General features: G+C 39.8%; 1 protein-coding gene across 1 annotated transcript; it reads left to right on the top strand.

Annotated features, from left to right (window-relative positions):
* The first annotated feature begins 17,601 nt into the window (after positions 1 to 17,601).
* On the top strand, positions 17,602 to 45,197 carry LOC146382353 (receptor-type tyrosine-protein phosphatase beta-like). The gene is made up of 20 exons (XM_084936738.1): positions 17,602 to 17,737; positions 20,272 to 20,532; positions 21,030 to 21,290; positions 22,438 to 22,698; positions 23,534 to 23,788; positions 25,467 to 25,839; positions 26,960 to 27,015; positions 27,156 to 27,410; positions 28,067 to 28,327; positions 28,740 to 28,883; positions 38,065 to 38,322; positions 40,570 to 40,827; positions 41,164 to 41,436; positions 41,727 to 41,996; positions 42,495 to 42,782; positions 42,912 to 43,163; positions 43,560 to 43,826; positions 44,054 to 44,314; positions 44,403 to 44,654; positions 44,860 to 45,197. Exons 1-20 carry the CDS (start codon positions 17,602 to 17,604, stop codon positions 45,195 to 45,197), a joined length of 4,980 nt encoding a protein of 1,659 aa, XP_084792864.1.
* The last annotated feature ends 26,892 nt before the right edge of the window (positions 45,198 to 72,089 follow it).

The following is a 72,089-nucleotide window of genomic DNA, read 5'->3' on the forward strand; positions in this document are numbered from 1 at the left end:
CTGGCGAAAGCGCATCAAATCTGACTTTTTTGACCCTATGCGACCCATATCCGATCATGGTACGACAGTGTGAACAGCACAAATCTGATATTTTCAAATCCGATTTGGGTCACTTTTGTATGTGGTACTGAATCCGATACATATCTGATGTTTTAGAAAGCGACTGCTGTTTGAATGGTCATGTCGCATTAAATCCATCTTTTACGTCACTGAAACAAGACAGACGCCTGATAAGACATCGTGAACACTTCCTGGCCATCCCGTGTAGATAGTGAAACTGTTGGGAAGACAACGTTGGAGAAATGTGAACATTTTATTTGTACTGTACAATCTGCAGATTCTGACAGAAATCTGCAACTATCCTTTGAAGCACCGCTCCTCTCTAAAACAGCAATAAGGATAATTATTAGGCCATATGTAAATAACAAAATAACCTTATAACTTAAATATAAGCACAATTCCCAATATAAGCAAAATTGGGAAACGTAAAGTCTGAAACAAGTCTTTATATTAAGGCCATCGGTCAAACAATACTGTTTGGTCTGGGTCTAAACAGAGCGCGTTGTGTGTGACGTCTTCTTTTGCGCATGCGGGCCGCTTTGAGGGTTCACACTAGAGCGCGTTTTGCTGTCACATTTTCTTTGTAGTGTGAACAAGCAGACAAAAAAATCGGATTTGATCAAAGAATCGGAATTGAGCATTAAGACCTGCAGTGTGAACGTAGCCAAAAAGACATGAGGGCGAATTGGACGGGATAGGGTTGAGGATGTTCAGATTTACATTAGGAGTGATCAGGTTATCAGAGGGTCAGTTCAGGCTGAATTATTTGGAGACAAAATTCATTTTTGATACCCACAGTTTTACAGCTGAAATAAAGATGTTTCACAAAAGTTATTTTCATTGCGCACAAAGTAGTCCTTCTGTGACATCTGCGATGGGTTTTTGTAAAAAAAATAACTTCTTTGTTTAAACTGTTATAAAGGAATGGAGGGACTGAAAGTGCCTTGGTTATGTTTTTTCCTAATATTATGTGTTATATAGGTTTGGCTGCCTTAGGTGACAGGTGAGTGTGTACTTGCAATCTAGCTGTCTGCTAAGTGTCAACTCAAAAGATAAGAGACAGGAGACACTGTGAGAAACAATAGTGTTACACACAGTGGCAAAATACTGACTGCACCTGTTCTGCACTGCAGTTTTTTTCTCTTTTTTTTTCTTCAATTCTTTAAACTAGCTGTTCTTTTGACTTAAGTCTTTAGGCATAAAATATCCTTCTCATTGTAGTCCCCTTTGTCTTTAGCCTAATATTGTGTTGTGTTGCAAAGTGAGGACTGAACCGCTTTAGAGAGGAGAAACCAGGCCAGTGATGTTAGTGATGTTTCCCCAGTAACATTGGCTTTGGAAATTGAGCTTTCCGTCGTGTTAGAAATGGGAACCTGCTTTCCTTCGACCTGCGTGGCCAAGTTATGGGAAGAATGTACAATTTCAGCGAGGAAAGAGGTAAGGCAGGCTGGTAGTTGATGAGGAAGCAGTTAAAGCTGAAAAGAGGAAAAACTGCAGCGAGATTGACTACTTTCTTTGACACACCTCTCTGCACTGCTCCTCCCCGTGAGGAAAAGTTTCCTCCTCTCACTTTTAACTCTCCTGATGTAGCAATGGTTAGACTCAGTTGCTAGAAGATAGTCCACTGGTTGTCTGTTTCTTGTTTGTTGTTTTTTTTTTGCAAGCGAAAGGGAAGTTTGTACATGAAAGTGCTCCGCGAGTAGAAAAAGCATTAGAATCCGTTCTCCCAGCAATCCTTATGGCGTTATTTTTGTGCCACTATTCTGAGGGCACGTAAAAGAAATTTGCAGGTGCAAGTGTTGCATTTTGAGGAGAAATTTGTTTCGAGCGAAGAAAAGCTAAATTTGAGTGAACAATATTCATTGCTGCATGCAAAAAATGTATTTCAGTGTTTGCTATTATCCACACACACACACACACACAATAGTAGCCCCTCTCGCTCAGTTTTTGCATTTGCGCTTGTTCACAATGTGTTGCTTGCGCTCTCAACATTTCTAGCCGTGCGTGCTCAACTCTTTCTGTACGCCATTATATTTGTGCCACAAAACCAGCCAATCACAGACTTGGATGCAAAAAAAATCTGATTGGCTGTTTTGGTGTCCAATCAGCTCGAAATGACGAAATGCAATATCCCAGAATCCATTTCGTCCAAAACTCAAATGAGGCAGTGGCGGATGAACACAGAGTGGCGGAGTTTGAAATATTACTCTTTCTGGGTCACAAAATAAACTTTTAAGATATTTTCATGCGAGAATGGTGCTGTGTAACTGACCATCATGGTGATTTTTCATTTTTATGTTTGTTTGTTTTTGTGTATAAACAATGAAAGGTGGTGGATTAGCCAATTGGTCATGATCAATTACAATACATCTGTATTGAGGGGAGAAGGAACGTGGTTCGTCCCGGACTTCAGCTAGAATGAAAAAGACACAATGCTGGAGTTATTTTGTGTCTTTGGTGCACAGCTGCCTCTTCTTCTCTCATTCTCTCCCCTTGCTCTCCTGTTGCTACTTCAATCGTGAAACTGATCAATGATCAGCTGATCGTCTCTCTTGTTTGTTTATCGCTCACTTTGTGCCAGAAAGAGGAAACCAGCGAATGTCGTGCTAAACAACAGCAGCAGCATGTTCAAACTTGATAAGCTGTTGTTAGAATTTATTTAATATTACTTTCTAGTATCAGCTGATGTTTGCTGGAGCCACAGCTGTAAAAGCTGCTGGTCATGATATCGGTTTGGATATGATGTGAGAGCGAAACATGAAGGTGATACAAATCATTCATATATACCAACAAGACAGTGTACATCACTGTCACAACAGCGTTTGTTTTAGTTCAAAGGCTTTATGGTTTTTCCTATAATACCTGGTGGTACAGTCGGTGATTTTTTGACAGTCCAGCCTTATATATTATGTTTTTATATTATTATGACAGGGGAGCAGTAAAACTGAACACACTGACATAAGACACAATCCTTCAAAATAAAACAGGAAACAATACACACTAAACTAAGACACGGACTGGACAGAGAGAGACAGTCTAGACACTGAACTAAACCTGCAATGAACATGAGAACACAAAACCTAAGAACTAATCCCTAAACAAGAATAACTAAAACATAGATTAATGATAATAATCATCATCATCATCATCATCATCATCATCATCATCACCACCAACAAAAGCACCACGAGAGAATAAGAAAACAATCCATAATGCAAAAACACACCAAAACATAACAACTCAAAATACTGGGTCAAACTTACCCAGAACCGTGACAAATATGTCATGTCTTGATAAATCGAACAGATATTTGAAGTTTACACAGCACCATTCTCGCATGAAAATATCATAAAAGTTTATTTTGTGACCCAGAAAACTCCGCCACTCTGTGTTCCTCTGCCACTGCCTCATTTGAGTTTTGGACGAAATGGATTCTGGGATATTGCATTTCGTCATTTCAAGCTGATTGGACACCAAAACAGCCAATCAGATTTTTTTGCATCCAAGTCTATGATTGGCTGGTTTTGTGGCACAAATATAATGGCGTACAGAAAGAGTTGAGCGCGCACGGGCAGAAATGTTGAGAGCGCAAGCAACACATTGTGAGCGAGCGCAAATGCAAAAACTGAGCGAGAGGGGCTGCTATTGTGTGTGTGTATGGATAATAGCAAACACTGAAATACATTTTTTTCACGTAGCAATGAATTTTGTTCACTCAAATTTAGCTTTTCTTCGCTCAAAATAAATTTCTCCTCAAAATGCAACACTTGCACCTGCAAATTCTTTTTACGTGCGCTCAGAACAGTAGCACAAAAATAACGCCATACAAAACACGTAAAAACTCCAAAAAGAACATACAAACTCCAAAACAAGTACAAACTCAAAAGCACGTACAAATTCCAAAGCATATACAAACTCCAAAGCACGTACAAACTCCGAAGCACGTACAAACTCCAAAACACATTGCTAGCATTAACTGAACTTCCAAAACAGAGCTACCTAGATCACTTAAATTACTCAATTGAAAGCATATGTGTATTGTTTGGGTATTTATACACAAACACTCATGTATATATTCAAATAATTTAAAAAAATCTTCATTTACCTGTTACTACCACACACCAAATCCGGTCATTGGTACTTCCTGGCTTGTGTTGCCACTAGGTAACAAAAGCTCAACACTGCCCCTAGCATCCTGGAGCACTTCCGTTGTGTTTTGGAGGTTTCACATGCTTCAAAATTTGTACGTTTTGGAATTTGCATTTGTTTTGGAGTTTGTACGTGCTATGGATTTTGTACATGCTTCAGAGTTTGCACGTCCTTTGGAGTTTGCACGTGTTTTGTCTCTGGGAGCTACCGTAAATATACTTTTATTTATTCATTCCACATAAAATGTAATAAATAAACTATAAAATACAAAAAACAACTATTTACATTTCAACTCTTTAAATTTTCAGCTTTTTCCTTTTAAACAAATTTAAAGTAAAACAACACAAAACACTGTGTGTGTAAAAAAGATTTGTATGTGTAAAAAGAATTTGTGTGTGCGTAAAAAAGATTTGTGTGTGGACTTACCCAAAAAAAACGTGTGAAACTCTGCAAGTTACAAGTACGAATTTTGACCCTATTTTTCTTCCTTTCATCTGACTGGTCAATGTCATGTCAATCACAAATGTAACGATCCAGTCAGAGAACAGATGGGTTTGGCTGTCGGAGGGGCGCTTTTTTGAACTGCAGGTCCTTGAAGGGTAATACAGTTTGAAGCTGGAGGATCTCTATATAAATATCCGATAGCTGCTAGGTCCCCTAACTTTCAGCAGCTGTTGAAAGGATAAAGTTGTGGTATGTCAGTGGTTAGAAATATCATTATTACTTTAGGATTAGTTTAACACAAAGTCAGGGCTGACCCGGGACCATTGCTGTGAGTCACAGTGCGCAGCATAAAAGTCCTTTCACATCAGAAACAGGATGTGCTGCTAATGCTAACTAAAAACAAAGGATCCAGAATTTGTTGCGGTGGCTGCTGAGCTCTGTGGGTTTTTGCAGCAGCTCTACCTGTACTAGATGCACCTGCTCCTCGTCGTTTCTATCTCGGACTTTATGTCCTCTACAAGAGTTTCTGGTTTTTTTGCTAGTTCTTCAAATGTTCAATAAAAACATGTATGCTAATTCATAACGAAGAAAGCTTTGTAGTGAAGACTGTCATTTCCAAAACACATTGTTACATTTGTGATTGACATGACATTGACCAATCAGATGACAGGAAGAAAAATAGGGTCAAAATGAGTTTCACACGTTTTGTTTGTTTTTTTTTGGCTAAGTCCACACACAAATCCTTTTTATGTACACACAAATTCTTTTTACACATACAAATCTTTTTTACGCACACACAAATTCTTTTTACACATACAAATCCTGATTTACAAGTACAAAACTGTTTTACAAGTACAAAATATTTATGACCACAATTTGAGCCCATACAACACCTCACTGTCTTGCCACATGTATTGCAAATCGCATCTTGGCTATTTGTGGAGGTAAAATATGTCCACACATAACTCAGTTTACGCTCAGCCATTGTTGTGAGTGCACAAGCAAGGGGCTGTGACACATTTTTACAGCCGTATTTCAGATATGACTATGAAAGCCGTAAGAGGAAGTAGTTCCCTCCAATTTAGACAATCCGAATGATACGGTTTCTTTCTGCTGTGTTCCTGTTAAAGACAAACTACAAATTTACCCCAAAGTACTAAAATATCGCTATTTTAATATGAGAATGATTCTAGAACATAAATTACTGGTATCGGAAGAATCGATATTTCAGTATCGATCCGCACACCACTATCGTTCACTTCAAAGATCCGGCTCCAAGATTTGTTTCGTTCACGACCGACACTTCACTACTAAGCACCAGCCTTGGTGTGTAGTGATGGGATTTCCGGCTCTTTTTAGAGAATTTCCAGCTCTTTCAGCTCGGATCACTAAAAAGAGCCTCTTTCGGCTCCCAACCGGCTCTTCAATTTGTTTTGTTGCTTTAATTTATTATTAACAATAATATAAAATTATGCACGAAAGGAATTACTAATGTAAAAAAAAGTGGTTTGATTTATATATGTTTATATATAAATATATATGGTGGCCCCTAGAGACAAAGCACGTACAAACTCCAAAACACATTTCTAGCGTTAACTGAACTTCCAAAACAGAGCTACCTAGATCACTTAATTTACACAATTGAAAGCATACGTGTATTGTTTTGGTATTTCTACATAAGCACTCATATATATTCAAAAAATTAAAAAAATGTTCATTTACCTGTTACTACCACACACCAAATCCGGTCGTTGGTACTTCCTAGCTTATGTAGCCACTAGGTAAAAAAAGCTCTACACTGCGTTGTGACGTTGTTCTCCCTGGCTCTCTTTCTCTCTCTTTCCCTCCTGCTCTGTTCCTGTGCTACTGAGAGTGTAACTACCGCCCCTCCGCCCTCTTCCCAGCGCAAAGCACAAGGCTCACATGTGAAGTAAAGCGGGAAAAAAAGTGGGAGAGAGAGGGTGAGAGAAAGAAAAAAAAAAACCCACGGCTCCCAAAAAGGAGCTGGCTCATGTTGTTCACTTCAAAGAGTCAGCTCTAAGAGCAGTTTCATTCGCGACCGACACATCACTATTGGTGTGGCCAAGAGCAAAAGATTGTTCAAAAATAAAACTATGAAGACATTCAAAATAAATTTCCTGTGATGGGAAACTATTTAGTGCAACTTGTTCGTTTTTACAGTTTTGAGGGATAAGCCTCTTAAATTTCTCTAACTAGAAATATGTGTTAAAAAAACCAAAACGATTTTCAATTTTTTTGTAGTTTATTGCACTTTATGTAATTACTATGCACTTAATGCATACATATTATTAAAATTTGGGCTATAGTGGTTGAAATGCTCCCAAAAATGGCTCTACAGCATGTAAAATATAATATAAGCTCTGGCGGACTTGGTTCTATGGTAGGTCTTAAAGGGTTAAGTATCCACTGACAGCAATATGATGTCATTACAAAAATCAAAACAATTTTTCTTGCTTTTGAAATGGATTGAATCCTTACAATCCCTTTAAACACAGGACTTACCATCTAATATGGTCAGCATCCTAGGTAGGTGAATTTCCTCCAAAGCCCATTGTTATCTAGAGAAGCTCACCTTATATTTGTTCTGAAATGAAATGCTTTACAGCGCTTGTAATTTGAATCTTGCAGACCTGCTTAAAAGTGAGCTGATTATTAAACCATAAACACACAAAATATCACCCCTGGAGGGACAAAACCTGACAGGTTTTCCCTAAGTGCACTGTTACTGAAATTATTAGACCCTGTGCCGGACATGTCTAAGTATAAAAAAAAGAAAACAACCCAAACCTAACTGGCAGAATCAGCCTTGCACTAAAACAAAAACCCCAAATTTGCCAGAAAAATCACAGGAAAAGTTTTGCTTTCTGGTGAAACAACATGCTGTAGGGATTAGAACCTGCCATACAGTGCTGCAGTCACTGCTTCTGGCTGATGACTGATGCTTACATGGTCTGAAATCAGACTTAAGAGTATTAAATTCTGTTCTTTTGAATTCTTTTAGCGAGAGAGAAAGACTTCTGACTCAGAGTGGTCAAATTTCAAAAAAATCATCTTTATTGTACTTTTCCGGAAACGGAGAACTGCAGACACGAGCACGTACCCCCAGTTCTAAAAGCATTGCCAGCCAAAATACGTATATATAGTTCTGCCATACATCACACACAGACACACATAGTTTCGATCAAAACAACTCCTTATGGTCTGACTAATGTGGGTGTGTGTGTGTGTGTGTGTGTGTTACTTAGTTCTGCTTTTTCTGTCTGGTTTCCTGTATTTTATTAATATGCCTCTCCAGCTCTGCACTAAACTTCCTGTTCTCTGCACAAGACGTGCAGTCTCCTATCAGTACTCTGTGACTTTTGGTACACATTCTACCTCACAAGGGCGTTTTCCTACACTGGCCTCTATAAAACAATATAAACAGAAAATAAGCATTAAGAATATATATTTATATATTTATATATTTATCGATCAGCTTAGACCAAAACCTTTGGTCTCAGATTTGCTTAAAAACCTTTCAATGGATCAGAAATCCCAGTTTGCAATTAATACAATACAAAATATTACATAGAGTGCACTATACTGGTCATAGGATGTTCAAGATGGGCTATACGCCTTCCAACAACTGCTCACACTGTCTAGCAAATACACCGGACAGTTACATCCACGCTCTTTGGTTCTGTCCACCAGTTCAGAAGTTTTGGCGTGAGATATGTGAAGACTTATCAAAGTGTCTGAAATGCAACATTCCAGCCTCCCCTTTAGTGTGCTTGCTGGGCAACTTGGATGAGGTCACTGCAGAAATAAACACAGCCCACATTGTTTTTACGGCCCTATGCATTGCCAAGAAAATGGTCCTCATTAACTGGAAAAATAAAAAATAATCTTAATTCTAACCAATATACAAACCATCTAATAGATCACATTAGTCTTGATACAGCCTCTGCCAGCACATTTGATCAATCCCTTTGGGCTCCTTTGATCGGCTTCATCACCTAGTGGGGGTGGGGGGTCATGGTTTGGTCCTGCCTTCGCTATTGTGGTTGATATGGGGGTAGGGACGGCCTTAGGGCGTCTGGGGAGTCCCTAGGGACATTTTCCCTGGAGGGCCTAACCCGGGGGATGTGGCCATGACCTGGTTAGGGGCTCTGGTGGCTCTTAGATGGTGCTTTCCTTGTAGCTGCGTGCAGCGGAGATGGGGGAGGGTCTGTGCTGGCGGACGTTGGTTACTGGCCTGGTAGCCTGGCTGCCCCTGGGTGGGTCTGGGACGGGCGTGGAGGCTTGGAGGTCTGGGGGTGCGCCGCCCCCGGTCTGGGGTGCTGGCTGGGCCTTGGGGGCTTGGGTTCTGGTTGTTGTGTCGCCGGGGCAGTGGGCGGGTGGGTGCAGGGGGGCTCAGCCCCAGTGCAGGGGACCTCTGGTGCATCGGCCCAACTAGGGGGCTCTCTAACTGGTGGGGAGGCTGTTATATCTTTGCAGGTGGTCTCCTCTCTACAGGAGCTCACTCTGCAGGTGGGGGAGAGATATAGGAGAGGTAGCGAATGAACTCAACCTGGGTGTCTGTTGTCTTGTGCAGTTTGGGAGATGATTGGATGATGGGGTGGGTGCAGTTTTCTCTCCGGTGGAGTCGGGTGGGCTGCCCCGGACTCTGTGGGGCTGGGCGGTGCTGCTGCTGTGGGCCCCGGTCCGGATGGGCCTGGGCCCCCTTGCCCTGGTGGGTTCCAGAGTGTTGGGGTGTCTACTGGGGTCAGTGGGGGAGCTGGCCCCAGGGGGGGGCCGCTTGCCGCTCCCTTTCGTCCCTCCCCATCCTCAGCTGCCTCCCTCTACCCGCTCTACCACACCCACCCACACACGCAGGGCTTGGGGTACAGGTATGTCACCAGGGTGCAGGGGAGGCACTCCCCCCCGCTGTCCCATTCTGGCCGCCTGTGCCTCAATTTTATTCTGCAACCTAGACATCCACATTACTCACACTCTCACATAACACATACATATAGGGCCTTAGGGGTGGGCACGTTTTACAGCATCCAGAGGATGGTCGGTGTATTCCAACCCACCTCTGGCGCTGGTGCCCTACCCTCAATTTTAAATGCATATAGACACTGAGGGTTTTCGGGAGGAGCCGTGCTACTCTCTGGCAGGAAGGAGGAACCATGCTCTCCTGTGATTTAAATGCACTTTAGAACAGCACACAGCAACACTACATATGAGCGGACGGAGGGAGGTTTGGGGTCTTCACTCACCCCGATTCTGTTAACCGTCAGGGCTGGGGGGCTGGGAGGAGGTGCTGGCCGTCAGATTGGGGTCTGGGATGCGGGGCCTCTCTGCTACTGCAGATAAGGAGGCGGTCCACTTGCCTCCACCCCAGAGAGAAGGGTTACATCTCCTGGGTCTAGGTGCGGCTTGCCCCTCTGGGGGCGGGGGTACCTGGGATATAGAGTATGTTTGGGGAGTGTGGTTGTCTGTGCAGTGTCTATTTGTGTCTGTCTACACGTTGGATGAGTGCCGAGTATTTGGTTGTGTATATGGGGGTGGGAATGCACGTTTGTGTCTGCGTGCGCCTGTTCGTCTGTGTCTATATGTCAGGTTGGGTCTTAGACTCAACCTCTCTGGGAACATCTCAGGCCCTCCAAAGTACGGAGGCCTATCTCTCCTCACCACACTCCCTGCCGGTGGCTGATGCCCTCAGACGTTGGTGTGTTGGTGGTTCTTGTCGACTGGGGCTGGGCGCTCATGCATGTACTGGCTCACTCCTGGTGGCCGATTGCCGGGGCCTGGCGCCTGTGGCCCGGCTAGGCCCCTTCTGGGGGTTGGGGTGCCCTCAGGCCTCTGGGCCTGAAGCTTGGTCCTCTCTGGCACAGCTGGCTGCCGGCAGAGCCCGCGGGCACGCCACTGCAACCCCCTCTGGCCTCTGCTCCGTGGCTGCTGGGTGACCTCTCGTTTGAGGCTCTACTCAGCTCTTCCCAGGAGGGTGGCACGGTTCCCCCCCTTTGGTGGTCCTCCTCGGGTCCTTGTACTCTGGGGCCTCTGGATGTCTGGGACCTGGATCTCCTCCATACCTGCTTCATGCCCTGGGGGACAGGGCTATGGCTCCCCACACTCCCTAGCAGATCGTTACATGGAGAAACCTTTGGAATACAAGCATGCTGATCCACACAGGTGTGCACACAGGTGTACACACGGGTGTTCACAGACGCGGACTACACCTTTCTTGGCTGCTACCTCAAAGCACATTGTGCGCTGTCTATCTTGTGTGCTGCACAATATCGTTTAATATTTAGTATCTACTGTTATCTACTGCTAGCTAGTTTATTGTGATGGTGCTGTATTTATTATGTTGCTCTTTTTTTTGTTTTCTCTTCTGTTTTTTTTTCTCCATACAGGTGATCCAGGTGTTTTATTTGTTTTTCTTTCTTTCTTCCCCCCTTTCTCACCGTCTCTTCTCCCCTCTGTTTTTCTTTCTCTCCCTCTCTTTCTTTCATTCTTTCTCCCTGTCCTATCCCCCAGTCATGTCTGTCCCATCTGTAGCAACCGAAAATAAAATAAAATAAATACATAATTATAATAAAGGTCAATCAAATGGACCAATATGGCAAGGCCATGATGATCCACTTGGTAAAGTAAATCCGCTTGGCATCTTTCTTGGCCTTGAGACAACAATTCTGATGGCTAAAGATCCAAACGGGACACACAAAAAAAAAAAAAAGAATATATATTTATTTTGTAACCAGGGTCACTACCTCTTTTCATTTTCCTCACATCATATTTACTGGTTGCCCACAAGTGCTCCAGAATATCACACAATTCTGGAAAGTCTGGGGTCAAATGACCTAGTTCCACCTGCTAAATACACTGAGAAATTTCCCCCCTTAGCAGCTGCACAGTTCACACAACACTAATGTTCACCATTAAACGCTTCCTAAACACTTCATGGCAGTGTTTCATCACTGGAATGTGAATTTCTTCCCCAGGTCTGTGCTGTGTGTAAAGTGCCTAGAAAAGTGCTATATAAATGCAGTCCATTATTATTATTATTTTTCACTCATTTTTCATTTTCACAGACCCAATCATTTTATTTAACTTTTCTTTTTTTCCCCCCAAACACAAAACATGTGACATGTTCTCATGCATTTCACAAAAGAAGTTTGTTCTTATGTATTCAGAGGTGTGTATCTGGGTGCAAGCTTCACCCATACATCAGAAACAAGAATCTCATTTCAACCCTCTGCTACATCTTATTCACTTGTTTTATAATCCAGTCATCTTTCCCTGATCTAGTAGCAATCGACTAATTTGCATATCAGCTCATAACCCACTAAGATGACAGGACATCAGAAATGCATGTTCAAAATATTATCACAAAAGAAAATTTGGTTCATACAGTAAATTGGTTGTGCTGCACCAATCAAGCACAAAGCAATTTTACTATATTAACAATCAAATATATTGTCTGATCACTGGTTGGTCCTACCAGAATCTCTCTTTTTTTCCCCTTTCACAAAAGTTAAACTGTTGTCCTTCAACCTGGAGAGTTAATTGTCAGCAGTGGATACACTCAGCATTTGAAAACAAGTGTCTGTTAAATTTACACTATTTTAACACTGGTGAGAGATAACAAGCTGATCTTCATTGCGTGTGTGTGTGTGTTAGTAGGCAGGTTTAATGGATGTGTGTGCAGTGGAGCTGCAGATTCAGCAGGGCATGTCGTTAAAGCTGCCTTTCCTTCACATTTCTCTGTTTATGTGTGTTTGCGTTTTACTTTTACCCTTGTTGCAATCCTACGGACTCTTTCTCAACCTCCACAAGACAGCCGGCCACAGTTTTCCAACCCAATTTTCTTGTGTTCTCACATTAACAACAACAGACCCTTTTTCCTCCATGCTCTCTTCCCACTTCTTACAGCTTCTGTCTCTCTCCTGCATCTGCAGCAGTTCACAGTTGTGGCGTGTCAGGGGCCCAGTGGACCATTCTTCTTCAGCTTTGCCTTATGTCTTTCACTCTTTTCAGTCTCCTCCTTTGCCATTTCAACTCCCAGTATGTGAAACTCAGACAGCCTTCTCAAGTCCATTCACACACAGTGATGTCGCTGGTGAACCTCTCAGCTTGTGATTGGGAGCGACTGCTTCCATCCACGATGGTATTTGTACATGCTGCAGAACCCTTTAAGGTTTAGGGCAGTGCTGCTGTCTGTTCACCTTGTTGACTCTTGAAGTCAACGCCGTTGCTCTTGAACTGCATTTTGTCTTCAGGGAGAGATTGATTGTCCTCGAAGCTTGTTCTTCAGGTTAAGATGTACAAGAAGGTGAAGCTGTGAAATTTTCAGCCAAAACACGGCCTGGGTGTGGTTCCAATTATGTTAATCTATCATTTTGCTCCAGCTGCTGTGCTTGTGGAGGAGGTTGATTCAGGTCCGTAGTCACCTGTACTAACACACTGAGACACTTATTTAATATCATTTTCATCACTGCTCAATAACACTTTCCCTGTTTTATTCTTCTGTCCGCATTTTAACACATCTCTTTCTTGTTATACACACACCCACAGCACTTCTTACATGCACAGACACACTTTTCTTTACTGCATTCCTCAGTTTCTACACACTTCATACTCTTTGTATTCTTACCCATATTTCTGGAGGGAAAAAAAAATCATACAATCAAAACCGGGATTTGCCCGGACCATCCAGAGGGGTGCCTCCTATGCCATCACTGGCCGTACTGCTGAGCTCAGTTTTGCGGACAAGCGCGTTCACCGTCCGCCCTTTTCCTTCTGGTGCAAAAGTGCTAAACATCGTAAACTAAGGATGGAGTGTTTCCCACGACAGTCCTGAAATGAGGTGTTGTATTCCTTAAGTTTTCTCTCCAAGTGGTCTGTCCAAAAAAAAAAAAAACCCTTTTCTCTGTCGACATCTCTTTCTTTCACATAACCATCTTCCACACACTTGGAGTTTTTAACCAGACCAAACTCTATGGCCAAATAATTTAAATAAAATAAAATAAAAAAATAAAAATTGGGTTTTCACCCAGACCACCTGTAGGGACCCCCCCATTGGCTGGGTCCAGCTTCCATTGTACAAACAAGCGCGTCCGCTGTCTAGCCATTCTGCCTTTTTTCGCTGCTGCAAAAGTGCTAAAAAAACATACACTAGAATGCTCAACTTGTTGAGCTTCTAAGATCCTGCACTTACTGCCCTTACAGAGGGCGGCGGCCTCGACCTTGTTTTCTGCTTGGCCGTCAAAGATTTACATCCCTGATGAGCAGAAGGACTCCCACTATCTGTTTAACGTCTTCCATTATAATGGCCTCACTGTAATTATTCCACCTGCATATGTGAGAAAGTGATATTACTATAACTAATGTGATATGATTAAATATGTGATTAATACATGAGAAAAGAAAATTGCCTTGCCAAAATACAATCTTTGATTGGTTTTGATGCTTTGAATCTGTTCAAAACTAAATGCTGACCTCTGCTGGTGCAAAAATGATTTGCTTTGCTTTTTTTTCTGTGTTCATCTCTCCAGAGCACCCACACACAAGCTACCTGTAAGTACTGGTTTCTCATTTTGTCATGTCTCTCAGTCTGATATTTTGACTTTCTATAGTTCAAAACTAAAGTTTTGCAAATTTCTCACTGTTTTCGTGAATGTCTTGTTTTTCTTGTTCTTCTTTTTAGCAAATTGTGCAACAGGAACATTAAATATAATCACCACAACAACAAACGCCACCTTTCAACTAAAACCAAATTGCAGCTTAACATTTGGGAATAATACCTCTGGAAATTGTTTAATAACTGGTCTGATTCCTGGAGCTGTCTATCAAATTGTCTTGAACTGTTCAGGCTCCTGCAGTGTGTCACAAATCACAACAAGTAAGTCATTTTATTTTTCCTAAATATATACACCAATGATTCTGTGAGTTGGATGACAGTGATGTTAATATTCTTTTACAGCCAATAATGAGAATATGATGAACTGATTCTTTTCCTGTTGACGTATCTCTAATTCACAGAGCCAGAAACGGTCAGTTTAACAGTCACTAATATCACAACGTCCTCTATGTTTGTGAGCTGGACTAAACCAGTGGGAAACAGCTTCTTCTATAAAGTACAGTGGACAGGTGGAGGAACGAACTTCTCTGTAAATGTCAGTGAGACGTTTTATAACATTACTAACCTGACTGCTGGTGTCCAGTATGAAATAACTGTCACTGCAGTGGCAGATGATAATTATACTGAAGGACAGAGTGCTACTGTCACCATCTACACAAGTAAGCGAGCATTTAAATGTTTTTTATACTGTGAATTAGTGACTGTCTGCTGAGGATATCTGGTAAAATAAGGAGTCTTCTATCATCATAAGATAAGTTAAATTCAAAGGAAAGTAGAAGTAGAAATCCAGATGTAGAAGAAGAAGCCCTTTGAAGTGAGAAGGTTGGATCTCTCACTGATGTGTCCTCATATAACAGCTGTAGTTGTGCTCACTCTGTGTTTGAGTAACAGCTCCAATAATGGTTTGCATTTCTTTTGTACGTCTAGTTTAGAGCTTCCTCTGAACTTCCAGCTGCATGAAATGTTACAGGGTCAGCATGTTGCTGCTCGTGTGTTTTTACTGTAACTTTGAGACAGAGAAGACTTTAGCCGATTTTTAAATTCTTACCCATGTAGTGACTTCTCCCTTACAGAGCCTGAAGTAGTCAGATTACTCAGTGTTACTGCTTTCACAACATCCTCTGTATCACTGAAGTGGACTGAACCAGAGGGAAACAGCTGCTTCTATCTTGTAGAGTGGACAGATAGACATTTAAATGAGAATCACAGTGTGAATAACACATAAATAACCATCAGTGCTAGGGATGGGTATTGATAAGATTTTCACGATTCCGATTCCATTTTCGATTCTGTTTAACGATTCGATTCTTTATCGATTCTCTTATCGATTCTTTTTAAAAAAAGGAGAACACTAAGGTCGAACAGCTTAGAACTTTGTTTTATACACAGCAAAATCTCCAGTGTTAAATTAACACTAGAGAGTGTCTATATGGGTCCACACCTCTGAGTGTTAAATACAACACTGTTGAGTGTTAAGTTAACACTTTTGACAGTGTTATATGTTTAAAAGTAACCTAGTCAGTTTTGAAGATTAACAATGGCTAACACTGAGCAGTGCTGATTTTCTAACACTGGAATATTTCTAACGTTTTGAGTTATTTTCCAGTGTTAGAAAATCAGCACTGCTCAGTGTTAGCCATTGTTAATCTTCAAAACTGACTAGGTTACTTTTAAACATATAACACTGTCAAAAGTGTTAACTTAACACTCAACAGTGTTGTATTTAACACTCAGAGGTGTGGACCCATATAGACACTCTCTAGTGTTAATTTAACACTGGAGATTTTGCTGTGTATCTTCTCTTCGAACAAGATAGAAATTTAGGAGTAACATGGCCTTACAAACCCGACAGTGAGATCTTAAGAGATCCAGCCTATGGCTCTTCAATGGGGTGTCACAGGGTCCCCAGGAAAAAAAATTGTAAATGTAAAATAATAAAATAAATATTCTTCTGTAGCAATAACAAAGTATAACGTAAATTATTCTGTAGCAATTACACAAGAATATCCAGTAATGTCCCTGCCTACAATTAAACACATTCACTTACCGAAAATCGGGGGCATCTGCTGTGGCAAATAGGTGCAAGCCTTTGACCACAAACTTAGTCACTGCTCGGTGACATTCGTCTATCCTGGCCTGAAAGGAGACGCTACCTGTAGACTGCAGCGAGAACTGCCAGCATCTGAGCCAGCCAGACTCTGTCTGTTTCTCTCATCATGGTCACCTAAATGCACAGTAATGACAGGTTTTGTGATAAGGCAGATCGCGCTAACATAGTATGCACTGTTGTTGATTATTTACCTGCCGCATTAACGGGAGAGGACGTGCAAACGTTACCGCTGCTGCTGGGTTGAGATTCACGAGTCCGGAGCGGAATTAAAAACACGACATTCATTTAAGGTTATCGCGTGTCTTTTGCATATTCGTAGTGTTTCCTCCCTTAAATGAAATATCTACTTTGCAAGTAGCCCCGTTGTCATCCATTCTCGTAAAGTATAACCAAACTTTTGAGTGTTTGAGCCGCTTAGGTACCATGTTTCCTGCCAGGTAAATGACGCTCCGCAACGTGGTGACGTCATTCGGGACGACTGGAATCGATAAGGGAATCGTTTGCAAAAATGGCAAACAATTCCAAGGAATTGAAACAGTGGGAAGCGGTTCTCAACAAGAACCGGGTTTCGATACCCATCCCTAATCAGTGCACTAACTGCCTGTATGCAGTACAGATTTAGTTCCTGCAGTGGCTGGTGATGAGCAAACTATGGAAGCTGCAGAGTTAATTTCACTGTATGCAAACAGGATGTGCAGGAATCCAACATCTGAATGAATTTGTAATCAATGTTTTTCAAATGCTGTCCGTTAGTGTTTTTCTCTCAATCTTCTTATTTTTGGATCTACCTCTCTGTAACTCACAGAACCCAAAAGTGAATGATCCTACTGTCAGTTGTTATTTATTCTGATGTTCATGCTCATTTATTTACTCTCCACTGACAGAGCCTGAAGCTGAAAATGTTTTTGATATTCAGATGATGTTTTTTTTTCAATCAGACTGATGTTAGGGGTGTGTCATCTGATGTCACACTTCATTCAGCCCTCATATATCTAAGTTTTCAAACTAAGCTATATGAGTATATATCAGTTTTCACTTTTTATAGCTTTCATATTCATCCTCATGCGTTTGCTGTCCACTCACAGAGCCTGAAGTAATCAGGGATCTTAATGTCAGTGAAACCAGGACATCCTCTATATTTCTGAATTGGACTCACCCACTGGGTCAAAGGTCATTCTATAGAGTAGAGTGGACAAATGGAACAACAAAAATGAATAAGACTGTGACTGAAGCTAAAGTAAAAGTCACTGAGCTGACTCCTGGAGTGTGCTACACTTTCACTGTCACAGCAGTGGCTGGAGACAACAGAACAGAAAGTGACATGGCACAGATTTATCGATGCACAAGTAAGAAGAAGATTGTGATCTTTTCTCTCTTAAACATTATCTGTTGTACTTCAGTTTTTTTCTTCCAATTTTTTTCTTTACTTTTAATGACATTTGTTATACTCACCTTTTACTTTAACCTGTTTTCTTGTAATAATCAAATCAGTTTCTTAAAAATGAATAGTCAATCTTTCGTTTTAGAGGCTGTTAGAAATTTCACTGACAAGTCTCTCTCAATCAATCAATCAATTAATCAATGAATGAATGAATCAATGAATGAATAAATCAATGAATGAATGAATGAATGAATCAAGGCTTTATTCGCCACATGCAGGTTGCCCTGCACTGAAATGGGACCCCCCCCAACCACACACACACAACACAGACATCACATGGGGATACAGGTCGGAGATCGGTAGCGTTACAGAAAAACACTGAAATATACACTACAATGGGAAAGTACAAGAGGAAAAACAGAGACCTCTATTCATGCTGGGCTCCTGGGAGGACAGCATGAGAAAAGGAAACAAAAGAACTCCTTTTCACAGAGAGCACATAAATGTCCACAGCACAACATTATGGAGCACGTGACAAGCAACGGGGTTGGGTAGGTGAGGAGTAATCTGAAGCAAACACAGCAGCCATCCTGCCCTGCGCTATTATTCCAGCGCGGGCCCAGACCCGCCGTGTTCTCCAGGAGGGAACAAGTATCGAAGGTGTTTGGAAAGGGAGGGGGGATGAGTGAGTGCGAATCAGTGTATGTGTATGTGTGTGCGTGTCCAGAGTTCAGCTGAGACAGTGTCCTTCGCCCTGCCAGGCTAAGTAAACATTCTTCCAGCCAACCCAGGTGGCCTTGCATAGGATGGGAAGAACAGTCTAAACACAGTCCGTATCAGGGTGTTGTTGTTCGGCTCCAGACTTGAGACTGCAGCTGGCGCCGAAGGGGTATCCGCATGAAGTGATGGTAGTTTTTACTTTAGTGCGAACAACTCATATGAATTTCAAAGCTGTTCTAACAGTCCAACACTGGTCTCTCAATCTCCCGTTGGAGAGCCGTGAGCTTCACCATGATGTTATCAAACTTATGCTCCGTGATGTTGTCATTCTTGTGCTCAAAGAGCCGATTCTGAGAACTCACAACCACAGTGAGCTGCTCCAAGATGTAATCCAGTCTGCACTCAGAGGTTTTATTCTGAGTATTCACGGCAGCCGTAAGCTTCTCCAAGATCTTATCCGTGCTGCACTCAATGAGCCCATTTTGAGAAACTCACGCCTCGTCCCATCGTTTCAATCCCAGCAGGCAGCCTTGTGGGTGTTTGAACAGCCGGTTCCGCTTTCTTAATTCTTCGATAAGCCAGGGCCAAGCCAGCTCCGATCAGCAAGAACCCTGTTACCATGGTTCCGAATAGGTAGATATTTTCAGCACTCAGGCTCACCCAGGCCCAGACTTTTAGTTGAGAAAAGGGTGACAATTGCATTCAGGGACCAGTTGATCAAATCCATAATTCTCTTTTAGGTTTTAGAAAACAGACTGTGAGAGAGTGTTCCAGGGAAAAGTAATACAAAAAACACGAGACTAGACAAGGACACAAGAGGCTAAGCAAGGAAGCTGAGGGAGAGGAGAAAAGTGCGACCGCCTTCGTCAAGAGCAAAAGAACATCCCACTTCATGCAGTCGTCTTGTTTAGTTTATTTGCCACATCCAGTTGTTACTTATTCTGATGTTCATGCTCATTTATTTACTCTCCACTGACAGAGCCTGAAGCTGAAAATGTTTTTGATATTCAGATGTTTTTTTTTTAATCAGACTAATGTTAGGGGTGTGTCATCTGATGTCACACTTCATTCAGCCCTCATATATCTTAGTTTTCAAACTAAGATATATGAGTATATATTAGTTTTCACTTTTTATAGCTTTCATGTTCATCCTCATGCGTTTGCTGTCCATTCACAGAGCCTGAAGTAATCAGGGATCTTAATGTCAGTGAAATCAGGACATCCTCTATATTTCTGAATTGGACTCCCCCAGTGGGTCAAAGGTCATTCTATAGAGTAGAGTGGACAAATGGAACAACAAAAACGAATAAGACTGTGACTGAAGCTAAAGTAAATGTCACTGAGCTGACTCCTGGAGTATGCTACACTTTCACTGTCATAGCAGTGGCTGGAGACAACAGAACAGAAAGTGACATGGCACAGATTTATCGATGCACAAGTAAGATGGAAACGATTATTTTTGCTGATCAAGTCTGTTTTTCATGCATCCTTTTTAACAGTTTCACCTTTAAATGTATTTGATGTAATCTTTGTTTCATTTTATTTCATTGCTGAAGGTGAAACTATTACTTAGAATAATGTGGAATTTTCCTCACAGTTATGAAGCTGAAAGTGTTTTTGATAATTAGATGATGTTTGATTTTTGAATCAGACTGATGTTAGCAGTGTGTCATCTGATGTTACACTTCATTCAGCCCTCATATATCCAATTTTCCAAAACCATTGGTCACTTTTTATAGCTTCCATGTTCATCCTCATACGTTTGCTCTCCATTCACAGAGCCTGAAGTAATCAGGGATCTTATTGTCAACGAAATCAGGACATCCTCTATATTTCTGAATTGGACTCACCCACTGGGTCAAAGGTCATTCTATAGAGTAGAGTGGACAAATGGAACAACAAAAATGAATAAGACTGTGACTGAAACTAAAGTAAATGTCACTGAGCTGACTCCTGGAGTGTGCTACACTTTCACTGTCACAGCAGTGGCTGGAGACAACAGAACAGAAAGTGACATGGCACAGACTTATCGATGCACAAGTAAGAAGAAGATTGTGATCTTTTCTCTGTTGTACTTCAGTTTCTTTCTTCCAATTTTTTTTGTTAATTTTAATGACATCTGTTATACTCACCTTTTACTTTAACCTGTTTTCTTGTAATAATCAAATCAGTTTCTTAAAAATGAATAGTCAATCTTTCGTTTTAGAGGCTGTTAGAAATTTCACTGACAAGTCTCTCACATCCCACTTCATTCAGTCGTCTTGTTTCGTTTATTTGCCACATCCAGTCGTTATTTATTCTGATGTTCATGCTCATTTATTTACTCTCCACTGACAGAGCCTGAAGCTGAAAATGTTTTTGATATTCAGATGATGTTTATTTTTAATCACACTGATGTTAGGGGTGTGTCATCTGATGTCACACTTCATTCAGCCCTCATATATCTAAGTTTTCAAACTAAGATATATGAGTATATATTAGTTTTCACTTTTTATAGCTTTCATGTTCATCCTCATGCGTTTGCTGTCCACTCACAGAGCCTGAAGTAATCAGGGATCTTAATGTCAGTGAAATCAGGACATCCTCTATATTTCTGAATTGGACTCCCCCAGTGGGTCAAAGGTCATTCTATAGAGTAGAGTGGACAAATGGAAAAACAAAAATGAATAAGACTGTGACTGAAGCTAAAGTAAATGTCACTGAGCTGACTCCTGGAGTGTGCTACACTTTCACTGTCATAGCAGTGGCTGGAGACAAAAGAACAGAAAGTGACATGGCACAGATTTATCGATGCACAAGTAAGATGAAAACGATTATTTTTGCTGACAGTGTTTTTCATGCATCCTTTTTAACGAATTTTATGTTTCAATCAATTGGACTTCTTTGTTTGATTTTATTTCATTGCTGGAGGTGAAACATTTACTTAGAAAGAATAATGTGATATTTTCCTCACAGTTATGAAGGTTAAAATGTTTTTCGATATTTAGATGATGTTTGTGTTGTGAATCAGACTGATGTTAGCGGTGTCTCATCTGATGTTACACTTCATCTGGTCCTCTTATATCTTAGATTCCACAGTCAGTGGTCACTTTTCAGACTTTTTTATTTATCCTCATGCATTTACAATTTACTCACAGAGCCTGAAGTAATGAAGAATCTTACTGTCAGTGAAATCAGGACATCTTCTATATTTCTGAATTGGACTCCCCCAGTGGGTCAAAGGTCATTCTATAGAGTAGAGTGGACAAATGGAACAACAAAAATGAATAAGACTGTGACTGAAGCTAAAGTAAATGTCACTGAGCTGACTCCTGGAGTGTGCTACACTTTCACTGTCACAGCAGTGGCTGGAGACAACAGAACAGAAAGTGACATGGCACAGACTTATCGATGCACAAGTAAGATGAAAACGATTATTTTTGCTGATCAAGACTTTTTTTCATGCATCCTTTTTAACAGTTTCACCTTTAAATGTATTTGATGTAATCTTTGTTTCATTTTATTTCATTGCTGAAGGTGAAACTATTACTTAGAATAATGTGGCATTTTCCTCACAGTTATGAAGCTGAAAGTGTTTTTGATAATTAGATGATGTTTGATTTTTGAATCAGACTGATGTTAGCAGTGTGTCATCTGATGTTACACTTCATTCAGCCCTCATATATCCAATTTTCCAAAACCAATGGTCACTTTTTATAGCTGAAGGTGAAACTATTACTTAGAATAATGTGGCATTTTCCTCACAGTTATGAAGCTGAAAATGTTTTTGATATTCAGATGATGTTTATTTTTAATCACACTGATGTTAGGGGTGTGTCATCTGATGTCACACTTCATTCAGCCCTCATATATCTTAGTTTTCAAACTAAGATATATGAGTATATATTAGTTTTCACTTTTTATAGCTTTCATGTTCATCCTCATGCGTTTGCTGTCCATTCACAGAGCCTGAAGTAATCAGGGATCTTAATGTCAGTGAAATCAGGACATCCTCTATATTTCTGAATTGGACTCCCCCAGTGGGTCAAAGGTCATTCTATAGAGTAGAGTGGACAAATGGAACAACAAAAATGAATAAGACTGTGACTGAAGCTAAAGTAAATGTCACTGAGCTGACTCCTGGAGTGTGCTACACTTTCACTGTCATAGCAGTGGCTGGAGACAACAGAACAGAAAGTGACATGGCACAGATTTATCGATGCACAAGTAAGATGAAAACGATTATTTTTGCTGATCAAGACTTTTTTTCATGCATCCTTTTTAACAGTTTCACCTTTAAATGTATTTGATGTAATCTTTGTTTCATTTTATTTCATTGCTGAAGGTGAAACTATTACTTAGAATAATGTGGCATTTTCCTCACAGTTATGAAGCTGAAAGTGGTTTTGATAATTAGATGATGTTTGATTTTTGAATCAGACTGATGTTAGCAGTAGAGATGGCACGATACCACTTTTTTATGTCCGATACCGATACCGATATCATAAATTTGGATATCTGCCGATACCAATATGAATCCGATATAGTGTGTTTTTTAATCAATAAAACGTTTTTTTAATATCTTGCTGCATTTTGTATAAGTTTATACTCAAGTTTAAATAAATAACAACACTAAAGCTATTCTGTTATACCTGTATGTAAAAAATACACTGCGCCCCAAAACTTAAACCTACTCCATCCTCCCTATTCTGGTATTTTAAAGAGTACTTAGCAGAAATATTAAGCAACCTAACTAATAGGGTTGCAAGCTCCCAGCATAAAAAAATAGGGAACCACCCCCCACCCTCCACCTCATGATGCTTAATCGATGTAATCAAATTAAATTTGATGCAGTGTGGAAAAATGCACAGAAATAAATTATTTTTCAAGAATAATTAAATAGATTCAACATCTTTCTTCAACAGAATTGCAGAATTCACAGATGGTACTTTCCCAAAGGAAAAAGTACTATAGCTTACTAGGGTATATTAGACTTAACAGTTACTATATACAGTAATGGACTTCTATATATTTTACATCAGATTAAAACTTTGGGTGTAAGAGTCAGATAATTATTTATTAAAAGCTAGACATTTTTCATCCTCTATATTTCTGTATTGGACTGACCCACTGGGTCAAAGGTCATTCTATAGAGTAGAGTGGACAAATGGAGCAACAAAAATGAATAAGACTGTGACTGAAACTAAAGTAAATGTCACTGAACTGACTCCTGGAGTGTGCTACACTTTCACTGTCACAGCAGTGGCTGGAGACAACAGAACAGAAAGTGACATTTCACAAATTTATCAATGCACAAGTAAGATGAAAACGATTATTTTTGCTGAGTGAGAATGTTTTTCATGCATCCTTTTTAAAGAATTTTATGTTTCAGTCAATTGGACTTCTTGTTTGTTTTATTTTATTTCATTGCTGGAGGTGAAACATTTACTTAGAAAGAATAATGTGACATTTTCCTCACAATCATGAAGGTTAAAATATTTTTAGATATTTAGATGATGTTCGTCTTGTGAATCAGACTGATGTTAGCGGTGTCTCATCTGATGTCACACTTCATCCGGTCCTCTTATATCTTACATTCCACAGTCAGTGGTCATTCTTCAGACTCTCTGCCAAAATACCAACTAATTGTATTTCGTTGCTCAAGAGTTGGGAGTTCGCCTTGTAATTGGAAGGTTGCCGGTTCAAGCCCCGGCTTGGACAGCCTCGGTCGTTGTGTCTTTGGGCAAGACACTTCATCCGTTGCCTACTGGTGGTGGTCAGAGGGGCCGATGGCGCAATATGGCAGCCTCGCTTCTGTCAGTCTGCCCCAGGGCAGCTGTGGCTACAACTGTAGCTTGCCATCACCAGTGTGTGAATGTGTGTTTGAATGGGTGGATGACTGGATGTGTAAAGCGCTTTGCGGTCCTTACGGACTAGTAAAGCGCTATACAAATACAGACCATTTACCATTCATTTTGACTTTAGGTATTTGCTAGTTTAGCTTAGCTGGTAGCCGAGTCGCTATCACCCTGACATCTTCAGCTGTCTCTCCTGCAGCTTCCTCCTAAGTGTGTCAGATCTTTAGCTACTCATTTGATGAAAAATAGAAACAGCCCCATGTTTCTCTTCTTTACTGTGGCTGGGCTGGTAACGTATGAGTGCTCTGTTGAAGCGAGTTTTTCTTTAACCTTAACTAGTGATGATTTCATGTATTTTTTTCACAAAGAAAACTGTAATGTTTAGAGTAAAAATGACTCATGACCGTCTGACTGATGTATCATTATGTACAGCTACTTCCAATGCTTCTGATATTTATTTAGACACTTGCTCTCCGACTGATCCTTCTGAGTTAACTCCATTAATCACTTCTTCCAAAGCATTAATGTGTCTTTTTAAATCCCATGCATTTTCTGCTCAAATAAATTCTATAGTGAATTAATGATTCAGTCTAAAAAATGATCAATCTGTCTCTATTAGTGTTGTATGTAACACAGGCCTTTAAGGTGGCAGATGGTTGCCACTACCTGAGCCTGTTTCTGCTGGAGGTTTCTTCCTGTTAAAAGGGAGTTTTACCTCCCTACAGTCGCCAAGTGCACAAAGGAGGTTGTTTGATTGTTGCCGTTTTCTCTCTTTTAGTGTAGGGTCTTTACTAAAGTGCTTTGAGGTGACTAATTTGGCGCTATTTAAAAAAAATGGTATTAAATAGAATTGACTTCTCATTCAATTACCCTCTACTCACAGAGCCTAAATTAGTCAGGGATCTCATTGTCACTGAAATGAAAAACTATGAGAGCTGCAGAGTTAATTTTACTGTATACACATAAGATATGCAGGAATTCAACATCTGAATGAATTTGTAATCAATGTTTTTCAAACGCTGTCCCTTAGGTGTTCTTTACTAAATTTGCTGCATATTTGATGGTGTAATTTTCTAAATTTAAAATATATTTATGTCAGTTTTGTTATTTTTACATCTATCTCTCTGTAACTCACAGAACCTGAAAAAGTGAATGATCTTAATGTCACTGAAATCACGACATCCTCTATATTTCTGAACTGGACTGAGCCACAGGGTCAAAGGTCTTTCTATAGAGTAGAGTGGACAGATGGAACAATACACATGAATAAGACTGTGACTGAAACTAAAGTAAATGTCACTGAGCTGACTCCTGGAGTGAACTACACTTTCACTGTCATAGCAGTGGCTGGAGATAACAATACACAAAGTGACGTAGCAACACTTTCTCAATACACAAGTAAGATTAAGAGTATGACGATTTCTGATCTGGGGTCTCGTGCTCTGTACTGTGTCACTGTTTCATTTTTTTATCTTGTAGTTTATTATTTGTTTGTCAACTTTTTAGGATAGTTTTTTTTTCTAGTGAAGCAGTTACTTCAAAAATTATAGAAATCATTTTTGCCTGAAGACTTCAAATCTAAAAACACTTTTTAGTCATGTGTGACATGGGTTTTTTGTTAAAAAGCATTTTATGATTTACTCACATATCCTCTCAGGTTCTCCTTAATTCAGTTCTCTTGATTCTTACCTGCTGCAGTCACTGCTTATTTTTCTTGGCTCAGCAGTTCTTTTGTTTTCTTGTTCCTCCTCATGTACTCTCCACTCATAGAGTTTGAAGTAGTCATGAGGCTCTCTGCTGTTAACGTCACAACATCGTCAATTTTTGTGAGCTGGACTAAACCAGTGGGAAACAGCTCCTTCTATAAAGTACAGTGGACAGGTGGAGGAACAAGTTTCTCTGTAAATGTCAGTGAGACATTTTATAATATTATTAACCTGACTGCTGGTATCCAGTATGAAATAAATGTCACTGCAGTGGCAGATGATAATTATACTGAAGGACAGAGTGCTACTGTCACCATCTACACAAGTAAGCGAGCATTTAAATGTTTTTCATACTGTGAATTAGTGACTGTCTGCTGAAGATATCTGGTAAAATAAGGAGTCTTCTATCATCATAAGATAAGTTAAATTCAAAGGAAAGTAGAAGAAGAAATCCAGATGTAGAAGAAGAAGCCCTTTGAAGTGAGAAGGTTGGATCTCTCACTGATGTGTCCTCATATAACAGCTGTAGTTGTGCTCACTCTGTGTTTGAGTAACAGCTCCAATAATGGTTTGCATTTCTTTTGTACGTCTAGTTTAGAGCTTCCTCTGAACTTCCAGCTGCATGAAATGTTACAGGGTCAGCATGTTGCTGCTCGTGTGTTTTTACTGTAACTTTGAGACAGAGAAGACTTTAGCCGATTTTTAAATTCTTACCCATGTAGTGACTTCTCCCTTACAGAGCCTGAAGTAGTCAGATTACTCAGTGTTACTGCTTTCACAACGTCCTCTGTATCACTGAAGTGGACTGAACCAGAGGGAAACAGCTGCTTCTATCTTGTAGAGTGGACAGATGGACATTTAAATGAGAATCACAGTGTGAATAACACATAATTAACCATCAGTGCACTAACTGCCTGTATGCAGTACAGATTTAGAGTTCCAGCAGTGGCTGGGGATGAGCAAACTATGGGAGCTGCAGAGTTAATTTCACTGCATACAAACAGGATGTGCAGGAATTCAACTTCTGAATGAATTTGTAATCAGTGTTTTTCAAATGCTGTCCATTAGTGTTTTTCTCTCAATCTTGTTATTTTTGCATCTACCTCTCTGTAACTCACAGAACCCAAAAAAGTGAATGATCTTACTGTCACTGAAATCAGGACATCCTCTATATTTCTGAACTGGACTGAGCCACAGGGTCAAAGGTCTTTCTATAGAGTAGAGTGGACAGATGGAACAACAAACATGATTAAGACTGAAACTAAAGTAAATGTCACTGAGCTGACTCCTGGAGTGAACTACACTTTCACTGTCATAGCAGTGGCTGGAGATAACAATACACAAAGTGACGTAGCAACACTTTCTCAATACACAAGTAAGATGAAGAGTATGATGATTTCTGATCTCGGGGCTCGTGCTCTGTACTGTGTCATTGTTTCATTTTCTATTTTTTTGTTTCTTAGTCTGTCAACTTTTTAGGATAGTTTTTTTTTTCTAGTGAAGCAGTTACTTCAAAAATGAATGAAATCCTTTTTACAGGAAGACTTCAAATCTAAAAACACTTTTTATCCATGAGTGACATGTTTGTTTGTTTTTGCCAACATATATATCTATATATATATATATATATATATATATATATATATATATATACACACATATATATATATACATATACACACATATATATATATACATATACATATATATATATATACACACGTATATATATATATATATGTATATATGTATATATGTATATGTATATATGTGTGTGTATATATATATATATATATATATGTATGTGTGCGTGTATATATATATGTATGTATATATGTATATATATGTATATGTATATATATGTATATGTATATGTATATATATATATATATATATATATATATATATATATATATATATATTTCTTAATTCAGTTCTCTTGATTCTTACCTGCTGCAGTCACTACTTATTTTTCTTGGCTCAGCAGTTCTTTTGTTTTCTTGTTCCTCCTCATGTACTCTCCACTCATAGAGACTGAAGTAGTCACGAGTCTCTCTGTTGTTAACGTCACAACATCGTCTGTTTTTGTGAGCTGGACTAAACCAGTGGGAAGCAGCTCCTTCTATAAAGTACAGTGGACAGGTGGAGGAACAAGTTTCTCTGTAAATGTCAATGTGACATTTTATAACATTACTAACCTGACTGCTGGTGTCCAGTATGAAATAACTGTCACTGCAGTGGCTGGTGATGGTTCTACTGAAGGACAGAGTGCTACTGTCACCATCTACACAAGTAAGTGAGCATTTAAATGTTTTCATACTGTGAATTAGTGACTGTCTGCTGAGGATATCTGGTAAAATAAGGAGTCTTCTATCATCATAAGATAAGTTAAATTCAAAGGAAAGTAGAAGAAGAAATCCAGATGTAGAAGAAGAAGCCCTTTGAAGTGAGAAGGTTGGATCTCTCACCGATGTGTCCTCATATAACAGCTGTAGTTGTGCTCACTCTGTGTTTGAGTAACAGCTCCAATAATGGTTTGCATTTCTTTTGTACGTCTAGTTTAGAGCTTCCTCTGAACTTCCAGCTGCATGAAATGTTACAGGGTCAGCATGTTGCTGCTCGTGTGTTTTTACTGTAACTTTGAGACAGAGGAGACTAGCTGATTTTTTTAATTCTTACCCATGTAGTGACTTCTCCCTTACAGAGCCTGAAGTAGTCAGATTACTCAGTGTTACTGCTTTCACAACATCCTCTGTATCACTGAAGTGGACTGAACCAGAGGGAAACAGCTGCTTCTATCTTGTAGAGTGGACAGATAGACATTTAAATGAGAATCACAGTGTGAATAACACATAAATAACCATCAGTGCGCTAACTGCTGTGTACACATTTAGAGTTACTGCAGTGGCTGGTGATGAGCAAACTATGGGAGCCGCAGAGTTAATTTCACTGTATACAAACAGGACATACAAGAATTCAGCATCTGAATGAATTTGTAATCAATGTTTTTCAAATGCTGTCAGTTAGTGTTGTTCTCTCAATCTTGTTATTTTTGCATCTACCTCTCTGTAACTCACAGAACCCGAAAAAGTGAATGATCTTACTGTCAGTGAAATCAGGACATCCTCTATATTTCTGAACTGGACTGAGCCACAGGGTCAAGGGTCTTTCTATAGAGTAGAGTGAACAAATGGAACAATAAACATGAATAAGACTGTGACTGAAGCAAAAGTAAAAGTCACTGAGCTGACTCCTGGAGTGAACTACACTTTCACTGTCATAGCAGTGGCTGGAGACAACAGAACAGAAAGTGAAGTAGCAACACTTTCTCAATACACAAGTAAGATGAAGAGTATGACATTTTCTGATGTGGGGGCTCGTACTCTGTACTGTGTCACTGTTTCATTTTTTATTTTTTATTTTTTTTGTTTCTTAGTCTGTCAACTTTTTAGGATAGTTTTTTCTAGTGAAGCATTCACTTCAAACATTATGGAAATCCTTTTTACAGGAAGTCTTCAAATCTTCAAAAAAATCTTTATCCATGTGTGAAGTCGGGTTTTTGTTTTGTCAAAAAACATTTTTTGATTTTCTCACATATCCTCTCAGGTTCTGCTTAATTCAGTCCTTTTGAATTAAGCAGGTCTGGCCCAGATCTGGTATCAAGCCGGCACTGCTGGCTCACTTCTGGCATGATAAGACGTATGTTATCCAGATATGAGCCAGGCATGGCATAGATGGCACTGTTTATGTGATGACATGCCATATCTGGGTCGATTGTGGTTTGGGTTATGTGGCCCAGGCTAATAGAAAACAGGTCTCCCCTGGATCCGGCATCAAGCTGGCACTTCTGACTAACCAGTGTCATGGCAGGGTCATGCCAACCAGATATTGGCCAGGTCTGGCAATGATGGCACTATTTATGATCCTATTTTCCTATTTTAGTTAGAAGATCCAAATGCCATGTTGCAATACTATACTGCTATGGTATCCAACATTTCAAAGGCAGATTTGGCAAGTTAGTGAGTGTACACTTTATCCAAAACCTAGTGACGGTTTACTCATCGTTTCCAGTGGGTGGCTATAGCTCAGGAGGTAGACCAGATCACTTACTGATCGGAAGGTTAGTGGTTCGATCCAGGACTCCTCCAGTCTGCATGTCAAGAGTGTAAATATAGTTAGGAAACACTCAGTTTAGAGAAAGTGTGTGATTGGGAGACTGTGGCATTTTGTATAGAGCACTTTGAGTAATCCGGGCGACTAGACGAGTCAGTCCATTCTCTCTCTGAGTTTTCATGTTACTTTTGCACTGTTTTGCATGTTCTTGCACGTGTAGTTATTACATGGCTTGATTAAGGTACACATTAGGCTGACATCTGGGGCCAGAGCTGAAACTGTTCTGGGCCAGTACAAGGCCCATGTGTGGGCCACATCTGGCAAACCAGATCTGGGCCACCAAAGGGCCGTCATTCCTTGCGGTATGTGGGCCATGTGTAAGTACATTGTGTGGGCCAGATCCAGGCCATACCAATTTTGCTATGTGGGTACCTGTTGCAGTCACTGCTTATTTTTCTTGGCTCAACAGTTCTTTTGTTTTCTTCTTCATCCTCATGTACTCTTCACTCATAGAGCCTGAAGTAGTTATGAGTCTCTCTGCTGCCAATACCACAACAGCCTATATTTTTTGTGAACTTAAAAGTGATCAATCTGTCTCCATTAGTGTTGTATGTAACACAGGTCCTTAAGACTATGTCCACACTAGCCCGAATAGATTTGAAAATGCCATTTTTGTCTGAAAACGCTTCACGTCCATACTAGTGTTTTCAGTCGTTTTCACAGAGTTGTGCGTCCACATTAAAACGGCCGAAAACACTTACGTTTCAGTACTGCGCATGCGTGAAGCACAAGAAGATTTGGCCTGCCTCTTTTCTGTCAGCTGTTTATTTACTTTATAGCTCTTTGAAACGTCACAGCAAAAGGTCGCCAAAAAGCACTGAATTTTTTAAATGGACTAGCAATGAGGTGGAGCGGTTGCTGCGAGTAACACAAAAGTAAAGTTGCAAAAGTGAGTGAGAATTAAATAAATTGAAGAAAAGCTATCTGGAGCATGTACGAACTGATATGAATCTTTAATAGAGCTGTCAAAATTGAGAGCAGGGATATCACTGAGCTGAATCCTGCAGTGTGCTACACTTTCACTGCCGTAGGAGTGGCTGAAGATAACAGAAGAGAAAGTGACATAGCAAAGAATATTTTTTTGCTGGCAAGAAGAATATACCCTACTTAATGTATTTTCGTTTCTCATTTTTAAAAATGTAACTATCAATTTATTTTTCATGTAATCAGTGAAGCAACAATAGAGGTTTTTTTTTTTTTTTTAAAGAGTTTTAAAGAAAAATACTTGTGATTCTGGTTGGTTTTGAATTTGCTGAGATTTCCTCTTGTGTCCCACTTAATTCAGTCCTATCCTTTCCTATTTGCCACAGTCAGTGGGCAATTTTTCTGGAGTGGACTGGAGTGTACCAGTTTAATCTATGAAACATGGAATGTTGGGTGAATGCGTAAGTAGGCCAGTAGCTTTAGTTTCTGATCAGCCCAACTACAGTCAGAGTCCACTTCATAACACCCAATGTAACGTGGACCGAGTTTGTGTGATAGTGACTTGATCAGAATGTCCTGCGAGTCATACCTTTTGCCCCGTCTGATACCTGGGAGCAGGTGTCCTGCGGCAGTTTGCATAGCAGCTCTGGCATTTGACTGACCTAAGAGGTAACCATCTGGCCAGTGCCCAGATACTCTGTGTGACAAAGTGGGTGAGAACACTATTTGTCCATAGTCTTAGTTTACATTTTTGTTTTGATTTAACCATATGTAGTCTGCAATAGGCAAACATCTACTATCCCGGGTTTATGTTTTGCACTTTTACAGATTATGTAACATAACATCTTGGTTTAAATCAATTCCTACAAGTTTGTTAAGTTAACATGTTATTTATTTTAACTGTTAATTTGTATTGTTTAAACTCACCTTACCTACCTGTGTTCCAGGAACAAAAGGAGGAAATATAGTTTTACTTCCTGTATTTATAGCTTCCCGGTTAATCTGAGGTCACAGGAAGAGACCAGGATAATAAGAGGGGGAATCTTGGTAAATTAATGAAGTTGATTTTAGACTGTGTTTATACAGATATGGATTTATTGGTGTAATATGTATTGAGTACACTGTAGAGTTTTATTGCTAGGAAGAGTAGCAGCACAGGTTGGAGTATAGAACTGTTTGCCTTACCTACCCTAATGGAATAGTCCAGGGGTGAATGAACTATTTAAGCAGATGAACGCAGGTGTTCAGGAGGAAAGGACCAGGTCGGTGTAGCTGTGTGCAGTTTGACCTTAATCTGTTGATTTAAGTTTAGTTATGTTTATTTGAACTGAGTTAATTATAGAGTTGATTTTCTTATTTTTTTTAAATATTGGTTGGTCACGAAATGGTGAATAAATCACTTGCTACACTGGAAAGTGTCACAAAGCGGCCGGAGGCCAAGTACCAAAATCAAACCCATGTGCAGAGAACCCAAAGCGGAGGCTGAGGAAAGGGTTTAAGAAAGTTTTATTAACTAGCACAAGGATGATGTTTACAATGGCACTTGACTTAAGGCTTGACACATGGGGCATGGGGGTCTTGGTTAGGAGAGAGGGATAAAGCAAGGGGACAGGTCCAAGAAAACAACAGCAGCTGGCTGGTGATTAGGTACGCACTGGAAGAGTGCCAATGAGGAGTTCTGGAGAGGGTGGAAGCTAGTGATGGCTCGCTTGAAGCTGACGCCCCGGTGCGTGTGTCAGAAAAATCAAAACACTGCTTCAGAAGCACTGAGTCGAAGCTTGATTCGTTTGGCCAGAGTCACGTGATCAGTGATGTCCGAAGCTGCATTTAGAACCTAACTGCTTCGGTGTCTGATTCCCTGGTTTATAAGGAAGTGAATCATTCGCGGGATTTGTGGAGTGTTTTGATGGTGACAGATAGCGAACCACTGATATTTCTACTGAAAGATTTGGAGCCAGCGAGGAATAGAGGAGGTTCTGTTGTGTGGGAGTATTTTGAGTTGATTTTGGTCAATTGGGTGGGTTTTCCTTCTTTGTGTTCTGGCTGTTTGCTTTTGTTTTGTGCGTGTTTATTTTATCTGAAAACGGGGAAAACTTAAAATGTCAAAAATCTGATTTTCATAATATAAATATCATTAAATAACTTTAGAAAAACTTCCATTTGACTCTTTACATTTAATGTTAGCTGATAGTTGGTGGGGCCCAGGTAGACTGTATAACTGCATCTCTACCAGTTTCTCTGCACTCCAGCCTCCTCTGTGCCATGTGAAGGGATTTTCCTTAAGGCAGGAGAAATTATCTCCACGAAAAGGAACAGGTTTGGTCACCGCACAGTGAAACAAATTCTCTTCTTAAATAAAAATGAAAAAAGGTTACCTTAAATGCATCATGTTTTTAATTTACAAGTTCATAAGCATTTTCCTTTTCCAGTTCACAATCAATTCTACCCCCAGGTCAAAAATATGTATAGGAAAATGTCCCTAATATAATATTATTTATAAATACACCCGTCTGGTGATTAATTGCATAAGTACAAGGAGGCGGATCTCACAGCAGAAACATACTCCATAATGTGTTGTACATTATTATATGTAGCGTGGTATTTTTCAATTATTGTATTTACCAACATCAAGAAGTCACAAGCAAAGAAAGACCACGCCATGGTGCATGTTTAAACAAGGAAAGTTTACTGGTCAAAATTATGTATTAAAGAAATAAACAACATTTTTTTCACCCCCAAAAATACATGTTTAAAGCAACACAGCGGTGGCCCAATATCAGACAGAACTCCACTCTGTCGAGTGGGCAATCAAAATGAAGCAGTTGGTTTTATTTTGTGGATTCAAGCTGCTCTTCATATTTTTGGCCACCAGATGTCACCAGAGAGGATTGTGTTGAAAAGCTTCGAGTAATGAACCGTTTTTCAATACAAGCTTCAGTGCTTCAGAAAGCTTCATTTGGCCATCACTAGTGGAAGCTATGGAAATCTTTGTCTTACTGTGCAGGTGGGAGATGAAACGTTGAAGGAGAGGTGGTGCGGTCCGGTTGGATTTGGTGGTGTGTGTCAGCTGTTCTGAGCGGTGAAGGTCCTGTGGTAGTGTGAGGGCAGGCAGGTGAGGCAAGGAGATGATTCTAAAAGCAGGCGGGTGAACCAGATTTCCAGGATAAGTTATTCAATGTGATGAAATTCCCAGGAGCAACTAGAACACAAGATTGCAAGGTCAGTAAAGCACTTGAGAATCATAGACATGAAGCGTGAGGCCTGGTTACCAACATAGGATTGTTGACAAACTGGCGAGGAAGCAGTGTCAGTAAGCAGCTTAAATCTCCAACCTAATTGCCTCAATCAGCTCCAGGTGAGGGAGGCTGTAGGCCCTGCCCATGGGTGGATACCAGGGAGGTCCAGACCTTCAGTGGAATTTTACAGCCACACTCCCAGACCATGACAGAAAGCATCTGTGTCCTGCACTTCTTTGGCCGCTTAAGTCAAGTCCTACCACACGCTGGCATTGCTGCAAGCGGTGTTGAACCAAAGGAACTGCCAGTTCTAATGCCATCTCCGGAAACAGGGGTGGCTGTTATTCTAGAGATGCTTCAAAAGGCAAGAGACCAGTAGTGGAGACAGTGAGTGAATTGTGAACACAATCTGTCCATGTGAGATGTGATGACCAGGTTGTGGGTTGTGAGATGTGATACAGTGGAGAGTGGATTCTAGTTCCTTATTAATATGTTCCGTCTGGCTATGGGTCTGGGGGTGAGAAACGTAACTGAGATTGACTCAAACTCTGAGTGGCAAACTGAAAGATTTCCAAACCTCCGAGATAAACTGAGGGCCATGATCTGAAACATTTTCTACCTGTATGCCAGTTGAAAAACACGATTGAACACAAATTTAACAGTCTGTGGAGCTTATGATAATTTGTCTAGAGCAATAAAATGACAACAAAAGGTCTGTCAGGGGTAGCTAAGGATATAAGAGAAATCCAGAAGGGTGCTGGTTAAGGTTTTTACTCGAGGCACAGACTGAACAGCCCGCAACATATTCACTTTACATCCCTTTGTAGAGATTCACAGGAAGTGTGGTTTGAACAAAGAAACGGCCCTTCTCACGCCGGGTGACCGGAGGATTTGGAGGTATGAATCTAGTTGAGTATGGAGGCAGGGGCAGATGGAGGCACGTAGTGCTGATCATGGGCGTAGGCACACCAGAGTCCTATGCATCCACTTCCACAATAAAGGGTTTAGTAGTATTGCTGTGGACCAGGATTGGAGCAGAAGTGAATAATTTGGAGAATTAAAGTAATTAATTCTAGTGACTGTTTGGATCTAGCCACCGCCTGTCTTCACCTGCCCTCTTGCCAAACTATAGCCCAAAAAGGTAACAGATGAGGAGTGCAACTGGCATTTTCTGGCCTTGACAGGCAACTCTCATGTAGACGTTGCAGGACAGATCAGACATGTATTTTATGTTCTTCCCTGCACTTGCAAAAAAATTAAAGTGCCATTAACATCCTTTAATACGTCCCTCACTAGAGCTTAAAAGACTGCGGGGGTGTTTGTGAGGCCAAATAGCATAACTAAATACTCAAAGTGACCTAATGGGGTGTTGAAAGTGGTTTTCCACTCATCCCCTTCTCAAATGCGGACTAGATGATATGCATCACCTGAGTCGAGTTTAGTGAATACAGTGTCTCTATGGATGGGTTCAAAAGCTGAATTGATGAGTGGCAGAGGCGGAATAGAAAATCGAAGAAGAGCGTAAGAATGTGCGATGGGAGAGAAAGACCAGATCCTCAAAAGAGGAGGACTCATCGTGCAGGCCAATCGATCTTTGGTCATTTAAAGCTTGGAGAAAAACTCGCTGGAGGGCATGATCAGATCAGTGGATTCGGCGGCTGCTATGTGAAAATCGAATACATATTGTGCAAAACTGTGCTTTCACTGACTCAAATTTAGCAGTTTCTTAGCTGCGTTGCCCTCGGAGACAGGGTGAGTGACAGTCTTTTCAATTTCCCAAGAAACTCATCATATGAGCAGGATGAGATCAGGTGAGATCTCATCCTGAATAACGTGCCCTCGTGGCTGGATTCATATTACTGCTTCATTTTAAAAAATATATATATTTCTCTTAGTTTGACTATTTTTTAAAAAAAATCCCTATTCTGTCTCAAAAAAGAATAACAATTATAAAGATGCCAAAATCTTTGGTTCTACGAGTCATCGTTTTTATTAAATCAACTGGCTGATTGTGATTGTTATTACCTTTACTCACATATCCTCTCAAGTTCGCCCTTGAATCAGTTCTCTTGATTCTTATGTGTGGCAGTCAGGACTTGTCCTTGTTGGCCTAACAATTCTTTTACTTTGTTAATCTACAAGGATGATTTCTTTATTCACCATTTTCAAAGTTAAATGTAAATGATCAAAAAAGTCATTTCAAAGAGTGACTAGTTATACGCAGTGTTGGGCAAGTTACTTTGAGAAAGTATTCAATTATAGTTACTAGTTACTTCAAAAAAGTAACTGAGTTGGTAACTGAGTTACAATATTCTGAAAGTAATTAATTACTTGAAAAGTAACTATTGTGTTACTTAAAAAAAAAACAAAAAAAAAAACGTTTAACCCTCTGGGGTCCAGGGTATAATTGGCCATTTTTAACTACTTTTGATTTTCCCCTCCACATTTTACCTTTAAAAACTATTTACTTTGTCTTGTTTGGTATCATCCTTTTCAGCACAACCTCACATGTCGGAATTTACAGTTATGTTTTCATTTTGACAAACTGTATTAACACAACTAATCTAAAATCAATCAGACAAAAAACATAAAATCTGAGTAGAAAAAGTTATATTTTTACTGTAACAACCACAAACATGTTTAATGAATCATATTTCATAACTTTAAATGCAAATATAAATTGTCAATTTTAAAATCCTAAGCACAAGTTTTGGAAACAAAGTTATTTGCATTCATTTACATTTTACCTTGATTTTTTAAAATAACCATTTCAAACTATTTACAGAACAATCAGCTGTTCTGCATTAAATAAGATGCCACACAAATTATTTGTGCCACTCCAAAAAAATAATTTCTGTCCAGTGTAAAGGAGAACATCACAGCCTGATACCTGCAGGTCTGACAGCAGCAGGTGTATCACTCCTGTTTCTACCTGGAGACAGCAGCCGCCTCATTGTTCTGACACACAACACAAAACTATCCACAACACTACATGCTGACTACACAAGACAACACATTACACACTCCAAACACGCTAAACGTCACAAATCTCTCACATCTCAAAACTCGCTCTCTCTCTTTTTCTGCTGTCTCTCTCTCTCGCCGTCACTCCTAAAACTTCCCCTGTTTTGTTTTTTTTTTTTGCTCATAAGTAGAGAGTGCTCGCTGCGCTGTCCTTAGACAGTAAAAAAAACAGAGTCATTTTTGTCATGACTCTGGTTTTACGTGGCCTATCAACACAATTTATAAACTGGTATATATCACCTTGTTGCTTTGTCTTTAAGTGGTCATGTGATTGGCTTACCACGACTGCTTTATTCTTCCTCAGTCAAACAGCAGCACTCATGCGATTGTTTTGCCCCCTTAGCTCCAGGTGTTGTGCTAGACAGTGGTCGTGATTACCGTCCGCGGGAGCGCGCAGCTGCTTAAAGCAGTAGCGTCCAGATTACTTACAGCTACTTCCGTGCAAATGATATAAGATGTGGTAAGCTGAACACAGCTTTAACCTTCTGTTTCTTGAAAAATAGTAATGGACCGCAATTTCTTGTTAGTAACTGTAACGGCGTTGTAACGATATGAATAGTAATTAGTTAGATTACTTGTTACTGAAAAAAGTAACGCAGTTATATATAAAAGGAGTATACCGTTATTCCCATTACTGGTTATATGTGTGCTCTTTTTTCATTCTATTTACAGAACCTGCTGTGGTCAAGAACCTCACTTTCACTGGTTTCACAACAACATCTGTGTCTGTAAATTGGACTAAACCAGATGGGGGTGTTGACTGGTACATAATCCAGTGGAATGGGACACAACAGGTCTCCAATCGCACAAATGAAACTTTCTTTACTATTCCAGGCTTAACCCCTGGCACCCCGTACAACATTTCAGTGGCTGCTGCTGCTGTACAGCAGTCAAATGAGGGAGATGACAGCTCTATATCTACCTTCACAAGTAGGTCCTTGTTGTGTATTGTATTAATGATATATTTCCAAGATTCAGGTTGGATGAATTTGGCTACATCAACCACAAAGCACAGATGAGCCTAGGTTTTGGTGTAGCTTTGCACTGTATTTATTCTTTTAAACATAGTGTTGTGCTAATAGTTTTGTAGAATAGAATAGAATTCGACTATATTGTCATTGCACATGTCACAAGTACAAGGCAACGAAATGCAGTTTGCATCCATCCAGAAAGTGCTTTGGCAAAAATATAGAATTATTACAAAATATGGATCTATTATAGGTACGTTACAATGTACATGGTATGAAGGTATATTATGAATATTCTTTAACTATAAGTATGTACAGGCTATGAACAGGGTATAAATATGGTTAAAAAGATAAGAACTATATAGAAATATGAAAAATGAAGCTATACAGATTGTAGATATGCAATTGTGAGTATTAATAAACAGTTTGATACAGTTGTAGAACTATAATTATTGTATTGTACAGAATGATAGTCTATACAGAATTTACAGTTGAATGTTTACATAGACATTTGTTGCAATATAGCTTATAAAAAAATAAAAAAGACTGAACTATACAGAGGATGAGACCTACACCTTGTGTCAGTGTTTACAGTTGTATTGTAGTCAGTTTCCCAGTCAAAAGTACAGAAAATCATACTAGAGCATTTTAAAAGGCTATAGAAGCTGTTTCTGAAGTCCAATCATCCTAAACAAAATTAAAATTAGTCATGATATCTAAAGACTGCAATAATTGCCAGAGCCAAGAAAACTAGAGGAAGACATACAGTTTTCAGAAAACTAAATAATTTAATTTACCACATTTTCCACCTCATTTCAGCTTTTTGCATCCCTGTAAAGCTTTTGTCCAAGAAGGTCCTTTGAGTGTTGCGACCAAGGCAGAGTTCACATATAATGGTGTTTCTTGTGCCCGTAAAGGAAACAACTGGCTCCAATTAGGATTTGGAAAATTAATCAGTTTTTAGTTATTTTTCTCAGCATAGCTGTAGATGAACAATCATTGTATTCAATAGAGATAATACAAGTACAGATATGTCTGTGAAGGTTCTCAGTCATCCAGGTCATCGTAGTCTACGGAGCTTGGAAAGAAAAGCGTCTGGACTTCTTTAGTTGCTTGAAGATGTTTCACCTCTCATCCGAGAAGCTTCTTCAGTTCCAGGGTCAAATGGTGGAGAGTCCCAGATTTTATGTGCACATTGGCATCCTCGAAAGAGTGACCTTTGTCCTTTAGATGCAGATGGGCCGCCGAGTCTTGTCCGTGGAGGTGGCTCTTCTATGTTGTGCCATACGTAATGTATACATAACGTATGGCACAACGTATACGTCCACTCGGCGGCCCATCTGCATCTAAAGGACACATTTTGGTCTGTACACATTTTGGACAGAGAGGACAGATGGTTTAAAAGAGGAGTGAAAGAAGCCATCTATGTCCACTATGAGCGACCATCTTTTAACAGAAGCGGGTTTATGACACCAACTATCTGCCATCTATAATCCAGTTTTGAGATCTCTTTCCAGAGGCCTTAATGGCCATCTGACCTGAGGAAATCACATGATAGGGTGGGGCTAGGTTTCACAATGAGCCCACCCAAAACCTTGGTTGATTGTGACCTACACCCATTTTCACACTTTGGCTCATGTGATTAGGTGGAGGATCATTAGGGGGTCCTTTGTCCCATCTGCATCTAAAGGACAAAGGTCACTATTTCGAGGATGCCAATGTGCACATAAAATCTGGGACTCTCTACTATTTGATCCTAGAACTGAAGAAGATTGTCAGATGAGAGGTGAAACATCTTCAAGCAACTTAAAGAAGTCCAGATGCTTTTCTTTCCAAGCTCCTTAGACAACAAGTACAGATTTTTAGTCAGATTGTCTTTATCTAATTGTGTGACTTCAATGAAGGTGAAGCTTAAACACCAAAGTTAAGTTGTGTCGTTTACGTTTGTGTCGTTACTTTTAAACTGCACTAAATAATGAAACAACTAAACTCAATCAAGTATTTCTTTAAATGTTAATGTGAACCTATTCAAATCAAAGCTCAGACTCTACACATTATGCCCTGTACATAATTTTGAGTAGTGAGGGAAAATCAAATAGTGACTATATATGCAAACTAAAAGTTGTAATATTATGTTTAATATGTTTTTGTTTTTAATAATGCATTTGTTGTGTTTTATTAAAATGCCATTTACATCTTTATTCTACAGGGCCTGAAAAGCCTGGGAACATTAGTGTTACACAAGGAACCAACACCTTAAGCATCAGCTGGATTTTGCCTCGAGGAAACATTAGTTATTATCAGGTCAAAATATCCAATGAAAACTTAGTGTTTACAAATTCCAGTCAAACAATGGCCACAACAACCAGTTTTACCTATTTAAAACCCGGGAGACTCTATAATATCACCGTGACTGCTTTTGCTGGAAACTTCTGGAATACATCTGACCAGGTGTCATTTGCCACTGGTAAGCCCAACAACCTAATCTCTTTTCTTTATCACCATGTTTTTTAAGACCCTGAGAACAACTGTGGATACCATTAGAATGCTTCAAACATAATTTACTGTTTTTAAATGCGTTATGCAGAAACACCTAAACAGTTAAAAACAACAACAACTACAAAAAACCATCACATTGAAATTATTTGATCCCTTTTGTAACTGTGTCTGTAGATAAAGGTTGGCACCCTATCTGGAAACATAGGAGTAGACTTCATTTATTACATTTTTAGTGGACTAAACTGTTTTGTACTTCTTTAAAATAGCAAAATGACTTTAAGATGGTGTTATTTGTACCCTTTAGTTCCCAAACCTCCTGGGTCCATCATCTTTAGTAGCCGGAGCAACTCCTCACTCCAGCTGCAGTGGGCAACACCTGATGAAATGATTGGAGCTCCAGGCATCATATACAGTATCACCTATCAGGCTGTGGGTGGTCTCAGTCAAAACACAACTTCCACTCAAAATAACACTTTGCTTTCACTCCTTGACTCTGGAACCAAATACACTGTAACAGTAAAAACTACTGGACCTGGAAATTTAAGCAGCACAGTTGTTCAGAATTCTTCTTTTACCTGTAAGTACAACAAAAAAAACAAACAAACCCCAAAGCCATCCGACTGTCTGTTTTTAATGCATGGTTTTATTGGCCAGTAAGAACACTTCATATTAATCAACATATAATATCAGTGTCAGTGTTGGACAGTTTATCGTTAAGATATAGACAGGAAATATGGTGTGAAGAGTTTGGTATGACATGCAACATGGATCTTTGTTTGCCATCAAATCAGGGATATTGATGTAATGAGTGCAACTTATTTAACTTCCATTGTTTAACACTGTTTCCTAATTTGTCATCTTTTTTAGTGCCAAACCCAGTGAGGAATCTAATAGTCAGCCCTGAATCTACTACTTCACTAAATGTGAATTGGTCAAATCCACTGGGGGTCAAATCGTATTATATATACTTAGTTGACACTTACAATGACACAGGAGGACTTATTAACTCAACAAATATCACCAATAACAGCACTTCTGTACCAAATCTAAGCCCAGGAACTAACTACAGTGTCACAGTCAGAACAAAAGCTGCAGAAGGAAGTGAATCTACGGTGGAGAAGGGATTCAGTTACACAAGTAAGAACTAACATGTGAACTTATGTTTGTATGTGGCCAAAGTCAAGTATTCTTAATTCATCTTGCAATTTATAGTGATCTCCAACAGACTGTCAGAGCCTGGCAATATGTGATATTGTATTTTTTATATATATATATATATGTAGCATTGCTTTTTTCATACTAGGGAATTGATAAGAGAAAAGAGACAGAGAAAAATGGCCAAATTCCAGGCACTATAGGCAGATATATTAGCTTCAGTAAAGCTGGAGCCTACAATTTCCATAATAAATTGTCCTCCCTGTTTAACAATCAGTAGCTGTTAGCTTGATACCCTTGCTAGGTTAGTTTCTAACCTTTCTCTAAATGTCTCAACCCCGAGCCAAAATATAACCTGATTCAGGGTTTTTACTCTAAAAGTAAATCTTTAAACATTTTTTGGTCAGAATATAAGTAAATTTGGTCGACATTTTCTTTGTGTTACTACTCAGCCCCTATTAGTCCAATATTAATGTTCATTTAATTTGAATCTTCTTTTTTTTCCAGTGCCTGAAGCAGTCTCAAACATTACAGCCGTAGGAACCACAACTAGCCTTTCAGTGAAGTGGACACTGGTGACAGGGAAGGTCTCCAGTTACAGTGTTGTGCTAAATAGTGCTGGACAGTTAGTGAACAGCACGGATGTAAACAATCAAACTAAAAGTGCAGTGTTTGGGGGCTTGACACCAGGAATAATTTACTGTGTCCAGTTGATCACCAAAAGTGGACCTTTTCAGAATAACAGTTCACGTGTCTGCAACGCAACTTGTGAGTTTCATTGACAATCTGACTTCTACCTCAAATTGTATATTCAGCATTTTTATCAACACCTATTTTAAAACTGCATGTATTGTTTGAATTAATCAATCAAATAATCAAATCCTTCTCCTTCTTCAGTTCCCAACCCTCCTGGCTCCATCACAGTGCAATCTCAGACTGTTAATTCCATCAACTTCACCTGGGCCCTCCCACAGAACATGAACCACAAGCAATACAACTTTAGTGTCACCACCACTAACGCCTTTGTGACAAAAGACAACTGGTTCCTGCTGGGAAACCTCCCATCTGGAAGCCCCTACAATATCTCTGTTGTTACTGTGGGTGTGATGGGATATAAAAGTACATCAGTGACAACAGTAAACTATACCAGTGAGTAGACATACAGCTGATGAGATTGTGATTGTTATGGTGGATTTTCCTGATTTTTTTATTATTTTATTTTTATTGAGTTTATCCTTTTTCTTTCACTCTGACAGAGTTTATTTTGACTGGTACACTTTGTATTTGTTTTTGTTTGTTTGTTTGTTTTTATTTGTTTTGTTTACTTTTTGGGGATGTAGTGACAACAAAATGTCATTCAGACAGATTTTAAAATGTTTGGAATCAATTGTCTGTGTACGACATGCTGAGTACATAGATGTAATGCAAGTGTCCTTTTTCTAAAATAGTAATATTGTTAATACTATTTATCGTATTTCTTTTTCCTCTGAGTGTGAGGAACATGTAGCAGCAATCACAGGTTTTTCATCTGTCTCATTTTCTCAGGACCATTTCCTGTATCCAATCTGACTCAGACAGAAATAACTACAAATGCAGTGACCTTGGTGTGGACACAGCAGGAGAGCAAATTAAGCTACTCTTACTGGGTGCAGGTCACCAACGAGTCCAATGTTATTGTAAACAAATTAAATGTGAACATAACAAATGCAACAATCAGAAATCTTCGTTCTGGGAGCAACTTCACCTTCACTGTCACTACACTGACAGCAGATGGCACTCAGGCAGATCCTGTGACAGTGTCTTACTTCACACGTATGTACAGTATATGTTGTCAGAATCTCTGCTTCTCCTGGAAATCCACGATACTAAACTCAAACTAAATCAGTAAAAAGAACCAAAGTCAGCAACCATCAAAAGCTGAGCTTGGGTAGTTTATCATTATTCCAGTGAAAGAGAGCTGTTATAAGAAAAGTGCTGTTCATATGCCTATAATACTGCTGTTGTTATAATAATAATAATAATTCCTCCTGTGTTTGTAGGGCCATACGGTATTACTGAGTTGGAGGCTGAAACCATAAACACAACTGTTATAAATCTGAATTGGATGAAGCCAGCTGAGTACAGGGATGACTATAAATATCGAGTTGCTACATCAGGCTGTGCCTACAAAAACAACACCCTGGGACAAGAAACCATACAGATCTCAGGCCTCGACCCTGGGACCAACTGTACCTTCTGTGTTTCTGTCGTGGCAGCAAATGGCATTGAAGGACAAACAGTCTGCACTTCTCAGTACACGAGTACGACTCAGCTGCCATTTCTAGTTTTCTTTGTCAGACTATCATTGTTGACATGTTTTAATCCTTTGTTCTCTCATCACATCAACAGAGCCCGAGACAGTAAAGCCCACTATCTCAGGTCATTCGAATAGTTCCATCACAGTGACATGGACGAAACCTAAAGGAAATGTGGAGCATTACAGTTTGCAGCTAATACGTAATACAACTATTCAATCCCTGAACAATTTGACTGCACCGTACCAGTTTGAAAACCTGTCAGCTGGACGGGCGTACAGCGTCATGTTAACCACAATAAGTGGACCCTTCAATGCATCATCTGAACTTGTTACTAACGCCACTCGTGAGTAGAATAAATGTCTTCAATTTTGAGTGTAGTCACATTTATGTTAATATGTATGTATGTTTTTATTTACTTCAGCAGGTTTTGAGAATTGAGGTGTTACTGATAAAGTTTAATTTGACACTACACTAAACAACTGTAAAACAAAATTATTAAAACAGTGAGCACTTACATAAGGTAACATGTTGCATCCCCCTTCCTCCAGTCCCTAACCCTCCTGGGCCGATTGAGATCCTGAATAAAACAACAAGTTCCATTGAAACTCAATGGATAGAGGCGCCTCTGATGACTGGTGCAAAATACTACTACCTGCTGACTTACACGTCATCCCAGCAATCCAACAATATAAATACCACAAACACCAGTTGGAACTTCTCTTCCCTGTCTTCTGGGACTTCCTACAACATTTCTGTGAAAACTGTGGGGGAACTGGGATTTCAGAGTGAGACGGTTCACGTCTACATGGTCACAACAAGTAAGGCTTTCATTTCTGTAAAGAAGTATTGTACAAATCTTGGCAATCTCCTCCTTTTTTTTTTTTAGTCTTTCAATTTGAAACACCTTTTGATATTCAAATGATTTGTTTTTTAATCAACGAGTTGATCGCGGTAAATGCACTGATTCTTATTTAGCGCTTTTCGGAGTACCGCCTCCTTCTATGATTTTTAAATGCTTATTAACTAACTTCCACACTCTTATAGAGCAGCTTAGGGTTAACATCTTGCCCAAGACTAGGGAGAGCCAGGGATCAAACCACCAACCTTCCAATCAGTACGGCCTGTTCTACCTCCTAAGCTAAAGCCACGCTGTCCTCAGGGCATGAAAAACACTCTCAGTTAGCAAAAATAATAGTTTTCATCATACTTGTGCATCGATAAATCTGTGCCATGTCACTTTCTCCAGCCACTGCTATGACAGTGAACAACAACAATGAGTATGACTGTCACTCAAACTAAAGTAAATGTCACTGAGCTGACTCATGGAGTGTGCCATACTTTCACTGTCACACAATAGTTTCACACTGCAGATTGATTCCACGATGTTTAACGACTCTAATCGATCACAGTATTGTGTTTTTTGTTTGTTTTTTTTGTTTTCGTATGAATTGATTCAAATGACGTCAAATGTCTAATGACGTCTTTCTTCATTTCTCCATAATTTTTCCAAACATTGTAGCTATCACTAGTGTTGCTGTTGGTGTATCGGTACCAGTTTTTCCCATTCTCTTCAGTGTCCTCATCAGCTTTATTATCTACTGAAAAAGGTTTGCCACTATCACCAGTGATTTAAAAATGATCTTTAAATCTCTGTGTATATGAATAAATTCTAAACTTACAGTTTACATACTTTATCTACTCCTGTAGGCCAGACAAAAAAGAATCACCAGACATCCAGATTCAATCTTTAAGGTAAAATTTGTGGTTTTATCATTTTGTTGTACTGTATGCATGATATACTTAGACAACAATCGTTTCTCTAATTGCTGCTTTTTCTTCTTTTTATATTTTTTATAGAGAAAATATGTAAATACGAAATCTTCAAATCACAAAACATGAGCATATCTTTCTTTTTTTTTTTTCTTTTTTTTTTTTTTTTTACCTGTCCCGTTTGGCTCTTTTGCCATCAGAATTATTGTCTAAAGGCGAAGAAAGATGCCCAACGGATTTACTTTACCAAATGGACCATCCCAGCCTTGCCGTAATGGTCTATTTGATTCACCTTTTCTTGTTTATTTTATTTTTTATTTTCACTTGCTAGATACGGGACAGACTTGAATGAGGAAAAGAAAAGGGAGAAAGAAAGAGGGGGGAAAACAGCGGAGAAGAGGGACGGGGATAAAGGGCAAAAAACAAAAACCAACAAAATAAGCAGACAAAAATACATGTATCAATCACCTGGATCACCTGTTGAGAAAGAAAAAAGAAAACAAGCATTTAACAAGGGATAAACAACATCATGATGATCTATGGGAATATAACAGTAAATACTAAGTGTTAAACATTATTGTGCAGCATGTAAGTACACCTGTGAGCATGAACCCGCTTGTTTTTAAAAGGTTCCTACATGTAATGATCTGTTAGAAGGTGTGGGGAGCCACTGCCCCGTCCTCCAGTGCATGAAGCAGGTATGGAGGAGATCAAAACTCCAGACATCCAGAGGCCCTCAGAACACAAGAGACCAAGGAAGACCAACAGAGGGGCAGCCGCGCCACTATCCCAGAAAGAGCTGACGAGAGTCCCAGATGAGGGGTCACTCAGCAGCCGCGGAGCATAAGCCAGGGGGGGTTGCAGTGACGTGCCCGGGAGCTCCGCCGGCAGCCAGCTGTGCCAGAGTGACCGAGCCCCAGGCCGAGAGGCCGAGGGCACCCCACCCCCAAAGTGGCCCGAGCGAGCCCCAGGCTCCAAGCCCCGATAAGCAGCCACCAAGGAGTAAGCCGGTGTGTACCTGGACGCCCATCCCCGGACACAAAGAACCACCAACGCACCGATGTCTGAGGGCGTCTGTCACTGGCAGGGGAAGTGGTGGGGGGAGACATGAGCATATCTTTCAAACGTAATGTGATGTCACGGTGCTGGGTATGTGACCCAGTGTTGTGAGTGGATTCATTTTTCTTTCCTTTGCATTAAGAAGACAATTTAGGTTTAAGCTTTGATTGGTTTAGTTCTTTTAGTGACTCTTAGTTTATCTATGTTTCTGGGTCATGGTTTCTTGTTTAATATGTTTAATATGTTTAATATGTTTAATATTCTTAATATTTTAAGGATGGCTTGTTTCGAGTCGTGGCACTACTGCCTGAATGACTGTCATGGATTTAAGTGATCCAAATGTAAGTGCAGAAGAACGTCTTTAACATTGTCGCAACTTCCCTCACGTACAGTGGCAGTGCATGTGGGTTGATGATACAATGACCTTGAACCTGCAGGTGACCATCTACACTGATCACACCATCTGTGACAGAGGGCTCATCTCTCCTGGATTCCTACAAGGAAACAATCATATTATTTAAAACACCAACTTATTTGCTTACTTAAAACATTGTTTCTAAATTTGCTACCGAACAGACCTCAAGTTAAACAATCTTAGGCTCCCTCCCCACCAGAGAGGTGGCATTCAATGTCTTGCTTGTTATTCTTGATAGCCCTGACCACCACCCGACACACAATAATGTCATGAAAGCATTTTTTTTATAAAGGGCTTTGCAGACATGGCAACTAACCTTTCATTGTAATTGAAATAAGAACACTGGTTTGAGCTCGGAGTCAAGGAGGCCATTTACGTGAAAAGGGAAAGACCATCTCTGAATCGAGGAGGGGGCCTAAGGGTACATTATTCACCATCTTACAATGCAGCCATTCCCCAACTCTCTGTGAACGGTACTCATGGCCATTGATCAGTGGTCTTTGATCAGTGGGTTTTGGTCAGTGGCTGTTGATCAATGGTCATGAGAATTTGCATAATTAAGATTAAGGAACTGACCTCCCAGCCCATTGTTCCTTCAGTGGGCTGGTTTCAGTCATTATGCAAATGTGCTGTTTATAAGATTTGGTCAGCTGAGACTGAAGAAGTCACTTGGATGAGTAACGAAACATTTCTCCCACAAAACGCTACGTCCAGATTAACAGAATCAACTTTTGGAGGCTTTCATTGTAATGATCTTCAGAATAATTTGGACACAAAAAAATGTAACTTCAAAAACTTGCAGACTTCACTGTATACTGTGCAGACAGTGTGGACCTTATAAACGAAGTTTGTGGAATATGATCTTTCAATAAGTGCAGACCAAACTCTCGTTGTTTGTATTTGCTTACACAGCATGTCTTGTAGAATGTAGCTGTCACAGTCAAATGTGTTTATTTGATTATAATGTTCAAAACTGGGTATTTCATCTAATCCCCATGTTGTAATGTTGCCACCTACTGGTGGACTTGAGTATTGTACTTTGAGGTGCACATTAGTGATGGGAATTTCAGCTCTTTTCAGAGAGCCAGTTGGTGTGGTGCGGCTTCCAAAGAAGAGCCAGCTCTTTAGCTCCCAAATGGCTCTTAATTTATTATCATCTGTAACTTCATATTTTAGCCTTACTTGGCAAAGATGAATACTTTGTGTGTTTTTATGAGAAGCCTTATAATTGCCTAATTTTGTGTATTTGTTCTGTTGCAAAAGCAGGCATTCTTACTTTTGTTTAATATTTTAATCAAACTTTTAATTTTATTTTAACACAAAAACAGATGAACAAAACACTGCAAACAAATCCACAGAACAGAGACAGAACCAAACTCAGTAACTAAACAGTATGTCTTCAGTGCAGGTTGACATTCAGAAAAATCAAATGCCTCTCCCTGGATGGGCTGATGCGGTTTCTCCTCTTAGTTAGTTTCTGCCCTGTTTTTGAGAAGACTATCCCAAGGAACAGATGTTGCCACAATACACAGTCTCCCCTCCATCACCTTCACCAGGTGTGGAAAGACTGTGGCCACCAGCTCAGTGGGTCTTCTCCATGTTGGATGATGGGTTCCTCGTCTGCTCCTTGTTTTCATTACCTTCAAGGAAACGCTTATCATCAGGTTTAATGTATGTGCCAGACATGGGTGGTGGGTCCACTTCAGAGTTTGTATGGCTTTGGTGATGTTTGCAGCATTAACACTCACACAGCACACCACTTTGTCTTTTACTTGCCACTCTTAATGGCTACTCTACCAAGTTTTCTGAGGTGTATCTGTCAGTGAAGTCAAAAAAGTCCAGCAGGCAAGATGTCATCTTGTAATTTTCAGTAAAGTAGCAGGTGACAGACATGAAAGAGCAGGTGGTTCTAGAGGTCCAGCAGTCACTTGTGAGGCAAACTGATGGAGCTTATTTCACCCTGTCTTCCCATAATGCACATTCTGTGTCATATAGTTTCGGGATCGTTGTAAGGGACAGTGTCTTTTTACTAGGTAGTGTGTGCATTAAGGCTTTCATAAAACTTTTTAAAAACCATGTTCTCCACAACGGAAAGGGTCTAGAAATCAGTGGCAATCATTTTAGCCAACTCCTCATTGGTACTGTGCTATTTGGCTGGGGTGATCTGCTTTGGTATAAACTGACTTATTTTGCTTTGGGTTGGAGTAAGATGTGTTATACTTGCATTACTAGTATCTGCTCCAACAGTTGTTGTTGATTTGGGACCAGACACTCCAGGGTCAGTAGACATTGAGCCAGTTTTCCCTCTCTCCCCCAACTGCACCATGGGATGAACAGTCCTGATGTGTCTGTGCAGGTTTGTGGTGGAACCTGCTCTTACTGTTATTTTTATTTTACAGTGAAAGCACTGTGCTCTGCTACTCCCAATACCTTTAAACTGCAGCTAGATGCTGCTTTGTTTACAGGTGTCAGTCATATTTACGCGTTTTTGCGACACACTTGCACTCTCCTCCTCACTGCTGTCTACCGTCTCAAGGGGTAGTGATGTGTGGAGCCATCCTGAAATATCGATACTTCCAATACCAGCGTTTCATGTTGCAGGATCAATTTACATATGAAAATATCAATATCTAATTTGATTAAATTTGTTTTTAATCATAAATATGACACACAGACAAAAGTAAACTCAGCAATTAGCGGGATAGTTGGCAATACCCTGTTAATTGGAACTACACTGGCCTTCCGCCTCTCATTCATGTGCGTGCTACAGCTCTGCAAGAGAGTAATCCAATGAGAAACCTGAAGCACAAAACATTAGACCATGTCACGGTTCTTGGTCATTTTGGCCCAGCTTTTTCTGTTTCTTATAATTTGGTGTTTTTCTAAATTATGATTTATGTTCTGATTTTTTAGTTGTGCTGTTTTGATTATTATTGTAGGTTTAGTTCAGTGTCAAGTTTGCGACTTTGTGATTTGTTTCTTGTTTCCTGCTTTATTTTGATAGTCCCAGTCCTTTGTCAGTGTATTCAGGTTTACTTCCCCCTGTCTCGTTAGCCCTAATCTCTCCCAGCTGTGTCTCCCTCCTGTTTCCCATTCCCTGATTACTCCCCTGTGTATATAAGCCCTATGTTTTCCTTTGCTCTCTGTGGTGTTTTACCTGCTACATGTTGTGTGGTTGTCATGGTCCAGTGTGACCAGGCTTTGCCAGCAATAAAAGCTGCATTTTGAGTTCCATTCCCGTCTTTGAGAGTCCTGCATTTTGGGTCCTTTTCCTGCCTGCCTGCTACACAGCCTATAATGTCAGACCACAAAATATGCAATCTTGACTTTGTTCACAGCTCATAACTGCATCTACATTCAGCATAGAAACTATGCTGTGTGCGATGTTTGTGGGAAGACAGTAAAATGCAAGACAGTTTGACATAGGCTAGTAGTGCATCCCTCTCTATAGTTATAAAATCAGAAGCTGACCTTGCAGCTCTCTGTTTTCTGTTTTCAACTTGTTTTCTCCTTATATAAGGTATTTCCATTAATGTTTGCACATTTCAATACATTTCTATAACTATTTCCCTTTGGCTTTAGACTTTTGCACAGCACTGTGCATATAGCTTTGCTCTATCTGAGTAGAACAACTTGGGTGTTCCAAGCATTCAGAAACTAAGCTACAGTTAAGCAAATGGTAAAAAGAAATATTCTCTCCATAAATATGGATTCCTGACTTCATTCACCCTGGGACACCTTGTGGAGTGTAGGCTGGGATTCACATTGTTTTTATGAATTACTGTTGGAATTCATTCAAACAGTTGTTGCTCGTCTTTCTGTAGGAACCTCATGGATGTGAGTCGTCAAATGGCTTGTCAGAGGACAATAGACGACAGTGTGATGCTGTCAGTGTCTTATCCTGTCAGTCATCAGCAGAAAAAACGGCACCCCCTAATGTAACCAGAGTGAAAGAGCACCCAAGCACTTTGAACAGGAAAGGAGGAATGAAAGATGAGCACGGTTCAGAAGATTTTAAATAAAGGAAGAAATGTATGATAGAGAATGATTTAGCAAGAAGAAATGACAGAGAGGATGTTTTACCATTCTTTAGTGTCTTTTATATTGCCCTGCAATACTGTTTATCTGTGAGTGTTCCTGTACATGTGTTGTCTGTACCCACAATAGGCCCTTTGGGCACAGGCCCGTGATCACCGCTCAGACTACTTCTTCCTTTCCACTTTAGATTTTTGGGCCTTAATGTTAAAGCCAAAATAAGAAGAAAAGAAAAGAAAAAAAAAAACAACCCGAAAAAACACAAATGAAGAAGGAAACTCTTCTCACAGTTAAACTGTGTTTTTCTATCAGTGTACACTTTCTCATATTTTATTGACGATGCATTTACTAAATTTACTAAAACAGTATTTATAATCCGAAAGGACAAACAGTAAGTACTTGTTTACAGGCAGCAGTCCTGTTTATAGGAAGGATAATTGGAACGAGGCAGGGCCGAGAGCCAAACTGAGTGTCTTTGTATTTGTGTGCCTGTAGTGCAGTAACTGAAGGGATGATAGGACAACACCTATTGGTCTAGACTATGACACTAGTGTGTACTTACATGAAGAAGCGTGACGAGGATGAAACGGAGGGAATAAGGACAAAGAGAGAGAAAAACATAATTAATATTTTGGCTTAACAGAAGGAGGTTTGTGTGTGCATCTCGGTCTTCAACATGTTCAAGTGACTGTTTTAGATGGAAACACTTAGTAATAAGTTGTTCTTTTTAAAATAAAACAACTCCTCACCAGTACCAATCGGCACAGCAGGAGATGACGGACAAGCAGAAGAAAGAAGTCGACTCTTTGAATGCTGTTATTTAAACATTAATTTGTTTTAGTTTTTAAGATTATGCTCTTTTCTACACTGCTGCCATGTTGTGGAATTCTACATGCCAGATGTTTTTGTCATATGTGATGAAAACATGATGATTACCTGTGTTTTCATTCATACCTGTTGACTACTGTAGCACTACAGTAAAATGTTTTAACCCTGCCTCTGCTTCTGCCTCTCGTTAATATTTAAAATCATATCCAGTGTTGCAAAATAGCTTTCTTTGCAATTCTCCCACTAGAGGGCGATGTTAATGTAGGTAAATAATTTTCAAACTGGGACTGTATCACATTTGCAAAGCAACTCCCTTTTATGTAACTAGGCTGAGCTGTCAGCCTGATAAATCTTTTACATGCTGGACAGAAATTAAATGACTGGGAGGGAGGCAACGCAAGGAGACAACAATTTACAGTCTGGCTGCACAATTTGTTGCTTTCTTAAGCAAAGCAGGCTCCAAAGACCTTGATTCTGAAAGACGAATAAGAAAAATCAAACACATTTTCCTTTAAATGTATGTTGATTATCTACAAGTCTTTAGTGAAGATGTCTTTAAATATAAAAAGCCTTTTATTCAGTCAGAAAAAATCCACATTGTGAGCCCCTTTATTTTGTTACTTTACAGCATATTTAAAATGATGCATCACACCACAAATGAAAAACCTGTAGTGTGATTTCATTGCTCCCTTGTGTTTGGGAGGGGTACCAAAAACTTTGGATCACATCTGTGATAGTAACTGTGTTCAGCCCCGAGCTCAGGCCTGAGAGCACAACTTGACGAAGCAGAAGTCTTCACCCAGACACCACATGGACTGATAGTTACCCTCTCCATTGAGGGTAACTGAATTGTTTGTGGCCTAAGAGGCAGGATTATTAAGCACTGCTAGCATACAATTAATCTCAATTTTTTTTTCCCTATAACATCACAACTAAGTCCAGTAAAATAGTTTGAAAATACTAGATTACTAGTATAGAAGTAATAGATTACTTAGATTTCTTCCCATTGATTTAGTTGTGGATAGTTTCAATTATGCAGATCCCAGCTGTTAGAAAAAACTATTATTCTTGCACTACATGACAATATATAAGTCAGATTTCTCATGTCATGTAGTTCACATCCTGTAATGCCTTCCTTAAGTGTGAGCTCATGTGAGCGACAGCAACAGAGTCTAGTTACTGTCACCTTACAAAGAAAGTCTTTGAACTGTAAAGACGTGAATACCTGGCATATCCATGTGTCAGTTTTAGCCAAAAGAATCCGCCTAATCTGCACAGCTGGAATGTGATTATGATTTAATGTTTCCCTGAAGCTATTTGTAGGGTTTTTTGTGTGCCTCAATGTGATATGAACGTCTTGTCAATAGTAATAATTATATCCATTAAAAATCCACCTTGTTTGATAAGCCAGTGCCTAATTGTGCTGTTATGGCTAAAATATTCTGTACAGTACTATTAAAAATCGTGTCTTCAAGTCACCATTTGAAGTTTGAATCTGCCCTGATAATGAATTTTTTCACTGTAGATTGTTTACTCTTTTTGTACACACACATGGAGCTATTGGGGAATCAGTGTCTTGTTTGAAAAACTGTAACGGGGCAGGCACTTTCTATAACGTTTTATCTCTTCTGATCCAATTGATCTATATGAGCTGATGTTTCCACCATCTCTTAGTTAGATCTTGAGAAGCCCTTTTTCCCCACTTTGCATCCTGAATGAGGAAACGTTTGATGAGAATATGGCAGGAGCTGAGCTACAGAGAGAGCCGATTGGTAGCTGAATGAAGGTCAAAGGGTCATCTCCTTCCCTTGCATTGTTTCCATTCAGCAGAGTTAGCTGGATATCTGAGTGGGAGTAAGATGGACCATTGTGTTGTCTAACTGTATGTGTGGGGTTGGCGGAAGGAGTGATAGTCCATAATAGGTCTTGGGAGAGTGTCTGTGTTCTTTTTCCAAGCAGTGAGTACTCCAGAGAATGCTACTGGAGAACATCAATAACAGACCATCAAGATGTGTCTAATGAGGTCATAGAAACATCAGGAGCTGCTTAGGCCCATCTTTTATATACAGTCTTTGCTTTAATTAGCAGACATGAAGCCTAGTGGACAAATATCGACTTTAAACCTGACAACTGCAACAATTTAAACCTCCATTATACATTTTAACATGCTAGTCTTTGGTAAATTGCTCTTTTTTGGAGACAGCTACAAGTAAAATTTGTCTGTACTTTAACATCCACCATATCTGCTGCTGTACCAAAGTGTGCTGTATACAAAAATTTCTCCTAGAGATATCTTTATCACATTTTCTGTATTTCATGGTTTTCTAATCTGTAAATTACATCCAAAGCAAAGGAAAAAATAGAACTCTATTCCTCGTATATGTACACATACTTGAACAACAAAGCTAATGCCAATTCTCTTACAGGAACTGTACTGGAACTAAATTATTCACATAAGCTACTGGAAAGATAAACTTTTTTAGCACAACACCTCACCTAAAGTAAAAGATATGTTTGACTTAAGTAAAATTTCCCACGCCATGTAGCTCACACCCTGTAAAAAATGTCAATGTGTCTCCGTGAGTGATTGCAACTTACAGAGAAAGTATTTGAACTGTAATGAGGCAAATGCTTGGAATATCAATGTGAGCTTCCTGTCACCACCACTTTATTAGGTACACCTGTTCAGCTGCTTATTAGTGGGGTGTGATGGGATGATTCATCATCAGTTTGCAAATTCTGGACTGTCTTCTATAAAGCACCATGATTTTTGCTTTCCACAATAATTAGTTAATACAACAAGTCACATCCTTCAGCTTTTCATGTATTTTCAAACTGCATGGGTTTCGTTGGCGATCTGGAATGTATAGGTGCCTGTCTCTAAAGTACTTTGGGTCCATTTCTGTTGTGCTATAGGCTTTAAATCAAATGGATGTGACAGTCAACACAAAAAGGTTCAGATATTTTTCATAATGCATGTTTGAGGCATGTTTTGTCATTAAAAATATAACACAGTTCAGTGGGCTAAAAGTGGAATTTATCGATCCTATTGCACTACTGTTGATTCAATGCCAGTACTGACATCGATACTAGTGCGACAGGATTTGTTCACCTCTAGCAAATATCTAATCAGCTAGTGACACGGCTGCAACTCAGGAAATTTTTATGTTGAGCTACATGTGGAGCTTAGAACATAAAAAAAGTATCATGTACCTGTCATGCTAGTATCCAATATTGCTAGCTAATACTTATCTCTAAGTGTGGAACTTTGACTCTTAGCTTCAGCTATTTTGAGTGGATGTCTTGTTTATTTTTTAGGCTTTTCCCCTCCACCTTACAGTATCCTAACCCATACTTAAACACAAAGAATCCTTTCATTTTCTCTGTGATCCATATCCACCCCACCCTTCCCCCCTCTGTATTTTCTCCCCAGGTGAGTGGCCAGCTGCACTGAGGCGTGTTCTGCTTGTTTTGGCGTAATGGCAGCAGGACTCAAGTTGGATGTTTTTTCAGGCCTTTTCAGAATAGGCTGAGCCATGCTGAAATGCAGCAGGGAGGCACAGACAGCGAACTTGCCCAGACTTGTCTTGGCCTCCGGGATACAGGGGGAGGGAGTCTGGCAGTCAGCAGCACCCTGAGGCATTGTGTGTCATGTGTCTACTTATTATTGTTATATAAGATTAAATAATGTCAGGTTAAGTTCTCTGAGTAAATCGGTGCTAAACTCTTGAAGCTTAACACCACTACTGTCACGTAGAGGAAATCGGTGCAGTGTGTGAAACAGTTACTGAAGCATTTAACTTAGCTGAGTTTGAATGCATTGGTTTTTGAATTGGAGATGTATTTTGACTTATTCAAAGAGAGATAGAGAGAGAGAGTGAGAGTGAGAGACAGAGAGAGAGAGAGCACAAAGTCCACTTATTGGCTTTCTCTTGTACTTTCTAAGGGGACTCTATACTATTTGAATTCTCAACCTCTAGTATGCTTCAGCAAAAAGGCTGGTCTGTGTGCTTCATTTACATTTACTTGGCTACATAGTAACCAGTGAAGAAAGCAGTATTTGTTTCTTAATTCTTTTTGGTCTCCAAATATTTTCTGAGATCTATTGATGTCTCAACTAAATGTTTCAGCGTTCAAGCTGTGTTTCAGTACACCATCCACATTTTTTCTACATCTTTAAGTAAGACATAGAAACCCTGTGGCTTCCCGTGGTTAGGCCTTTGCTTATTTATAAGTTGTGTTGTGAACCGGTGAGAGAGAGGGATTTTGTAATGTTCCCAGGTCACTGCTCATGTAAAATGCAGTTGATTTACCAGTAAATCTAATCTTTTTAATCTTACAAGTTGTATTGTGAAAGTTGCCCTTTTACATATAAGTTATTTTGATGACGTGTGGTATGGTGGTGCAATGGTTACCACTGTTGCCTCACAACAATAAGGCCCTCGGTTTGAATCCACAGGGTGGTTTTGGCCTTTCTTTGAGGATTTGCACGTCCTCCTGTTTGTTCTGTACCCTGCCTCTCATCCCTCCACAGCTGAGATAGGCTCAAGTTCAATTGCAGCTCTCAACAGGAAAATCAGAAGAACATGGATGGATGAATGGGTGGATATGTAGCTTTATTAGGGATAACCAGAAATGGGCAGTAACGCGTTACTTGTAACGCGTTACTGTAATCAGATTACTTTTTTCAAGTAACGAGTAAAGTAAGGGATTACTATTGCAAAAACGGTAATTAGATGACCGTTACTTTCCCGTAGGAACGCTGGGTTACTGCGTTACTAAAACCGTGATTTTTTTGCGAGAATGTCTCATGACAGTGACATAAGCGAGTGCGACATTCGTGACAACAGCTGTCTGCAGATCAACAATGAATAATATATCGAGTGCGGAGAGAGTATGAGCGTGCAGCGTTTAAAGCGTGGAAGTACTGACCTTACTTTAAGTTTGATTCCATAAAAAGTGACAAAAATATTAGCGTCCATTAGCATTGTGCGTGGGAAGAAAACTTCTTTTTACAGCGAAAAAAACCCCTAAACTTCCAAGCAAGCACCGAGTGCGCTATGACGTAATGGGAAATTCACAGAGAAACTCGCGGATTCTTCCACTGACCGCTGCGGCACACCTGCACCAGGATAAACCTCCGCCTACCCCACTCCTGCTTTACAGGTGAAAATAGAGCAAAAGGACTGCTAGTCTTTGACTTTATTTATTTTCTGCTGTGTTTTACTTGCATCTATTTGAAAGAGTGAGTGTAAACACACAAAAAAAATATATTTTATGTGCTGGAATGTGCAGAAAATAGGTTTAAATATTAAACAAATTTCTTCCAGTCAGTGAATGTTGCATATAATTAAATTTTTGCTTGATGCATAAAGTTAAAAGATTAAAACTAATAAAACGAGTTTTAAAAAGAGACTTTTCCATTTGATTACATTTTGTATGATGGATTATGTAGAAAAAGTAGAATTGGGCTTAAAGATCTATCTCTTTATCACCTATTCAGGTTGTAAATCGTGTTTTTAAAAAGTAACTAAGTAACTAAGTAATTAATTACTTTTGAAAATAAGTAATCAGTAAAGTAATGGGATTACTTTTTTGGGGAAGTAATCAGTAATTAGTTACTGATTGCTTTTTTCAAGTAACTTGACCAACACTGGGGATAACCCTTCACAAAGATTTTGTGTAAACACATGGGTTTAAGTGTCAGAGTCATGATGTTGTCCTCATCATTTAACTTTTTCAGTAGATTTATTTTATAATAATAATTAATTTGGTGTGAGTGACTACAGTAGCACTATCCTGTATTTGCAAATCTTAATGTAAGTATGTCTGTGTTAAATCTCTCATTGTTATTTACTCGGCCATCTCTGTGTGATAGAATAGATAATAAAAACCAATCTTTCCATCTAACCTGACTCATTACATTTTGCCTTTGATGATTCAAAGGATGAATGACTAAGTCACTAAAAAGGGAAAAGTCTTTAAGGCAAGTGCTGATTTCTTTTTCTTTTTTTTTTTTGGTGTGGTTATACCAATGCCCTGCCTGTCTGTTGCTGTGCCCGCCACCTACACCATATGATGTAATTCTTTGGAAAAGATGTTGGGTGGTCTTCATGTGCAGACAGGTAGTCATGGCCTATTAATGCACGGGCAGAGGAGGATCTGCTTAGCTGTTACCTTGTGCCATTGCAGTACCGACAGGCATTAGGGTCACGCTTTGACTTGTTGCTGTGGTTACGGCACTGCCTGCCTGTGAGTTTTCCACCTCGAGCCGCTGCTGCTCTTGTCGAGTCTTGTCCTGAAGTGCCCGTCCCAGGGATTAACGAGACAAATGCACACTTGCTCAGCATTGAAGTCAACACTACACACCTATCACCACCTTAACTTAAACTCAACAAGAGAGAAAAATATTTTTTATTACTTTTTACATTTTTATGAATCAGGGTGTCCCCAGAGGAGTGACCTTTGACCTGTGCAGCATGCATGCTATTCTGCAGCCACAAGTGGCATTTTAAATATAGTCGAGGCAGCTATGTATAAAGTATAGCACCAAGATTATGTGTGTGTTTGATCCTGTTTACACAGTGTGTTAAAAGCTATATTGACTGATCTCTGCTTCCTGCTTGTGCCTCATTGTTTTCAGCAGTGGCCACTCAAGCAAGTCAGTTGCTCCTGATTGAATAAACAGGGGAATGAAAGCTGGGACACAAAGTCACAGCTGCTGTGTGTGTTTGTATGTATGTGAAGTCCTATATAGACATTGCACTTGCTACCAGGCTCTTCAGCATTAACAGAAAGATCACACAAGGGAGTTTGTTGCCAGCAGGTTGTTGATTTTCCAAACAAATACTTGTCTCCTTGTTGAATTTGTAAAGGACCACACATGGATGAAGAAAAAGGGTTAAATTAATCACGTGCACCCAGTTATGTTTACGTGTAGGCATATGGCATGAAAAACGGTTTTATCAGTTTGCTATGGAAAGATAATAAAATGCATTGGGCTTACACAAAGTACAGAAAACCACACGCTGTACAATCATCCAACAAAGTTTTTACAGTAGAAGCCTTTGTTACTGTGGCCACGTCCTCTGTGGCAAAATCCTGATCCTAGTCAGAGGGAGTGAAGTGTGTGCGTGCGTGCGTGTACTCCTACCATGCATGTGTATGCACGCTGTACGTGGCCTGCCTACTCAGCTCTTCCAGCCATGGGTCTGGATTCCAGTGACCCTCCCTGCTCGGGTTTTGGAGGGGGGGGGGGTGATAGAGCTGGAGAGCAGGCTTTGAAGAAGGCTCCAATGACTCATTACCCAACAATCCACCCATCCTCTATGTCCTCTACACCCTCCAAACATCTCCATTCTCACCCCTGCCCCTGCTCCTTGTCCTCTGGCTCAGACAGTGGACACACAACTCCTTGCGAGCTACACACACACACACACACACACACACACACACACACACACACACACACACACACACACACACACACACACACACACATACTTTCTTGTTGATGATTGATAGAAGAAAAGAGAGACTGTGTGGCCTGAGTTCTTGTGAAAGACTCTATTGTGTGTTTGTGTGTGCATGTATTCATGTATTCATGCATACTGCGATGCCACATGGACAACCTCCGCACTACATTTTCCAATATTTCGACATCATTTGGATCAAAATCAGTTTCATCTTGCATACTTAATACTTCAGCCTTTCGTGTGTAAACCTGAAAAACTAACATCTGGCTCCATCTCTCCTGCTGGAGTAATTTCTTCATCTTTCCTTGGGGGTTGTGTCAACCTACGCCACCTACTCCTTGTTCCCACAGCTCATACAAGTCAAACACCAAATTACAGTTGTGTGAACACACACAGCTCAGTTCACCTCTTGGGAACAAAACCAGACATCTGCAGCCATGTTTTAGCCATTGGTTCAGAAGATGTGTATGTTTTTAACATACTGCTGCGTATATGTATTAAAAATGACATCCATAGGAGATGACATCATGGTCCTTCCAGTGTGACGCAAAGGACACAGATTACATTTTCAAATTTGTCATTTTCAAACTTATTTACAAAAAGTTGGTGCAATTTGTCTTTATATACGTATGTCAGTAAGTAAGTCAGATGCAAAGCTTAGAGTCTGTCCTTTAAACTAAGTCAATATGAGAGGTAAAGCAGGGTTACGGAGAACAAAAGGAGTCAGTGAGGATGCTGGCACGGAGGGGTACCACCATCCATGGTGTAAAAGAGAGAGATTCTTTTACACAATGTTTTCCAAAAGAATGGATAAATATACAGGGATGTTTATTTTAAAACTAAACTTACTTGAATTGAAATCCCAGTAAGTTCAAGAAGCAGAGATTATGTTACTTTCATGCACAAAAAAAGCCTTTTCATAGCTGAGGCTCCCACAGAGCTTAAATCTGGGACTCTCCACCATTTGACCCTAGAACTGAAGAAGCTTCTCGGATGAGAGGTGAAACGTCTTCAAGCAACTTAAAGAAGTCCAGATGCTTTTCTTTCTAAGGTCCTTAGACCATAGCTCAGGCCCATGTTTTTTGCTAGCTGAGTCAGATTGACTCTGTAAATACTGTTGTTTACATTGTGCATTTTAAGTGTATAGTTGGTCTAGCATATATGGCAAAAGGTTTCCTCTGTGCTCAGTCTTGGTGCAGCATGTGAACAGAGGAGACCATTGTGTATCTTGGGAAAGACCCTTGAGCCTTGAAAAACAGGACTTCCTCTTATTTCAAGCTTTGGTCTTTCCATTTCCTCTCTCTGTAGGGGAGTTATAAAACAGCCACTTATAGCTGTGTAATTTATGTTGTTAAAAAATTCAAACAAAAATTCAGCAGTCAGCGTTCAGTTTTTATGAGGCCACACTGTTATTCTGACTTCTACTCAACAACGCTTGAGCACCGAGTGAACAAGACAAGCCCTAGTCAGCTGGCTGTGCTGTAAATTCTAGTTTTCGCTGGCCACTTGCTAAAAGCTCAAAAGTACTGACCAGGATTAGCTATTCATTTAGACTTTCAAGTGTTTGCAATCCAGTTTTATCCAGTGGAAAGACCTTATGATTCATTTAACAATACTATCTGTAACCACACCCTTCTACTCACAGGTCACTTCATTGAATACACCTGTTCAACTGCTTGTTAATGCAAGCATCTATTCAGCCAATCACATGGCCATGACTCAGTGCATTTAGTCATGTAGACATGGTGAAGACAGACTGCTGAAGTTCAAACTGAGAATCAGAATTGGGATAAAAGGTGATTTAAATGAATCAGTAAGACCTTTTTCTCAGTCACAGATGTGCTTGTTTGAGTATTTCACAAACTGCTAATCTACTGGGATTTTGCCATCTCTCTAGGGTTTACAAAGAGTAGTCAGAAATAGAGAAAATACACAGCCACACAGATCCCAGTGGCCAAAGAACAATTACTAATTTGAGTTTTTTAGATGGTAATAACAACTCAAATAACCACTAATAAAAACCAAGCTATGCAAAAGAGTATCTCTGAATGCACAACATCTCAAAACTTGAAGCAGATGTTCTACAGAAACAGGAGACCATACTGGGTGCCACCTCTGACAGCTAAGAGTGGGAAATGGAGGCTACAATTTGCATGGACTCAATAAAAGTGGATAACTTCAGTAATTACTTCCTCCAAACAATCAACGTGTCTTTTCGACCCCATTCCTACAAGACTGGTAAAAGGAGTCCTACCATTAATTAATGCTTCAATCTCAAATATGATCAGCCTATCTCTAATAATCGGCACGGGCCTTCAAGCTAGCAGTAGTTAAACCTTTACTTAAAAAGCCATCTCTTGACCCAGCTGTCTTAGCCAATTATAGACCAATCTCCAACCTTCCTTTCATCTCAAAAATTCTTGAAAGACTAGTTGTTTAAAAAGCAGACAGATCATCTGCAGAGGAATGGCTTATTTGAAGAGTTTCAGTCAGGTTCCAGAGCTCATCACAGCACAGAAACAGTTTCAGTGAAGGTTACAAATGATCTTTTTATGGCCTCTGACAGTGGACTCATCTCTGTGCTTATCCTGCTAGACCTCAGTGCAGCGTTCGATACTATTAATCATAATATCCTATTATAGCATTTAGAGCATACTGTAGGTATTACAGGTACTGCACTGCAGTTGTTTTATATCATATCTATCTAATAGACTCCATTTTGTTCATGTAAATGGAGAGTCCTCTTCACACACTAACTAACTGATGTGTGTTATCTGGCTCCATGGATAGATAAAGTTGGGTGTCATCTGCATAGCAGTGAAAATGTATGCTATGCCTTCTGCTGATAACTGCCTAAGGGAAGCATATATAATGTAAACAGAACTGGTCCTAGCACTGAACCCTGTGGAACTCTATAATTAACTTTAAATTGCAGGAATGTCTTAAAGACATAAAGACCTGGATGACCTCTAATTTTCTGCTTCTAAATACAGATAAAACTAAGGTTATTCTACTCAACCCTGAAAATTGTAGAAATATGGTATCTAACCAGATTCGTACTCTGGATGGCATTACCTTGGCCTCCAGTAGCTCTGTGAGGAACCTTGTGTTACGGCCGAGAGGGCCAGGCTGTGGGTGTGGACTCAAATGCAGACACAGAGGGAGGCAAAACGGGCGTGAACACAGTGCTTTATTTACAGTGCCTAGTTAACTTACAAAGCAGGAAACTATGAATGCTATGAACGGAGAATGCTATGAACTGTGGAAGCTATGAACTGAGAACTATGAGGTCAAACTATGAACATGAAACTCTGACTGAGTGTTATGACTAGGTGCTAGATTTCATGGACGGATCCTGGGAATGGAAAAAGGGGCAGCGGCTTGGATGGAGGTACGCAGTCACTATAATGATAGGAGACAAGTAGTCAGTGGCAGTCTAGTGAATCATAGCCAAAGGATTAGACTGTGGTGGTTAGGGCTTATGTGTTGCAGGTTAAAGTGTCATGCGAGGAGGGGTGTCCAAGGGGTTCCGGGTGAGGAGTGTCCAGAGAGGGTCCAGAATATACTTGGAGCAAGGGACTTGGCAGGGAGGCAGGCAGGTGGAGTCTAATGATGAAAAGGAAGCAACCAGATGACAGAACCAGCGTTCAGGCGGAGATGTGAGTAGTTTAGCTTGGGAAACTACCCACCTGCCAGGTGGGTCGTGAGTTAGCAGACGATCTGGCAGAGGTCTGTTGTGAGTGCTGGTCTTATATGCTGGTGACTTGATTGGAACCAGGTGTGGAAGCTGATTGGCGTCTCTGCCTGAAGGTGGAGCCCAGCGGAGTGGAAAAACCCCGCACTCACCCGGGCCATGACACCTTGGAGTAATTTTTGACCAGGACATGTCCTTCAATGCACATATTAAACAAATATGTAGGACTGCTTTCTTCCACTTGCCCAACATCTCTAAAATTAGAAATATCCTGTCTCAGAGTGACGCTGAAAAACTAGTTCATGCATTTATTACTTCCAGGCTGGACTACTGTCATTCATTATTATCAGGATGTCTTAAAAACTCCCTGAAAAGCCTTCAGTTAGTCCAAAATGCTGCAGCAAGAGTACTGACAGGGACTAGAAAGAGAGAGCAGATTTCTCCTATATTGGCTTCTCTTTATTGGCTCCCTGTTAAATCCAGAATTGCATTCAAAATCCTGCTCCTCAAGGTCTTTAATAATTAGCCCCCATCTTATCTTAATGACCTTGTAGTACCATATCACCCTATTAGAGCACTTCGCTCTCACTCTGCAGGCCTACTTGTTGTTCCTAGAGTATTTAAAAGTAGAATGGGAGGCAGAGCCTTCAGTTTTCAGGCCCCTCTTCTGTGGAACCAGGTTCCAGTTTGGATTTGGGAGGCAGACATCTATCTCTACTTTTTAGGCTTAAAACTTTCCTTTTTGCTAAAGCATATAGTTAGGGCTGGACCAGGTGACCCTGAATCCTCCCTTAGTTATGCTGCAACAGGTGTAGGCTGCTGGGGGATTCCCATGATGCATTGAGTATTTCTTCTTCAGTCACCTTTCTCACTCACTACGTGTTAACAGACCTCTCTGCACTGAATCATATTTGGCATTGATCTCTGTCTCTCCTCCACACCATGAGTGGACTCCTATATAGACTCCTGTCTACCTTTTCTCACCCCAACCAGTCACAGCAGATGGCCCCGCCCCTCCCTGAGCCTGGTTCTGCCGGAGGTTTCTTCCTGTTAAAAGGGAGTTTTTCCTTCCCACTGTCACTAAAGTGCTTGCTCATAGGGGGGTCATATGATTGTTGGGTTTTTCTCTGTATTATTGTAGGGTCTACCTTAAAATATAAATTGAGGCGACTGTTGTTGTGGTATGGCGCTATATAAATAAAATTTTATTGAATTGAATAGATAGTAGGGCCAGAATTTGATTAAAAACTACATAAAAGCATGATTCCATCCTGCAATGTGTTAATGTGGACCAAAATCACTGAGGAATGTTTCCCGCACCTTTTTAAATCTGTGCTATGAAAGACTGTGCAGTTCTGAAGGCAAAAGGGATCCAAACTGGTTCTAGTAAGGTATACATAATGAAGTGGCACTTGACTGTATACTAACATTGTCATACATACAGAAATTAACTGATAACACTAAGACTAGACAAGAAAATCAAACCTTCCAATAAAAGCTTCAACAGAATCAAATGACTTTGAGTAATACGTAAGAGCTCACAACAGAATTACTGCGCTACTAATTGTTTTGGTTTTATGGCTTCTCTTTCTTTCTTTTTTTTTTTGGTTCATTCTTACTGCTCAGCAATATGTTTATTGACCTCAACAGGCATTACATATTGCTGATACATTTATTCAACACTAACTTTTCAGTACTAAATAAACAGATAAAGTTGGCAAAGAGAAAAAGCTGTATGTTTCCCTCTGGGCTTGATGAACACCAAAAACAGAACTGCAAGAAGATTAAGAACAAGACTTGTTTGCAAAACTACGCGATTGCTGTTGTCTGCTAGATTTGTTTGGAAGTATTTTTAAACATGTCAGATAATAGGTTGATGTATCATTCACTAACAAAAACAGGATGGGCCACATATCATTTGTCAGATAATTCAATTGAAAATGATCTCAAAGACACAGACATGGTTGAGAGGTCAAGTTCAGTGACTCGAATTAGTCAATCCAGGAAGTTCAATCTTTAACATACCCAATGGCTTCATTTGTCAGCCCCTGAGGTTGCTGCTTGGGTTTCCTCTAATAGGAAGAAACGAAATAAAAGGAACATGAGTAAGCTTGTAAAATATTGTGTCTTTCCATTAACTTGGTTTGAATTTCTTCTTCTCATCTAATTCAGCCATTCATAGGGTAAAGGTATATCTGCATGGAAATGAGCCCGCATAGCAGTGTCTTTCAGCAATGCACATCTGTTGTATTCAGCTATGATTGATGGAATAATTTGCTGCTGTGTCTATATCATACTGTTGAAGTGATCAGGGAGCGGGAGCCATGCAGCGAAACAATACAGAGGATCTGGGACCCCAGGAATGCATTGTGTGAAAACCTGTGCTCTTACTGTGGGACTTTCCAGCTTCCCACGCCTGCATCTTGTCATCCCATCACACTGAGAAAGGCATTTTCAGAGCAAAATAGCCTTTTTTCTGTTTCACAGCTGCATATCCTAAAAATATCAAAATGGAACCTTTTTTCTCAACATTTCAAATGATGGTCAAATCACAAATTACAAAAATTATGCTATGTAATTCTAAAAAATACATTTAAAAATATAGTAGGCTAGAGATAAAAGAAGATGTTGCATATATGTTAGATCCTCTAATATGATACTAAATTACCTGGAAAGCTTATCTGTCTACATTATAGGTGTTGTTTGATTTCTTCAGAAAGACAGGGTGAAAGATTGATTGAAAATCATTTAGATGATTATGAGAAGGGTGCATTATTCTGATGCGTTACCAGCCCAATATATTGTTCCTGGCATGTTGTTAGCTTTGGTGTGGCACGGGGGAATTTTTCGCCCCTCTAAGCAAACTCTTCTGCTGCTACCCGAGATATTATCAGTGCTGGAATTTTTCCCTCCCTCCCTTTATGTGTTCATTTATCTTTCTTTCATTCTCACTTGCTTTCCTCTTGTGTAATTTCTGCCGTAAACTAATTTCCTCGTCTCTGGGCCTGGGGTCATCATTGCAGGTTATTGAAGCCATTCGTTTCAGCTTCAGTTTCACGTTGCTGGCTTATTTGTTGCACTGACAGTCAGATGCAACTCGCAGAAACATGTGAGTGATGGCATTTAGTGACACTTGAAAAGAATCACACGACTCTATGTCACCTGCACCTTGCCCTTGTAGTTTCACTGCCACTCTTTCGCCTTCTAACTTTGCATCTCCTTTCTTTATCTGCACTGCTGTTATAAAGTTTGTTTTATAGATGATTGGTGTAAAGCGTGGGAAGAGTTGAGAAAAAAAGCTTTTATCAGACAAACAGAAAATCTCCACGCTTTTCTCCAGACATTGTAATAATGTCTTACACTAAACCCAATGAGAACATGTTTTCTGTGTTCCTTCCTTGGCCATCTCTTCACACACCCACACAGACAGGTGCTGGTAACTAAACCTCCCCTCAGGACCTGCGATAGTCTGTGATCAGACTCTGATTGTAGAGAGCAGCTCCAGACCTGCAGCCCAGCTGCTCAGCTCCACGGCTCTGAAACACATATCATTTAAATTAAATAGACAGAAGTTTACAGCCAGACAGATAATGCTGTTCGTTTTGTGAAAAGGTGGATAAAACGTCTATGAGATTTCAGCCGCCACATACTAAAAGAAATGGAGGGAAACTGATATTTCAGAAGCTTTTTTTTTTTTTTGCTTAAAATTTTGGATGAATATGATGGGAAATATCTGAGCAGTAAAAAAGGGTTGTTTCTGTTGCTGTGTACTGAGTTACTCCAGTTTTGTGGATCAGGAGGTGGCAGGATTGACATGAGTGCAGCACTTTGCTCCAAATCAGAGACTGTGGATGAAAGATGAATGTACTTTCTGGATCTGAAAAATGAAGCCAGTGTGGAAATGACTCATGGAGACTTTCTAAAGGGCTGCCCATTAAAAAGTCTTATTGTATAGAAATCTCTGTGAAAATGAATCTCCTGTCACTTGATGCAGTGACTCAGTAAGCAGTTTCATAATGAGTTTATGGTCTCTGACAGGGTATAATCCAAGGTGTGGCTACCTTGAAGTTCACTTGAACTAATAGTGACTGTGTGAATTCCTTCACAGTAATAAAAGTTTTAGGCCTCAGATTGGATTGAAGGCCTGATGGGCCTATCAGACTTTGATCAGGTGACATGAACCATCCCTTTGTTATGCTGCCCATGATGTACTAAGCATTTCTTTTTCACTCACGTCACTTTCCTTGTTTCCATGTACCACTACTGTATTTTATCTTTAGTAACTACTAAACTCTGGGTGCCCCTCCCTAAGCCTGGCTCTGCTGGAGGTTTCTTTCTGTTAAAAGAGAGTTTTACCTTCCCACTGTAGCCTGTAGTGCTTGCTCATAGGGGGTCTTCTAATTGTTGTGACTGCTGTTTGTTTTTAATTTAATAATTTTAAATGAAATTTTAAATATTGTAAGTCTACAGTATAAAGTGCCTTTTGTGAACTGGTGCTATTTAAATAAAATTGAATTGAATTGTAATTTAATCTATTTTTCATGATTTGTGGTGTGAACTGGAGAAGTTAAGCAGTTATTAGAGAGATTTCCCTAAATTTTGGTTCCCAGAGATTATATCCTACTGTATGTCAGAATGAGAAACAGAATCAGAGAGACTTTATTTATCCCCAAGGGGCAATTAAGATTTGGTTAACCTGTGACTTTTTCTTTTGTGCCCCCTCAGCAGTTCAAGGTTTCCACTTATCCTGTAAAATATTTAAATATTCATGAGATAAACCACAAAGCACGGTGATACGGTGGTTAGCACTGTTGCCTCACGAAGAAGATCCTAAGTTCAATTTCACCATCTTTCTGTGTGGAGTTTACATGTTCTCCCAGTGTTTGCGTGGGTTCTCTCCGGGTACTCCGGCTTCCTCCCACAGTCCAAAGACATGCACTTAGTGGGGATAGGTTAATTGGAAACTCTAAATTGCTCATAGGTGTGAATGTGAGTCCTGCGAGTCCTGTGTGTTAGCCCTGCGACAGCTGGGATAGGCTCCAGCGCCCCCTGCAACCCTGAAAAGAATAAGCGGAAGCGAATGGATGGATGGACGAGATAAACCAAAAAATGTCTTCATGCACAGTGCTTCTAACCAGCTTGGTTAGAAGCACTGTGCATTCAAACCAAATGGTACCTAAGTACCATTTGGTTTGAATGGCTCCACATTCATTAGATGAACTTGTTTGGTAAATGATAGTCTAGTTCTCATGTATTGCTTTCCTGATCTAATCTCTTAAGATCTGAGGATAAAAGGATTTTTTTCAGTTTAACTTTTTTCGTGATTTTTGTGTCGACTACAGAGGACACAAATGCTTGGGCTGGGTCTCAGGAGGCTAACTGAGCACTCACAGTGTTACATCCAACAAGCTTCATTCACATATATATAAACTCAAAAATATACTCTATGCTTTTAAGCACTTTCTTGCTACCACATACAGTCACACTTTGATGGATTCATCAAGAGCAATTTTGGGTTCATTATCTTGCCCAAAGACACTTAGGAATGCAAACTGAAGGCACTGGGAATTAAACCACTAAACCTATGATTAGAAGATAACCCTCTCTACTTCTTGAACCTCACCTTCCCATAAAAACACGTGTGCTAATCTTTAGTATGTTAGGAATTTATTATTAAAGAAAATTAGCCTTTGTAGTGCTTGGTTTATTGAAAAAGACAATACCAGGACATGTGATGTTAACATTGTTGTCACAGCAGCCTGATCAATATTTTTTAGTCCCGAAAGTTTAAAAAAGTCAAAATTAGAGACCGTTTCTGTTTTCAGGTTTAAGTCAAAACTGAAACTGCTCTTTGTCTAATTTTAAAGTTTAACGTCTACACTGTTACTAATCTTTCTGTTTCCTGCTTCCTCAAGAAACAAAAAGCAGTCGGAGCTCTGTCATCCTCAGCTTTCCACCCACTCACTGCCTTGCAGACATTCCTAACAACATCTCCTCTCTCTGCTTGAAGCTTCTCCTCTGGACAGCTGGGTCTTAAGCAACATGATCCCACCCTTCACCCGCGCAGGCCCTGCCAACACTTTGTCTGTATATATACAGCATGTGTGTGTAGTCTTGTATATCCAACACACGTGCATGTCATGGATATAAGAGGTGCCGAATTCATAAGATTCTCTCTGAAAAACAGGCCTACGGCGGGAGACATTTGCTGATTGTAGGATAATATCACCCTTAATCCCACATATGTTGACAATGTTGAGGAAGCTGGTGGTTTCAGACTCTTTAAAAAATAAATATGTTTGATAGCGGATTTGGTCTGGATGTAGAACACTACTAGGTTGCGTCAATGAGATGTCTCACAGATAAGTACCCTGCTCCCTCCTACTGTTTTGGTGTTACTGACTCCAATGAATCCCGATTGCGGGTTTCAAAAGTTGTTCCTGTGAAAACTCAATTTCTATTTATCTTGGGTTTGGTGTTCTTACTCAGTGTTATTGTAATTACCCTTATCCTTTATCACAATCACAGTCACAGGATGGGCAGATAGAGCTGAAAATGCAACTCTGGGGAGTTCTTTTCCTGTGACTCAGCAGACAGTAATGGATACCCACTTAAAAACAAACACGGTCACCATAGTTGCACACAATTAGGCTTTATGGATAAGACGCGGGAGGATAGTTGTCCATTTTACCCACCAGACCAAATCTGGGAATCAGATGACCTTTAGTGCGATGAAGGAATGAGAAACAAAAAATGGCTTCACAATGCCTGAGATGTGCCCTGAGGGCATGTGGGTCTCTTTCCATTTACTGAAGTATGTGCTCAGGTATTTTCTCACCTGAGTTATGCATCACAAAGACAAATTCCTTAAGTGGTTCCTTCCAGTAAAACGAGCCCATCAATAGCATTTCTCTGAGTTAATCGCATTCCTGTGAATTAACTAAGCGGAAGATCTCATACACTGCTGCCAGCTTTTTCTGATAGTTATAATAATTCAGGCTCATCAGAACCATAGTTAATTCACTATGGTTCAAAATTATAGGCACTATTAGCGTGACACAAATCTTGGAGGTTGTTAGTAATCAAACCTTCTCCCATGGCCTTGCCTAACATCCTCTTCTGTTTGGGTTTGGGAAGTTTTTATTTATGTGAAGCACTAGTGTTGTGTCCTACTGGCTTCAGATTAGCCTCTGACGTGAAGAGCGAGTGGGCAAATAGCACAACAACTTAAGGTGGAACAAAGACAGAGGTTTCTACAATACTATATCAGTTTACAGGAAGTGGAGTGAGCCTAATTCTTTGTCATGCTATAGTGAGTCATGACGCACACCTGAGCAAACCTGTACTGTTGATGATGTAAAGTGGAGTGATCAACATGTCACATCAAGCTTTTGATGAGCTCTAAGCCCACATGAGGTAATATTTGATGTAAAATTAGAATCATTGTTACAGCCTGAATCACAGCTTGTCTATATTTAGCCTCTAAACTGTCAATCCAACACACATAAACCCTTTAATATTCCAGTAAAGACAAAGAAAATTTGATTTCTTGCTAGTCGATCCTTTTACTATGTAATCACTTACATTGTATAGTGTTTAAAACTCAGGATGAACTTGCTCTTTTCTTTCCCCAACCAATCACAGCAGATGGTTACCCTTCCCTGAGCCTGGTTCTGTCTGAAGTTTCCTCCTCTTAAAAGAGAGATTTTCCTTCTCACTGTCACACTCAGTGTTTGTTCAAATGGGGTCATCTGATTGTTCTTTACCCTACAATATAAAGCACCTTGAAGTGGCTGTTGAATGTGAATTGGAGCTATGTAAATAAAAATTAATTGAACTGATGCTGAAATGTGCTGCTAGGAAGACCCAGCATGTGAACAACACCATAGGATCTAGAAATATAATTTAAAAAAAAAACACCAAACCAAACTCATCTGAAGAAAAATAAATTTTCAAAGTTATTTATTCAAATCAAATCACTTTTATTGTCACATCACATGTGCAGGTACACTGGTACAGCACATGCGAGTAAAATTCTTGTGTGCGAGCTTCACAAGCAACAAAGGTGTGCAAAATACAATAACATAAGAACAAAGCAAAATATAAGAATAGGAATGCGAGAATGATAAGAATAAATATATGTACAAATATAAGAGTGTATGCGCATTACTGAATATGTATACTAAATATGTATATATACGTGTGTGTGTGTGTGTGTGTATACATATATATAAATATATATAAAATTAAATAAAAATAAAATATACAGAGGTTGGCAGTTGGAAATTGTGCAAAACAAGTGGCATTTGTGTACAGTATGGAGTGAATAATATTGAAGTTCCAGTAGTGAAGGTGAGGTGTCTATGAAGTGTTCAGCAGTCTGATGGCCTGATGGAAAAAGCTGTCTCTCTGGTTTTCCGGTCCCGAAAAAGCTGGTTCGGGACCAGATACTGCAGAACCTCCTGCCTGATGGAAGTAGTCTGAACAGTTTATGGCTGGGGT

This window comes from Perissodus microlepis, chromosome 7, assembly GCF_051167445.1.
Source record: "Perissodus microlepis isolate ML-2025 ecotype Zambia chromosome 7, ASM5116744v1, whole genome shotgun sequence".
In the NCBI taxonomy this organism is placed as follows: Eukaryota; Metazoa; Chordata; class Actinopteri; order Cichliformes; family Cichlidae; genus Perissodus; species Perissodus microlepis.

Excerpts from the sequence above, each read along its gene's own strand:
- LOC146382353 (XM_084936738.1), top strand. The coding sequence starts at position 17,602 with ATGAATAAGACTGTGACTGAAGCTAAAGTAAAAGTCACTGAGCTGACT. Across the intron at positions 43,827-44,053 it reads GACAGTGTCTTACTTCACAC|GGCCATACGGTATTACTGAG; the intron begins GTATGTACAGTA and ends CTGTGTTTGTAG. Across the intron at positions 44,315-44,402 it reads CTGCACTTCTCAGTACACGA|AGCCCGAGACAGTAAAGCCC; the intron begins GTACGACTCAGC and ends TCACATCAACAG.